Source organism: Triturus cristatus, chromosome 8, assembly GCF_964204655.1.
Source record: "Triturus cristatus chromosome 8, aTriCri1.1, whole genome shotgun sequence".
NCBI classification, from domain to species: domain Eukaryota; kingdom Metazoa; phylum Chordata; class Amphibia; order Caudata; family Salamandridae; genus Triturus; species Triturus cristatus.
In genome coordinates, this window is record NC_140591.1 from 1,424,848,119 (window position 1) to 1,424,920,207 (window position 72,089).

A 72,089-nucleotide genomic window follows, 5' to 3' on the forward strand; every position below is an offset into this window, starting at 1 on the left:
GAGAAGCTCCAGTATCCAAAGACTCGCAGTACTCAAGCAGTCACAATGCCCAGGGTGGAGAAGCTCCAGTATCCAAAGAGGAGCAGTACTCAAGCAGTCACAATGCCCAGGGTGGAGAAGCTCCAGTATCCAAAAAGGCGCAGTACTCAAGCAGTCACGATGCCCAGGGTGGAGAAGCTCCAGTATCCAAAGAAGAGCAGTACTCAACAGTCACAATGCCCAGGGTGGAGAAGCTCCAGTATCCAAAGAGGCGCAGTACTCAAGCAGTCACAATGTCCAAGGTGAAGAAGCTCCAGTATCCAAAGAGGAGCAGTACTCAAGCAGTCACAATGCCCAGGGTGGAGAAGCTCCAGTACCCAAAGGGGTGCAGTACTCAAGCAGTCACGATGCCCAGGGTGGAGAAGCTCCAGTATCCAAAGAGGAGCAGTACTCAAGCAGTCACGATGTCCAGGGTGGAGAAACTACATTATCCAGGAGTGCCGGTACTCAAGCAGTCATGATGCCCAGGGTGGAGAAGCTCCAGTATCCAAAGAGGCGCAGTACTCAAGCAGTCACAATGCCCAGGGTGGAGAAGCTCCAGTATCCAAAGAGGCGCTGTACTCAAGCAGTCACAATGCCCAGGGTGGAGAAGCTCCAGTATCCAAAGAGGCGCAGTACTCAAGCCGTCACAATGCCCAGGGTGGAGAAGCTCCAGAATCCAAAGAGACGCAGTACTCATGCATTCACAGTGCCCAGGGTGGAGAAGCTCCAGTATCCAAGGAGGCGCAGTACTCAAACAGTCACAATGCCCAGGGTGGAGAAGCTCCAGAATCCAAAGAGGCGCAGTACTCAAGCAGTCATGATGCCCAGGGTGGAGAAACTCCAGTATCCAAAGAGGCGCAGTACTCAAGCCGTCACAATGCCCAGGGTGGAGAAGCTCCAGAATCCAAAGAGGCGCAGTACTCATGCATTCACAGTGCCCAGGGTGGAGAAGCTGCAGTATCCAAGGAGGCGCAGTACTCAAGCAGTCACAATGCCCAGGGTGGAGAAGGTCCAGTATCCAAAGAGGCGCAGTACTCAAGCAGTCACAATGCCCAGGGTGGAGAAGCTCCAGTATCCAAGTGTCCCAGTACTCAAGCAGTCACAATGCCCAGGGTGGAGAAGCTACATTATCCAAGAGTCCCAGTACTTAAGCAGTCACAATGCCCAGGGTGGAGAAGCTATATTATCCAAGAGTCCCAGTACTCAAGCAGTCATGATGCCCAGGGTGGAGAAGCTCCAGTATCCAAAGAGGAGCAGTACTCAAGCAGTCACAATGCCCCAATTTGGAGAAGCTCCAGTGTCCAAGGAGGCGTAGTACTCAAGCAGTCACAATGCCCAGGGTGGAGAAGCTCCAGAATCCAAAGAGGCGCAGTACTCAAGCAGTCACAATGCCCAGGGTGGAGAAGCTCCAGAATCCAAAGAGGCCCAGTACTCATGCATTCACAGTGCCCAGGGTGGAGAAGCTCCAGTATCCAAGGAGGCGCAGTACTCAAGCAGTCACAATGCCCAGGGTGGAGAAGCTCCAGAATCCAAAAAGGCGCAGTACTCAAGCAGTCATGATGCCCAGGGTGGAGAAGCTCCAGAATCCAAAGAGGCACAGTACTCAAGCAGTCACAATGCCCAGGGTGGAGAAGCTCCAGTATCCAAGTGTCCCAGTACTCAAGCAGTCATGATGCCCAGGGTGGAGAAGCTCCAGTATCCAAAGAGGTGCAGTACTCAAGCAGTCACAATGCCCAGGGTGGAGAAGCTACATTATCCAAGAGTCCCAGTACTCAAGCAGTCACAATGCCCAGGGTGGAGAAGCTATATTATCCAAGAGTCCCAGGACTCAAGCAGTCATGATGCCCAGGGTGGAGAAGCTCCAGTATCCAAAGAGGAGCAGTACTCAAGCAGTCACAATGCCCCAATTTGGAGAAGCTCCAGTGTCCAAGGAGGCACAGTACTCAAGCAGTCACAATGCCCAGGGTGGAGAAGTTCCAGTATCCAAGAGTCTCAGTACTCAAGCAGTCACAATGCCCAGGGTGGAGAAGCTCCAGTATCCAAAGAGGCACAGTACTCAAGCAGTCATGATGCCCAGGGTGGAGAAGCTCCAGTATCCAAAGAGGCGCAGTACTCAAGCAGTCACAATGCCCAGGGTGGAGAAGCTCCAGAATCCAAAGAGGCGCAGTACTCAAGCAGTCACAATGTCCAAGGTGAAGAAGCTCCAGTATCCAAAGAGGAGCAGTACTCAAGCAGTCACAATGCCCAGGGTGGAGAAGCTCCAGTATCCAAAGGGGCGCAGTACTCAAGTAGTCACGATGCCCAGGGTGGAGAAGCTCCAGTATCCAAAGAGGAGCAGTACTCAAGCAGTCACGATGTCCAGGGTGGAGAAGCTACATTATCCAGGAGTGCCGGTACTCAAGCAGTCATGATGCCCAGGGTGGAGAAGCTCCAGTATCCAAAGAGGCGCAGTGCTCAAGCAGTCATGATGCCCAGGGTGGAGAAGCTCCAGTATCCAAAGAGGCGCAGTACTCAAGCAGTCATGATGTCCAGGGTGGAGAAGCTCCAGTATCCAAGAGTCCCAGTACTCAAGCAGTCACAATGCCCAGGGTGGAGAAGCTCCAGTATCCAAAGAGGCGCATTACGCAAGCAGTCATGATGCCCAGGGTGGAGAAGCTCCAGTATCCAAAGAGGCGCAGTACTCAAGCTGTCACAATGCTCAGGGTGGAGAAGCTCCAGTATCCAAGAGTCCCAGTACTCAAGCAGTCATGATGCCCATGGTGGAGAAGCTCCAGTATCCAAGAGTCCCAGTACTCAAGCAGTCACAATGCCCAGGGTGGAGAAGCTCCAGTATCCAAAGAGGCGCAGTACTCAAGCAGTCACAATGCCCAGGGTGGAGAAGCTCCAGTATCCAAAGAGGCGCAGTACTCAAGCCGTCACAATGCCCAGGGTGGAGAAGCTCCAGAATCCAAAGAGATGCAGTACTCATGCATTCACAGTGCCCAGGGTGGAGAAGCTCCAGTATCCAAGGAGGCGCAGTACTCAAGCAGTCGCAATGCCCAGGGTGGAGAAACTCCAGTATCCAAAGAGTCGCAGTACTCAAGCCGTCACAATGCCCAGGGTGGAGAAGCTCCAGAATCCAAAGAGGCGCAGTACTCATGCATTCACAGTGCCCAGGGTGGAGAAGCTGCAGTATCCAAGGAGGCACAGTACTCAAGCAGTCACAATGCCCAGGGTGGAGAAGCTCCAGAATCCAAAGAGGCGCAGTACTCAAGCAGTCATGATGCCCAGGGTGGAGAAGCTCCAGAATCCAAAGAGGCACAGTACTCAAGCAGTCACAAGGCCCAGGGTGGAGAAGCTCCAGTATCCAAGTGTCCCAGTACTCAAGCAGTCATGATGCCCAGGGTGGAGAAGGTCCAGTATCCAAAGAGGCGCAGTACTCAAGCAGTCACAATGCCCAGGGTGGAGAAGCTCCAGTATCCAAGTGTCCCAGTACTCAAGCAGTCACAATGCTCAGGGTGGAGAAGCTACATTATCCAAGAGTCCCAGTACTCAAGCAGTCACAATGCCCAGGGTGGAGAAGCTCCAGTATCCAAAGAGGCGCAGTACTCAAGCAGTCATGATGCCCAGGGTGGAGAAGCTCCAGTATCCAAAGAGGCGCAGTACTCAAGCAGTCACAATGCCCAGGGTGGAGAAGCTCCAGAATCCAAAGAGGCGCAGTACTCAAGCAGTCACAATGTCCAAGGTGAAGAAGCTCCAGTATCCAAAGAGGAGCAGTACTCAAGCAGTCACAATGCCCTGGGTGGAGAAGCTCCAGTATCCAAAGAGGCGCAGTACTCAAGCAGTCACGATGCCCAGGGTGGAGAAGCTCCAGTATCCAAAGAGGAGTAAGTACTCAAGCAGTCATGATGCCCAGGGTGGAGAAGCTCCAGTATCCAAAGAGGCGCAGTACTCAAGCAGTCATGATGCCCAGGGTGGAGAAGCTCCAGTATCCAAAGAGGCGCAGTACTCAAGCAGTCATGATGCCCAGGGTGGAGAAGCTCCAGTATCCAAGAGTCCCAGTACTCAAGCAGTCACAATGCCCAGGGTGGAGAAGCTCCAGTATCCAAAGAGGCGCAGTACTCAAGCAGTAATGATGCCCAGGGTGGAGAAGCTCCAGTATCCAATGAGGCGCTGTACTCAAGCTGTCACAATGCCCAGGGTGGAGAAGCTCCAGTATCCAAGAGTCCCAGTACTCAAGCAGTCATGATGCCCATGGTGGAGAAGCTCCAGTATCCAAGAGTCCCAGTACTCAAGCAGTCACAATGCCCAGGGTGGAGAAGCTCCAGTATCCAAAGAGGCGCAGTACTCAAGCAGTCACAATGCCCAGGGTGGAGAAGATCCAGTATCCAAAGAGGCGCTGTACTCAAGCAGTCATGATGCCCAGGGTGGAGAAGCTCCAGAATCCAAAGAGGCGCAGTACTCAAGCAGTCATGATGCCCAGGGTGGAGAAGCTCCAGAATCCAAAGAGGCGCAGTACTCAAGCAGTCACAATGCCCAGGGTGGAGAAGCTCCAGAATCCAAAGAGACGCAGTACTCATGCATTCACAGTGCCCAGGGTGGAGAAGCTCCAGTATCCAAGGAGGCGCAGTACTCAAGCAGTCACAATGCCCAGGGTGGAGAAGCTCCAGAATCCAAAGAGGCGCAGTACTCAAGCAGTCATGATGCCCAGGGTGGAGAAGCTCCAGAATCCAAAGAGGCGCAGTACTCAAGCGGTCACAATGCCCAGGGTGGAGAAGCTCCAGTATCCAAGTGTCCCAGAACTCAAGCAGTCATGATGCCCAGGGTGGAGAAGCTCCAAGATCCAAAGAGGCGCAGTACTCAAGCAGTCACAATGCCCAGGGTGGAGAATCTCCAGTATCCAAGTGTCCCAGTACTCAAGCAGTCACTATGCCCAGGGTGGAGAAGCTACGTTATCCAAGAGTCCCAGTACTCAAGCAGTCACAATGCCCAGGGTGGAGAAGCTACATTATCCAAGAGTCCCAGTACTCAAGCAGTCATGATGCCCAGGGTGGAGAACCTCCAGTATCCAAAGAGGAGCAGTACTCAAGCAGTCACAATGCCCAGGGTGGAGAAGCTCCCTTATCCAAAGAGGCGCAGTACTCAAGCAGTTACAATGCCCAGGGTGGAGAAGCTCCAGTATCCAAGTGTCCCAGTACTCAAGCAGTCACAATGCCCAGGGTGGAGAAGCTCCAGTATCCAAGAGTCCCAGTATTCAAGCAGTCACAATGCCCATGGTGGAGAAGCTCCAGTATCCAAAGAGGTGCAGTACTCAAGCAGTCATGATGCCCAGGGTGGAGAAGCTCCAGTATCCAAAGAGGCACAGTACTCAAGCAGTCGCAATGCCCAGGGTGGAGAAGCTCCGGAATCCAAAGATGCGCAGTACTCAAGCAGTCACAATGTCCAAGGTGAAGAAGCTCCAGTATCCAAAGAGGAGCAGTACTCAAGCAGTCACAAGGCCCAGGGTGGAGAAGCTCCAGTATCCAAAGAGGCGCAGTACTCAAGCAGTCATGATGCCCAGGGTGGAGAAGCTCCAGTATCCAAAGAGGCGCAGTACTCAAGCAGTCATGATTCCCAGGGTGGAGAAGCTCCAGTATCCAAAGAGGCACAGTTCTCAAGCAGTCACAATGTCCAGGGTGGAGAAGCTCCAGTATCCAAAGAGGCACAGTACTCAAGCAGTCACAATGCCCGGGGTGGAGAAGCTCCAGTATCCAAAGAGGCGCAGTACTCAAGCCGTCACAATGCCCAGGGTGGAGAAGCTCCAGTATCCAAAGAGGCACAGTACTCAAGCCGTCACAATGCCCAGGGTGGAGAAGCTCCAGTATCCAAAGAGGCACAGTACTCAAGCAGTCACAATGCCCAGGGTGGAGAAGCTCCAGTATCCAAAGAGTCCCAGTACTCAAGCAGTCACAATGCCCAGGGTGAAGAAGCTCCAGTATCCAAAGAGGCGCAGTACTCAAGCCGTCACAATACCCAGGGTGGAGAAGCTCCAGAATCCAAAGAGGCACAGTACTCAAGCAGTCACAATGCCCAGGGTGGAGAAGCTCCAGTATCCAAAGAGGCACAGTACTCAAGCAGTCACGATGTCCAAGGTGAAGAAGCTCCAGTATCCAAGAGTCACAGTACTCAATCAGTCATGATGCCCAATGTGGATCAGCCTCTGTGATTAGTGATAGTATCTGGGGTGCAATTGCCCCAAGATACAAACTGTGATGGTACACTGGTTGGAACTGCCCCAGTTTGCTAATAGCTATGGCTTCTGGTGCAGAACAGCCCCAGTATACAGTCACAGTACCTGGAGTGAAACTGCTCCACTATTGGTACTTCAACATTGTTATCCTATCAGACATGATACCGAATGAAATTCTCACATTCGAACAAGCAGCCCTGAAGGAAGTTTCCAGAGGTGCAACAACTACCCTCTTCCACAGTCTTCCAGCCTTAGAACTCGCGGCTGTGAATTCTTTGGCCAATGATCACAAGAGCACCATTAAACAAGCAGATAAAGGAGGGGCTACCGTGATCATGTCCACTTTGGACTACGATAATGAATGTAATCGTCAACTGACAAACCACCATTATTACACCCCAATCGCCAGTGACCCTACTGGCTGTTTGACCTCACTAATCACTGCAATGATCTCCACAGCTGAAACACAGGGTTGGATCAGTCAGAATGAGGCCGATTTATTTTTTTATTTTTATCAAGATGCAACCCAGAACACCTTGTTATTATATCCTACCCAATATTCTCCAGGGCCTAGATCCTCCACCTGGACGACCCATTGTATCAGGAATTGATTCCCTCCTAGAGCCCCTGTCACGTTTCTGTGACCACTTTTTACAACTTGTGGTACAGAAAACACCATCATTTCTACAGGATACTAAGGATGTACTGTGTCTCATTGAAAACATCCACACCACAAATGAGATTGACTTGTTAGTCACGTTGGATGTGGAGGCACTCTACACAAACCTCCCCCAAACAGCCTCACTAGAGGCAGTAGAAGCTGCCCTTTTAGCTGAGGACTGGGATTCTCCTACCACAATAAACTTCATTATGGAGTGTGCCACACTATCTTTAACGGAAAACTTTTTTTAAATTAAAAAAAACAACTATACCACGAAACCCAGAGGACTTTTTTGGGGAGTACGTTTGCCCCAAGTCTGACAAGGCTGGTTTTGAAAAAAGGATGATCTTCGATGACTCGAATCCCTACAACACAAACATATTACTCTGGCGTAGACACATTGATGATATCTTGATATTCTGGAATGGTGAAACGACATTATGTGAGGATTTCTGTAGGTGGATCAATACTCTTAATCCCTTCCTCCATTTCACCAACATCATTTCCCACAAGAGTATTCCCTTCCTAGATTTCATGATCACACTGACTGAAGGACAATTGAGTACCACATTCTACAGAAAACCCACAGACTGCAACAACCTCCTCCTATTCAGCAGCCACCATCCTAAAGCCCGCTGCGGCCAGGGTGACTGACTCCGGAATCTGGGGATCACGGTTTGATCCCCGGTGTCGGCGGCAGGTTAGCCCAGCACCATGTGACTCTGGGCAATAGCTTGCTTAATCTTCCCGACGGCCCCCAGCGCCTAGAGAACCTTACGGGCGATTGTTCGCGCTTTACAAATGTGGATTATTATAAAGCCCTGAGAGATAATCTCCCTTATGGACAATTTTTACAGCTGCGCCGTAACTGCAGTACCTTAACGGACTACAATATTAAGGCTGACCAACTTGCATACAACCTGAACTCTCGGGAATACCCCACACACAGTATAAAACTGGCAAAGAAATGGGCCAGAAACAATAACAGAGGCGCTGTTGGAACAGAATTCGAGACAAACAACAGACGCATTGACATGTGTCACCACATACACACCAGATTCTAATCGAATCCTTAAGATCATTAAAAAAAACACTGGGGCATTCCACAAACTGGTGAATTGACATTACCCCCACCTTGTTTTGCTGTTAAACGCATGTGGAACTTGAAGGACATACACGTACAAACCAGACCACCACATTCTACCCGCTGTGACCAAAGATCCCTATGGGATCTCCCCCCAGTGACAGGACACTACCCATGTAGAGCGTGCACGGTATGTGCGGTCACTGAGATTACCAAAGAAATTACATTTTCCGACATGTTCAAATTGGTGCAGAAAAAACAAACCAACTGCAACACAAGCAACTGTATATACACCCTCACCTGCCCTGTTTATTTATTTGCAGAGTTTTATATAGCGCTGGCTAGAGCCAGAGGTATCAGAGTGCTTTAGATGAGGATTATCGAGTTACAAAATTCCACCAGTTACAGGAGCATGAGTTACTAGAGCATAGATTAAACAAATACACATATCCAATGGGGTATAGGAGGAAGAGGGGAAAAGAAAAAAATGGGAATGAATGAAGATCGGGTCAGGAAAGACAGGCAAGGAGGAAAGTAATTCAGGGGAACGAAAAAGGCAAATTGAATGTCAAACAAGCCGGCTGAATCGTTGGAAGGCAGGGAGGAAGGAGACACTACAGAGAGACGAAGGAAAGTCTCCCCAGTGTCTGGCTGGGTAGGTGACGGCCGAGGGGGAAATCCACAGCCCATCTCCTCTATAGCTACCTAGGTAGCTCCACCGGGCATCGGTCAAATTGCTAGAACTCCGCGGTCGGTAGAATGTTCACAAATTCATCCGAAGTTGCTGAGGCTGGTTTCAAATTCAATCGGGGGAGTTGGAGAATCAAACAACCGCAGTCCTTGGAGCCCCAGGTGTATATCAAGGTTCAAGAAGGGGAACTTCGTCGGCGGGAGGGGGAGAAGGAGATACAGCGGGTAGACGAGGAGAACAGTGCCCAATGTCTGACTGGGTAGGTGACGGCCAAGGGGGTGAGCCAGAGCCGATCTCCTCTATAGCTGTCTGGGCAGCTCCACCGGGCATCGGACATATTGTTCGGTCTCCGCGGTCAGAATTATAATCACGGTTACTCTGACGATTTCGAGTTTAAACAAGAGAGTTGGAGAGATGAGAACCGCAGTCAAATCAAACCCCATGTGTAAATATGGGTCCAATAAGGGGGTAGCTTCCAGGGAAATTAAAGCCAAAAAGGCAATCCCTAGTTGGGGAGATTCCCGGCCGGTGGTGATCATCTGTCGGCCATCTTGAAGACATCCGGTATGAGATACATTGCGGGACAAGCTGGTACACGGCTGAACAGTATTGGCAGATTGATTCCCCAGCTTGGTGCCATAAGGAAGGGTTGAAATGAAGGTTTGCGTCGCAGTAACCACAGACGGCTATATTGCTGATTGATTTGCCGATAGCTACATCAGGGGCGCCATCTTGGGGTCAGGCCCCGCTCTGGGCAAGATCGTCGTGCTCGTGGAATCAGATTTGTGCAAAAAAAGCGTTCCTTACAGTAAGCGGATACAGTACACGGCTGAACAGTATTGGCAGATTGATTCCCCAGCTTGGTGCCATAAGGAAGGGTTTAAATGAAGGTTTGCGTCGCAGTAACCACAGACGGCTATATTGCTGATTGATTTGCCGATAGCTACATCAGGGGCGCCATCTTGGGGTCAGGCCCCGCTCTGGGCAAGATCGTCGTGCTCGTGGAATCAGATTTGTGCAAAAAAAGCGTTCCTTACAGTAAGCGGATACAGTCTTACTTAAGATATTGGTTTGTGTTGCTGATCTTTACAGCACAGCTCCGCACTGAAAGATATAGCGCTTCCCGTACACTTCATGTGGAATTCATTGGGAGGACAAGTTATTCAAAAATGAGCCGTATCATGAAGTATAGGAGGAATCAATCCATACAGAGAAGACACAGGGAGACCAAGAATGCCGGAAAGAATTGTATTTTTCAACACATGATGGACATATTACGTCATATGTACATATCATATAGGTTAAAAGCACTGCGTGACACTTAGTGAAAGTGTAACCGACAAAATACTGTGCACAAGTGCTCGTGGAGTTTTGTGACGGCGCAAGTGACACATAAAGTGGTATGTACAGCGGTGAAGGGGCACAAAGAACAAATGGTACATTAAATATGTCGGAGTTAGGGCATTTACACAATTAATGTAAGAATTTACAAGAAACAATAGAGCAAATGCCCATGTAACAAATGTGCCAAAAGTAACGCTGTTGTAGTCGACGGCGTTTCGGCCTGTAACACTCTAGGCCATCATCAGGACTGGTTACACCTATTTAGGGCAGTGTGGTATGGAACGGGGAGAGACAACAGGAAGGCGACCGCGTGGTCTATCAGGTCAGTCCGTGAGGGTCGTGATTGAGCGGGGAAGGGGACGCAGTCAATGAGGAAGATTTGTGAGGCGAATAAATCACCGGATAAGGTCCGAAGTCAGTAACTAGCCAGCACGAGTCAGGACGTGAATAAGGTGTACGGACCCAGAATGGAAGATAAGGGAGCGGCGGCTTGCGGGTCACAGGTTACGGGGACGAATCAGATTCGTCCCCGTGACCGTAACCGTTTCATAAAAGGCATTACGCACACGTTTCCTCCCGTGCCGTTCATAATGCCTCAATGGGACTTGAACCTTGTCTTGACATATCTGATGTGCTCTCCCTTCGAGCCCCTTCATACCTGTCCTTTGCATCTTCTCACTCTCATGACGACCTTCCTGGTAGCTATCACCTATGCCAGAAGAGAGAGTGAGCTCCAGGCTCTTTCTTCCAAACCTCCTTTCCTTTCTGTTCATCCGGACAAGGTGGTTTTAAGGACCCATCCTTCTTTCTTGCCAAAGGTTGTCTCGCCCTTCCACATCGGGCAGACCATGACTTTGCCCATCTTCTTTCCGCCTCCGCATCCTTCAAAGGAGGAGGAGAGGCTCCACTGTCTGGACCCAAAACGTGCGCTTGTGTTCTATCTGAAGCGTACACAGCAGTTCCGGGTGGATGACCAGCTCTTTGTTGGCTACGCGGGCGCCAAAAAAGGTCGGGCCGTGCACAAATGAACCACTCCTTGGCTAAGAAGGAGCCTCCTGTGGGGCTGTGTGCCCATTCTACCAGGCAACTGCAGTCACTACTGCCTTGGGAAGCGGCGTTTCCTTGCAGGACATTTGTCAGGCAGCTACGTGGGCCTCGCTGCACACATTTACCAAGCATTACTGCCTTGACAGTCAAGTCCGGAGAGACGGCTTCTTTGTCCGTTCTGTTCTCCGTGACTTTCTGGTGTAATCTGTTCGCAGACCCACCACCGGGGTTGATATTGCTGGGGTATCTATTCTAAGGTAAGGAATCTATCACTAACATGTCTCTTTCAGATGCACAAGTTACTACTTATGTAACGATATATCTGTAAGAGACATTAGTTAGTGATAGATTCCTTACTGCCGCACCCATCCTCCCCGTTCTGCGAACTGATTTCTCGGGTTAAGGTCATCCCTTTCAGGGCCCTAGTTTCTTGGCACCAGTGGTCAGTTTCTTGCGTGGCTCTGCGTTCCCGGCGCAGAAAGTCGTGTACAGAACTGACGTCAGCGCGCATGGGTGGCGCCTAAGTAGTCTCCGTGACGTCATCTCGGCGCTTACGACGCCAGCGACGGACGCAGAGCCGCATGACGCCGCCTACTGACGCACAGGGGTACTGCTAGCAAAACTTTCCGGATCCAGTCTGACGCCTGGGGATTATTCTAAAGTAAGGAATCTATCACTAACTAATGTCTCTTACAGATATATCGTTACACAAGTAGTAACTTGTGCTTCAGTGCTGGTTTTATTGATGTCTCTCGTAATCCGCCATTTTGAATCGCCGCGTTCCTTCGTCCGACAAGGATGCGGCGGTGATTCTGGCAGTATTGGCAAAGTGTCCCCCGGCTTGGTGCAGCAGGAAGGGTGGAAATGAGCTCAACATCGCAGCAAACTCAAATGGCTATATTTCCGAATTATTTTGCCGATATTAGACCATGGTTGCCATCGTACGACCAGGCTCAACTGTGAGGAAGATCGCCGTGCTGGTGGAAACGATTGTGTGCAGAAACTTTCTTTATAGGCAGCGGACACAGCCTTACTTTTAAAACTTGCAAGAGTTGCCAATCTTTTGGAGTGCATCTCAGTAGGGAAAGGTAAAGCTCTTTCCGTACATTTCAGCCGCCATCTTAGGGTCCGGCCGCTTTAGTGACAGATCATTGCAAGGCAAAAATCATTGAACATGGCAACAAAGGTTATTGTACCTTGTCGGAAGATGAGTCCGTTGAAATCCCTACGAGGCGGGTGCTCAGGAGGGTCCACACGCTGTCTCTGCTCTTGCCACCACCTGTGCTGCCGTCGCGGGGCTCTGCAGTGCGGGGATCTCGCAAGAGGGGCGGCTATGGTGCAATCTTGCTTCTGAGGCAGTGCAATGCCTCAGGCCGCGCCACACCAAGTCGTCAAAAAGGTCAGAGCGCCGCAATGAAACTCCGCGCCAGGCTACCTTCTGCCTCACGCCACCTTCATAAAGCGGCACATAATGTTTTTTTTGGGCTCCTCCAATCATAGGAAACACCATACGGCAGATTCAAGCTCCAGAGCTGTGGCGGATCACGTTCCATCCGCCATCTCGCACATGCCCTGGCCTGTAATTTACAAGACATAGAAATGACTACCAGGATGGTTAAAACACGCATCATGGTACACCACTGCAGCATTCGTTATCACAAACTCAATACTAAGATGTGCACACACTTCAAACAGAAGAGACATACACCAGACAGCTTACGATGTACAATAATTGAAGCACATCCACAGATGAGCAAAAATGCCCTCTTCAAGAGAGCAAAATTAGATTTTTCGACTCTCCACTGACAAACTGGTTCTCAATGAGGACACCCCTTCGAGCGAACTGAACAGATAGACCTAATTTCTGCTTTGTGGATAAAATAGGCCTCAATGTAGTATCTCAGAACTAGGAGATCCTTCCACATATATTGACACAGATGTCTACAGTTCTGCATATATCTATATGGAATAACCCTATTACATAATTGCCGTACTGCCCTTTTGCCTGCTCAACCTTAAGACACTGTTGTACGAGATTCCCTTACCCCAGGAAACTGTGTGTCGTACTTTGGCCACATTGCAACCATAGTGAGATGGCCCTTGACTGTATACTTCCATCTGGCATTTATATACAACATCCCTGTCTCTTTGATATCCAGGGTGCATGACATACTTCCGTTATGCAACGCTCCATTTCACTGTACCATCCCATGCTACTTGATTTGTCATTTTCCTTTTGGCAGCACATCACTTACACACTACCTCTCCACCACGGCCTGATTTACATTGATATCCTGATATACACCTTCTGTGGCCAACTCACTCCCTGTCCACCGTGACCATGAGGGTGGTCTGGTTTGCATTAAAAAACGGCAGCCACACGATCACTAATACCTTTGTGGTGTACACGTTGTTTCTGCCTGTTTAGTCTTGTTTTTATTAAACTCTGGCAAATGCCATTACATCCCCCCATACCCGCTCACATTTGGCGTCCACTCTGTGTTCACACATTTGTGAACCTATTGTGGCCCACGCGCTGTTTCAGCCTTGAATACAATCTTGGCATTTTCATCACACACTCCGCCCCTATGCCGGCTGCTATTTGTACTCTGGTCAGTAACTTAGTCTCTAGCGGTTAAGTACCGTTCCAATATGGCGCCGATTTTTTGGCATTCTTTGACTGGAGACCCAGACACCTCACTTTTATGCACCACCACCACCACCACCCCCTGACCAGTTGTGCCCCCCACTCAGGTTGCTGCTCTGATTATCTCTGCTGGTGCGAGTATTTAACCTGGCCCCACAGGGTTTACCACACTCCGCCGAGCTGGTGGAGTGAGGGTAGGTTTACCTGCTACTGAGCCGCTGCTCAACTGTAAGTACTTCATCCTTGTGGTTACTATGGGGTGTACCCTTGGACCCCCCATTCCCCCTCCCGGTTTTGTTGACAGTACTTCTTCTGATGTGACAGTTAGATTATTCTATCTGATGCAACTTCTTTTTTACACACTAGGACCTTAAACATTCTTAACGTTTCCTCTATCAGCAATCGTTGCAACTGGTGAGCCACCCCAGATGGGTGAGTTACAACAGTTTTCCTACATACCATGGTGGTTGACAAGCCACCCCGCCTGTGTTTGCCCTTAGATGTGCCACCTGCCTGCCCCTTATTTATTCCTTTTCACTGCGCCTATCACTTTTGATCTTTCACTAACAGCTTGACTACAAATCTAATGCATGCTGTCTTTTCAGAGGATTTTTAATGGTGTATACCATTATGTTTTCTAGGTCGGTATTACTACAAGGTACCTCACTGTCAGGTTGCTTGAGTGTTCCGTTTACCCTGGATACTAATAAGGAAACCAACCATTGTGTAGATAGTTATTTTGTTCTTGGTCCTGAAGAATTGCTATTTGATCTTTTTGACAACCTAGGCAAGAAACATGTTGACCTTTATGCCGTAGCCACCGCTGAACATTACATCAGTGGTGTGCCATTCTAAATTTTAACTAGGACAAGTGGACTTGCTGATTAAAATTAATTCTGAGCACCAATGAATCCTATTTCACAATCCCCCCCCCCCACATTTTCCCCACAAACTTTACACTCATCTACACCTCGAGGCCCTGTGCCCGCGTGCACCATATAGCTTTGGGAATAGATCTCCTACAAAGAGCCCCTCACAGGGTGCCCGTCAGGCAGTGCCTGACAAGGAGCATGCTCTATGATGAAGCATGACACCCAGCCAGGTATGTGATGTCCCTAGTTCCTAAATTGGGAGACACCCTCTCCTCCTTTTGGACATTTATCTGCACCAACCAGTCATCTATTGTTCTCTTTAATATCTCCAAGGAACTGCATATTTTTGTTCAAATACTTATACCCTAGGGGCATGTATGCACCCCCAGTTCCCTTATGTTTGATATACCTTATCAGACTACCACCTATATTTCTCTATTCCCTCTCTTCTGTTCTTGTTCCTTCACCTCCTTCACACTTTCTCTAACTCTGCTCCTCCTCCCCTTTGATATTTTCATCTCTCCCACTTCTCTTTTATTTGCTGCCTTTCTCATGTCCGCCTTCTCTCTTCTTCTCCCCCTTCCTTCCCCCTTTTCTGTCTTTTCCTTCTATATCAATAATCTCCGGTCATCTCCTCTTAAGCCATTGTGGGTGAATGTGCCGTTGCCCACGTCCACAGCAGCACTGTACCCTATTGTGTGAATGTGTTGCTGCCTCTTGAGTCTGAGGAAGCATCTTAGATGGAGCGGCTCGTACTGCAGTTTGTGCACCTCACTTGGGTCGGCTGCGTCTTACGGCTTTGATGCTTTACATTGTCCTCAGGTGGGTGAACTGCTCTGCATGGACATGCCTTGGCCGAGCTGCTCCTCACAGTCCTCACCTGGGCGAGCTGCTCCTCACAGTCCTCACTTGGGCGTGCTGCTCCTCACAGTCCTCACTTGGGCGAGCTGCTCCTCACAGTCCTCACTTGGGCGAGCTCCTCCTCACAGTCCTTACTTGGGCGAGCTGCTCCTCATGATGCTTAGTTGAGCAAGCTGTACCTTTGTGAGGCCTCTTGGCAGAGCTGCCATCTTGCACCTTGTTGCATCACCAACTTCTCCTGCATCTTTCTTCGGCATCACTTGGGTCTTCTGTGATCTTTGACGCACAGCTATACCTCTGGTAACTGATCTCGTGAACAAGGCCTGGTGCTCACCTTACTTGACATATTGTGCTTCTCTAGTATAGGGGCGGCCTGGGTTCATGTTTTCCGAGTGGCAAATTGTACCGGTGTTCGCCTCACTCCACATCAAGCATACATATTTTAATTGTTGTTTTTTAGGGGATGAGCTTCGCCCCATTGTTCAGTCAGAGGTGAGATAGTGCAGCATTTAAGTCCTTAAAAGACCCAAACTATTGTATTATTATATTCTCCCCCAGCACTCCAGGAGAAGGTGTCCGAAGCTGAAGCCGGCATGATGCAACAGCTCTCAGAGATGGAGAAGAGAGTCCAGGAGGCCAGGCGGGAGCACACAAAAGCAGGTGAGATCCTAGGAGGCCATGTTTGGATCCAGTAGAGCAGGTCCTTACTTGTACTGTATGAGGCAGCAGTGGTGACTTCCCTGTTACACAGGAAAAAACTGAAAAGGTCCCTTTTCGCCCGAGGATTGAATCAATGTAGATAATTTATTTTACAAACTGGCAAAACCATAGGTCAACATTTGGTTATTAGGAGTTGGGATCACAAAGCTGAACAAATTTATATAAAGAATAAAAAGTAACAAACATCAAAGTTGCAAAATTATGTGATACTCTCAATCATAAGCCAGTAAACGCATAAAGATAAAAATATGTGCATTTAAATATTTTATTCTTCATTGAACAATTAAGAAAACATAATTTTCAAACACAGGGTATATTTAAAAATACATCATTTTAAAGTGCTAGTGCAGATAATGTAAATCTCTAATATAACGTATCTCATGAACACATTCAAATACACATAGACACTGTAATCATCAATAGGGCCCTGTTTTGTTAGAAAAATATATGATTAAAAACCAGCTTCAAGGTTAATCGAAACTGTGGAAAAAATGTTGATGCGGCGTTACGGTGAAAGATCAACTATTCGTCACCTTCTTCAGGACAATCATTAAACAATTTAAAATCATCACTTCTAAAAAAAAATGGCGCAATACGGAAAAATATGTTACGTCCCCTAAATAAGGGAGTAACATTTCATGGAACAATGTGGAACTGCTTCTATCCAAAGGATTGGTAATTGCGGATAGATTTTAGAATAATGAGTCTCCAAAAATAGTTTGAACGTTTACTAGTGGACCCTGGGCGGCTAATACTCATGCTTATGGGTGTCCCTTATATAATGGAAAGATCTGTATTGTCTGCGTAGCCATTAATAAACGGAACTTCAACTCATATCCAATTGTCTCAATTGATTGGATACTATCATAGATAAAAGGCAGAGCTTGTTATTGCGACTGTCTGTATCGCAGCCCACTGTTTCAGGATCCCGAAACAGTGGGCTGCGATTCGGACGGCACATATACCCTGTCCCTTTTCCTTGTTGAAGGGTAACTGAGTTTGTGATTCTCTGTTAGACAACCTCAGTGCAATGGCTTTTCCCACTCCTTGTTCCCGTACTCACTCTGCTACAGAACAGAAGCGGTACCTCACTGGTCGAGATCGGGTGCATTCAGGTTGGTATGGCCGTAGGCTGCCGTACCTCACTGATAATACCCGAAACATGTCTGGGGTTACTCGTGTTCCCCTTCAGAGAGGATGTGGCCAGCATTTTAGGCTGGAGCAGTCACTTCATCTGTCCGTCCTGTGCTCTTGTGTTCCACATGTTTCATTCCCACTTGGATTCACGGTGCTGGTGGATCATTTACGTTTATCCTTGTACATGCCATTCTCACTCTCTTGATTTGGGATTGCCAGAACACCTAGAATTAGGTACCCCACAGCAATTTATAATAAGCGCATCTTTCTCCATTAACTACTAAGATTATGTCCTAAAATCTGGATGTTTTTCCCCTTTGCAGTGGTTGCTCCGAGACAGGAGCGGCAAACTGTCCGGGACAAGGAGCGGAGCCAGGACATGATGAGGCTGCAGGAGGAGAAGCATAAGCATGAAACACAGCGGCTGAGCCAGCAGCTTCGAGAGCTGGAGAGGGATCGGAATCACGTGATGGTACAACCTCGGTTATAGCTGCCACCTTCTGTTCTTGATCTATCAGCGCCAGATAGTCTTAGCAACGTAGACTTAAAACACTGTCCTGATCAGATCTTCATCTCTGAAATCTCAAGAGACCAAAACACAGGCTCAAATCCTTTTATTTATTGTACTTGTTTTAATATGAACCCAGCATGAAGGTCAGTGGAGCATTCTATGTAGCATGCGTGGGTTACAGAATAACGAACACAGATTTACAAGTTAAAAAAAGGTTTTTGGCCTTAACCACTGAGTTAGTTACATGAGCAGTAGGCTAGGGTGATCGGCCAGCAGAAGAGTAGAATAAGGCATGATTTTGAGAGCTATGAAAAACTAATAGCTTGGAGAAAGGAGGGAGACAACTCCAAAGAGCAATCATTCTATTGAGGATGTACTCAACTCTGTGCAGTCCAGGATCCAGCAGGTCTGCTGATTCAAGACACAACTTAGTTCCATCAGTGACAATCGCACAAGATTGAAAACACTTTCTTTCCTAAAGGACATTACAGGAAAGCACTAAGAGGGCGAGGAGATGACAAGTACATACATCAACACCACACTGTATGCTTTTCTAAATGTGGAGTTCTTGCATACAACCTAACCATACCCACGATTCTCCTCGGCCAGCAAGCGGGGAATGGTTTCGGGCTGTACATATCTCAGATCTTCAAAGTTCAGGCGTGAGACATCAGGATTTGTATCTAGTCTTCCTGTTTTGACTGATGAACTTTGCCCCTTCTTTGCATTAAGAATGTCCTGGGTGGACTCTTGCAATGGCTGGTAACCAGAGTGGACCTTCAAGTCATAGGAGTAGAAGTTCCCTCATGACACCCTGCATGGCTCGTCAATGCCACAGTCTTGTAAGATTCCAGTTCAAGAAGATTTGTTCCTTGATGCCTTCACTGGCACCTCCTTTTTCGTAGCTCTAGTTTGGGCTATCAAGCTATATTGCCTACGGTTACCTCATTCAAACAGTTTATCACCTACATGTGTATCACTATTGAAGGCCAAACACTGCATGTAGTCCTGTACCTCAAGTATATACAGGGCCACTAAAATTATGCAGCAGAGGACAACCACATTTACTAAATTATTCGGCAAGAAAAGCCAAATTATCCAGTGTAATGTGGCACATAGTATTCATTATTTTGCCATTTGTACACATGGTAATACTATCTGGGAAAGGAGTTCACATATGTAGTACCAAGTTAACACCCAAATACAGTTATAAGCAACTAAAAGAAGACCAGTCAACATTTTCAAAGGGCTTTCTCGTGCATCGGAATGCATGTCGTCATGTTTTTTATTAAAATCTACAGATTATACATCAAATGATGAGTTATGAGACAAGTGAACTCAGGTGGGAGACTGGGGAGGAGGCAGCGATGTTAATTGAGGTATTAGAGAAGAGGGTTTCATTTTATTCCTGGGAGAGAACAGTATGGTCAGAATCAAATAAGAAACCTTTTGTCCTAGATAATTGATAAGTAGCAGGAGCATTGTGTTTGTGCTGATTATGGTATGATCACAACCAGAATGAGAAGATTTTCAGCAAAGTTTGTTTTGTTTGATGGTTTTTATGCTCTGACAAATGATAAAAAGTTACTTAAACTTCATACGAGCCATGGTTGTGGTGGCGAACTGATCGTGTGGCCGTAAGCCACTGGTATCTTCAAGAACAAAGCATAAGGGAGGGATGTTGCCTTCGTTCGTGTGTGAGAGGATGAGTGTTTAGAACAGTAGCATATGGTCCTTCATATGAGGCTTAGTTGATACCAAGCTGTCTGGGTTTTCGTCTTCGCCTGCTCTCTGAATGTATGGCAGAGTCTGATGTAGAAGCTTAAGGGACTGGGCATTGGTAGAGAAGGAGTGGCCAAAGCCAGCCAGCTGTGTTTTTATCACAGTCTTCGATTTGAGCTTCCCACCAATTGAAGATAAACTTAGTTTTGACTTGATTATGTTTGAAATATACCGTTGCCATGCAGGATCAGGTAGAGGTAACGTCTAAGGTGGTGTATAGTGAATGCCATCGCCACATTAAGATACAACTATGCCAGCAATGAGTTTACACCTGAACTCCCAGGTAGAGGTTCAACACTAAAACAATGGTCAACTCCTGTTCAAGAATTAATGGAGATGATCTGGGAGGGTCATAGGGATATATTGTTGCCTGCTGCCTATGAAAGATACAAACCAATTGAGTAGTGTTTGAGTGATGTCCATGCACGAGGAAAGGATGTTGAGTGTGGGATTTGGTGATCAGTCTTATTGAAGGCCAAGAGGCTGGGATCGCCCTGGTCCATGGTGCTTCAGGGTGTCGCTCACATCATGGGTTCCGTCAGTTTTTGTGCTGCACTGGGACAGACGAGGCATGGTTTAGTAGCTGAGCTGCCGACTTTGGAACCTGGTTTGCAATAGAAGCCTCAATAGCTAAATGAAAAAATGAAAATCATGTGATTTTGAAAATAATTCTTAATATCAATGGAATATGATGTGAAACATGTTCTGGGGGAGGGTACAGAGCAGGAAGGTGGTATTACAACTTAACTGTGGTGGTTGGGGTTGATTGCCTTTGGTGTCCTGGAGTTCATTCTCTTATGGAAATAGTTTTGGCAGACTCCCGAGTGGGAAACTGTGAACTCAAATTAAGACTAAAAGAAGCACTTGGGTTTGTGAAACTCAATGCAGTTGAAAAGGGTAAAAGAAATTGACAACAAATTACATTACTTTATAGGAGATTAATTTACTCTACTGTAAGTGATTCGCCGTGCCTTGACACCCTGCAGTTCGGGCGTCGTTTATTATATGTAAACCTTAATTTCACTTATAACCTTTTATTATACATCCATTTTCAGACTTTAGCGATTATGATTTATAGTTACTTGGTAGGCCTCACCAAGATAGCCTCGGTTGCGCCTGTATGTGGTTTAGGTTTGTGTCCTATAAAGAGTCCGTCACCCAATTCCTTACTTATATGATGCCATTTTTTTTTTTTCAATCAAAAATAAAGTTTATTTAGACCAATTGATCTATAAACCACAATACATATTTTATCATCTAAAATCAACATAACACAAATTCTTTCCAATTACTATAAAAATTCTACTATCATAAAACTACATTTATACAATTAAAACCAAAATTCATTGAAATTTAAAAAACGTTGGCCTTTTCATAGGTCTCTACTCAGTTTAGAAATTTATAAACCCCCTGCATAAATTTCCCAATGGCTATCGCAATGTCAAGATTTTCCATTTCCACTAAGAGATCACGTGCTTGCGAGCGCTCATTGACATCATATATTACAAATATCGGGCGAATAAACACTTTACGTAGATTTAAAAACAGATAACAGTCCAATAAAAGGTGCCAAATATCACACTTCATGCCTAATTTACACACACATTTACCATCCGGATGTAAAAGGGCAGCTTTTATTCCGTTATTTGTAAATAGCGGGTTAGTTCCTATTCTTAACTTAAAGACTTCATTCCTTAACCAACGGTTAGGTAGCAAATCCATATATGGAAAACTGGAGTCTTTCTCCCATCCTGCGCTCATAAATTTTACAGAATCTTTTTCTCTCAGATACTTTAGATCTATTGCCCTGGAGCATACCTTACCCTGCAATTTAAGCACTTTCTTTATCACATTAATTTGGAGTGTTATAGGGTCAATGTCCACCATCAGGAGATCACAAATGGTCAGGAGTTTCCTTCTTGTTGCCTTCGCCCACTTTAACTCACTGGATTGAATTTCCTTCATACACCATTGTGATACCTTGGTGACTTCCCCCAGACCCAGGCGGTTCCAGAATCTAAGCAAGCTTGACTGGACCTGGACATTCCAGGAAGGTTGGTCCAATTCCAATCTAATTGCCTGAATCATCGCCGACCCTGGAAGGGACAGCAGGGATTTTAGACATTTACCTTCCTCTTTGTCCCATGAGCTTTTCCCATCGATGCATAGAACCTCTGCCCCATATTGGAATTGTGGCGGAACCATAGCTTTAAAGGCGGTCAATAGAGGTTTATGTGACATATCACCATAGCTATAGTCAAATCTTTTCAACCCACATACCGCTAGATGCACTTTTAGTTTCTGTGCTTCCAGATGGGTATCCCATTTCAAAGACCTTGTAAACCATATTCCGAGGTATTTATATTCATTTACAGTATCTAACTTGGTTTGGCCCAAGTACCAGCTAAACTTCTTACTCTTCTTCCCAAAACACAAGATTTTTGTTTTATCCATGTTTACTGTAAGACGCTTTGCAGTGGTGTATTCATTAAATACATTCAACTTTCTCTGCAACCCTACCTCTGTTTGGTCCATTATTACAAGGTCATCAGCATACAGCAGGCAGGGCAGATGTTTACCATTTATTTTCGGGCTTGCACCTCTAGCTGTATCCAGGAGAAGGGGCAAGTCTGCTAAAAATATGGCGAAGAGTAACGGGGCCAGTACACAGCCTTGCCTCAACCCATTATTTATAGGAATTTCCCTTGTAAGCCCGCCAGAAGTATCTTTGATTACACGTGCCCAGTTATGGCTATGCAGTTCTTGAATTACCAACAAGAGATCAGCAGGCAACTCATACTTCCTCAATGCTTCCCACAGACAATCCCTATCCACCAAGTCAAAGGCTGCACGAAAGTCCACGAAGCAGCAAAACAATTTGCCTTGCTGCTCCATGGACTTCCTCGCCACCGCCCACAGTGCAAAACAGTGATCAATAGTTGAGTGCCCCTCCTTAAAGCCACCCTGCTCAATTGGAACTATTGACCGCTGCTCTACCCATTCCTTCAACCTGCCCAGGATTATTTTCGAAAACACCTTAACCCCAATATCTAATAGGTTAATTAACCTATAGTTCTTGGGGTCCTTTTTTTCCCCTTTTTTGTGCAAGGGTCTAATTATGGCACCTTTCCAGGTCTTGGGAAATTTACCTGATACCAGAATTGCCACAAACATATGGGAAAAGAAACCTGCCCACCAATCCATCTGAGTTTTAATTAAAATAGCAGGGAGGTTGTCTAGGCCCGCTGCACGTGATAAGTTCAATTTTTTGATGGTATCCTTTACTTTCCCTACAGAGAAGTCTGGTATTAAACCTTCTACTCCCCTTATCCAGGTTGATCGATTATTCTCAATTTCCGGGGTCCTTTTGGCATTGTAAAGGTTGCTTAAGTAGTTTCCCCATGCTGCCTCCTCCACAACACTACTCATGGTAACCGGTGTTCTACCTGCAGCCTCCTGTATCAGCCTCCAAAACCCTTTTATATTTTTATTTTCAATTGTCTGTAAGAGGTTTGCCCAACATTCTTCTTTGAAAATCCCTTTCTGTCTCTTTATTAGGGATCTATACTCTTTTTTCAACCCGCACAACCGTTCCACATTCCCAGGATCATAACTGGTCCTCTGACGTCGCTCTAGTTTCCGTATCACGCTTTTTTTGCTTTGACATTCCAAATTAAACCACTTTGACTTACATTTCATGGTTTGGGTATTTACCTTGCCCTGTTTCTTATCTTTCAGGTACACCCTTATACATTTCACCGCCTGTGCTATTACATCCTCGTACCATGCTACCTGCTGCCCTTCAATCCTTTCCTTCGATAAGTTTTGTTGGAAACAAGCTAATTTCTCAACGTACTCATCCGTCAATTTTGTGGTCATACGCTTGGAATATTCCACATTTTGAGGAAGCACCCTTTCACATTTACCTAATGACTCACCTACAATTTCACAGAATAACGCATTGTGATCGCTATCCCTGCGCTTGATTACATGGAATTTTTTTACCAATGCATAGTTCCATGCCAGGGTAAAAATATAGTCTATAGGACATTGTTGATTTCCCACTCTAAAGGTCTGGGAGGCTGGCCGATCTGTATCCTTCCTACCATTTAAACATATTAAGCCCTTTGAACCCAGGAACTTCCCAAGAGCTTCATCCTGTCTGGTGGCTAGACACAGTGGAAAAACTGCTGGTCCAATGCTATAGGCACTCATCATATCTTCAAACCAATGATCTAGCTTTTCAAAATTTAATTTATGGTTAAAATCATCCATTAGCACCAGAGTATTCCTCCCATACTTTTCTGTCAGATCAATTATCTCCTTTTTAAAGAGGCTTAATTCTCTCTCATATTCTTTTTGAGACCCCCATTGAATATATACATTTATAATGATGAGATGGACGTCTTTGCCTTCGATACCTTTGTAACATACATTACAAACCAACAGCCATTTGCATAATGAATTGATTAATTTTGTCTCTTTTACGAACTTGGTTGAAGCAAGAGTCAGCAATCCCCCTGATGGGCGTCCAAATTTTGTATTTTTATTGGCTGGTTTATACACATGAACAAACCCTTCTACTACCTGAGTGTTGCCGCATAGCCAAGTCTCCTGTAAGCAAATGACATCAACACACTTTGCGAGCTGGTTTAAACTATCCGCCTTTGATGTTCCACCCAGCCCGTTTATGTTCCATGAAATCAATTTCAGGCTATGCGGCAACTCAGTAACCTAGTCGATGTCACTGAGGCATCCAGACTCATTCAAACCCCATGAACAGATACTACTGTCCCAATCCCTGCATTCCTCTTCCCTACTGGGTTTGGAGTTTTCTACAGCTATGGTGATGTTGGCCGTCTCACCCCACCCCCCGGTTGACCACCTCACCTGCCTTTCCCCCAGACCCGCGTGAAATCTCAGGAAGCCTCCCTTTCGCTGTTTCCCTGCATCTACTTCTTCTTCTAAAATAATCCTTATCCCCTCTTTTAGGATTTCTTTCTCTGCATTCTGGATTACCGCTTTAACAAGTCTAGAGTAAACTTGTACCTTTGTGTACTCTACGCCATTATTATCACAGCAGAACCCTATCTGTTTCAGATCCTTTGACCCAATTTCTTTTAGGGATGGGCATTTTGCGAATGAAAATAAAAGATGGGAACGATTCAGCGGGCCTAACTTTCTTTGTTTTTTCCCTCCTGTTACCTGTTCATTGTGTTTAAAGTAAATCCACATTTTATTTCTATTGCTTTTGTCAGGGGTTTCTAGATCACTGCCACCTCTTCCCATCTGTGTATTCGTTCTTGGGCGAGTGTCTGCTCTACTACCTCCAGCATCTACACTTCTTATTTGTGTCTCCCCTCCACGCTTGTTACAAGATTTTTTTTGCGAGGGGTTATACATGTTTAACCCTGGTTCTTTTTTCCTATCCCTTTCAACTTCAGTGACTGCACCTTCAAAGTCTAGCTGTCGCCCAATTACCCTTTTTTCTCTTATCTGATTTTTCCGCTGGGCATTTTCTTTTAGGTTTATCCTGGACTGCATTTCTTTGCTCTTCTCTTTTTTTTGGGCCTTCAACTTGCCCTTGCCCATGCCCTGGACATGAGAGGGTCTTTTACGTGGGTACCTTATGGTCTGATGTCTCAAGAACTCTCCCCGCCTCTTTACCAACATAGGCCACCTAGAGATGTAGACATTACTCTTAGAGCCCCCCTCCACTGCTGGCTCTACTTTCTCTTCCCTTTGCTCGTCTAACCCTGGAGCTTGTACAGTTCTTACCATTGTAGGCATCAATCCCCTTATCCCCTGCAGTTCTTCTATCATTTTTTTAAACTGTAGTTTGTGATTATTTAACAGAGTATTATTTAATACCGAAACCTCCAGCAAGCCTTGCAGCATTTTTTGGAGCATTAGCATAATGTCCGACATCGAGGCTGAAGATGAAGTTGTAATGTCCATACCCAATGTACCATTCCGTAGTATTTCATTTAAGGAGTCCAAAGGTTTCGGGCTTTGGAACCCGGCTTGATCCAGGCATTTGTCCAACATAGATCTTGCCGAAGAATTTAACAGGTTGGAACAGTCCCCCATATCACTGGGCCCCAAACCTGCCAAACCAACATCCACTGCTCTTGGTGAAGGGAAAATGCGTGGGGAGGATGAGAGTCTTGGTTCCAAGAGCGGTATCCTTTGGCTTAAATCATTTTGTGAAAAGAAGGTATCCATAATCTCCACGACATCCTCTGCTTCTGCCTCTGCTTCAGCCCATGGTATCTCATTGTTAGTCTCATTGTTAGTCTCAAGGATTTGGACTATAGTTTGAGCTTGACTTTTCCCTGGGGTTAGTGTTCTTTTAAAGTGCTTCCCCACAAAGTCCTTTATCGATTTAGACACCAAGCCTCCATCTTTCTCACTACTTGTTAGTGTATTCTCAGTAATAGCCTTCTTTGTAGTCCTTTTCTTTTTATCATTTTTATCATTAGTAACGCGTGGCTTCACAGTGGTCTCTTTGGACCCTTCTGCAGAAAAAGACGCTTCGGACACATTAGCATTATCCAATGACCCTGTGCATGTTTCCTTCTGCTTTGCCTTTCTTGGCGCCATAACCGCGTTTTGCACCTGCTCTGGAGTATACTCAATGCGTATTTACCGCCCTTTATTTTCTTTTTTACTCCTTTTTATTACTCTCCCACTAGGCCAAATAATCAAAAAAAAATTAAAATAAAGTTTAAAACTCTTACCTTCCCTGTGAGCTTGCTGCTGACCATGATTGACCTGTGTCTGTTGTATGCTACCTTAGGACCGTCTGGGCACTCAGCGACTATCAATCGATTCTGGCAGCTCTCAGCTCACAGCCCTCTGCCTCTGAAACTCCTCCGCCCCGGCCTGCGCCTGCTGAGTGCACTACGCAGCTCTGGGCAGGGGCGCATTAACCGCTGTGTCAATGCTGTGTCAATGCCTACAGACTCTGGGCCGGGCCGGTACTTTTTTCTCCAAGAAAGGGTGAGGGCAAAAATGAGAGCCCGACAGGGACCCGTTTCAGCACCTGCTTTTTAGAACAGGGGTGCTGAGCAACGGCAGGACCCGGCCCACATAAAGCCCCGGGTATTGTGAAGAATCAGGACAGCACCTGGTGCTTCAAGATGCGGCTTCGAAGCAGATGGGTGTAGGGTCGGCCATTTTAGAGGCCACGAGGTATGGTATGTTGTGTTTCCCTTCTTTCAGCACAGCTCTTCTGTCTCCTGCTATGACTACTCTTCAGTTCTCACATCACCCGAGCAGGGCCGCACTACATTGTTAATCGGTGACGTAGCACATATATCGGTGACTCGCGCTCCAGGCCACATGAAATTGCCGGGGTAACGGTATTATCCTGTGGCCCCATGGGTCAGTCAGTGGCAAGATCCCACGACCCCGCGAGGCAATAGGGAGGACCAGGCTGGGCCGGAGAGGCGTGATGGGGAACTGTGTGTCTTCCTGGAGTGGTGGGGAACTGTGTCTTCATGGCGTGATGGGGAACTGTGTGTCTTCCTGGCGTGGTGGGGAAATGTGTGTCTTCATGGCGTGATGGGGAACTGTGTGTCTTACTTTTATTTGTGAACCAGCTATCAGGTCTCTGCATCTTGAAACGGTGGGAGTGATGCAAAGAGTCAGTCACAGCCTTTGAAATGACACCTTGTCCAGATTCGGAAGTTATGCAGAATTTGTGTTACCAGTGGCGTCACTAGGGTTGGTGTCACCCAGTGCGGTAACTCATGGTGACATGCGGTTCGCACCCCCCCCCCCCCCCCACACACACACATCCCTAGGGACGCCACTGTCAACGGTGCGCTCAATTAACTTCGGTTTCCTTTTCAAGAGCGGATAACTATTTTTAGACAAGGATTCATTCACTGCGCCGTCCACTTGTAAATCAATAAAGATTTGTCTGCTGCTAAATGACAGGACTGTGAACCGCATATTTCCGTAATTAACAGGGATACAAATTGCTGAAAGGATTTTTTTCCCTGCGTTTCAATAACGGTTTTTACTTCCGAAAATGGCACTCGAGATATATATTTTTTAATAAAACAAGTGCAGAATTGTGCGGTTTTATATGAGCTATTCGTTGCAGCCTTGCAGTTTATAAAAGTGGGCTATAGTCCCTAACAAATATGCAAAATAAAAAATGTTTTAGGGCTAATTGAGAGTTAGTCGAAAATATGTAAATGTAACTTTCAATATGCGGTCAGCAATGATCATATTTGACACCCCTTTTCTGATTTATAGTTAGGTGCCACTGGCGCATGATGAATGGGGCAATACCGCATCACGGCTCGGGGAAGGTGTAGGAGGTAGGAACGGCAAGAACTTGCTGCTAACTCCTCAGCTTTAAATATTAATAATTACGCGGTTATTCCCTATTTAAAGCTAATCTAGGAGTAAAACCACAAATGTCCTAGGCCGGGAAAAGTGTGAGAACTAAGGGCCTAGCTACAAAATGAAGGGTGAGATACTGTGATTTGCTGGGTTGTAAAGTTATGTTGTGAAATATATCATGTTTCTCACATACGTACCTGTCACTGCTCATTAATTGCTAAATAGTCCAACATGTGCGAGTTACTCATGGCCGCCATTATTAACATCCTCTTTCTCGGGATTCCTGCAGTCTTCTAAAGGAAGAGTGTGCAAGGAACGCCTACACCCCCCTACCAGAAGCTATGGGATGATTTAAATGGGCTAAAATTTCCTCCCAAGTCTGCACTCAAAAAAATGTACTGGGATATGATTACAACATCTGTTATTATTACTGGCCAGAACACCAATCTAACAGGACAATATCTCGACATCAAAAGTATTCCATCTTGTGAGGCTTTTTGGGATTATATAGAGAGGCCTTTTGATAGAAAACTGTATTTTCAGTTTCGAATTGGGACCCTCCCTGTTAAAACATTTACACAGAATTGGCTACCCAACCATGATAATTGTTGTCCTCACTGTCGAGATTTGATTGAAGATGCTGGTCATTTACTATTTGTTTGTCCATTATATGTCATTCCACGTCGTAGATGGATAAAACCAGTATGTTTAAATTTGGGAATACGTAGATACAAGGATGCCTTGAGAATACTCGAATCTGATTGCACTCAATATTTGGTCATTGCTGTAGCAAAATTCTTGGGGTGGGCCTGGGTTATACGTTCACGCACCCTAAAAATGTTAGAAGAAGGATAAAGAACATCTGACACCAAGGACATTGTTCTATTTTTAGCATAAATTTGTTTTTAATCGATGTTATCAATTCATCGGAACTATTCGCCAGCATCATGGTTTAATGTATTTTTAAGATTGTATATTGTTTTAAATATAGTATTTATATTTATTGTTAGGATGTAAATATGCTTTTATGACAATGCTGTCGAATAAAGCTTTGAATTTGCATTTGCATGTTCTCAATATATTTCTATATGTGTAAAAGAAAGCTAGTTATGCTACACATCTGCCTGGTAATAAGTACATCTCTGCAGTTTCTCACCAGCTATCTACCAGGAACAGCAACTCGAAGAGCTAAGAAGAAACCTTGGAAATGAATGACCTAAGGGTAGCTTTTCACTGCCACCAGGATTAAAGCATTTAATAACGGAAGATATAAGAGAAACTCCTTACACTGAAAAACGTCAGAATGTAACAGTATTGCTCCCTTACCACCCCCTTCCCTCTGGTGCTCACTGTGCTTTCCTCACTGCATTTGACTTATTTTGGGGCTCCATGGTGGTCAGCCGTCTGTGCCCCACTCACTCAACTTCCTTCTGTGTCCCATTCAGTCCCATAAAGCTTTGCAGCTAATAGTTTTCCTCCCTCCACCCCGCACAGTGATGTAGCCAGTGTGGTATGGGCCATAGTGCAAGAAAGGAATTGGGCCCCCAGGCCGCTGTTTGAAGCATGAAATACACTAATAATCAGTATTCCCTAGGTCCAGAAGGCCTCTGGGCCCCGGTTCCACTGCACCTGCTGCACCATAGCAGCTAGACCCCTGCTCCCTCACCCACTACCCAACCGTGTCGAGGGTGTACCACCTAAACAAAATTGTAGGCAATCATTTATTTGCAAACAGAAAGGATCCGCAAGTAACTCCTTCGCCTCTGTGAATGTCGAAAAAAACATTTACAAGCAGGCAGTGGTCTCTGGGACCACTGTCCGCTCGTAAAAAATGTTTAGAAAACTATTCATATTTTAAACGCGTCACGTGTTCTAGTATGGAAATTATCAATTTCTTCCGTTCTACTTTAAGCATCCCTCAGATAATTTTAAACTCTCTCAACTAGGAGGACTGAGTAGAATTTTTCTCTTCTCACAGAATATAGAGTAAGAAACAGTAGATGTACCAATGTGAAACATGCTAGAAGTCCAATTCATGCTTTGGCCTTCAGTAAAATATGGTAATACAAATAATGTTTGCATAGGTCTCCCACATTTTTAGAACACAAATATAAGTTTGGCACGGCACTGCATTGCAGCTGCATTTCTGTAGTGTTCCAGTAACTCTGAGTAGGCACTTAACCCATTATCAGATGGTTCATTACAAATACAAGACGACCTAATATTTCAGCTGGGACCAAGGTAAATATACAAAGACAAACTACATTCTCAATGAAGTTACTGCAACTTTTCCTAAAAACGTTGTTACTGTGTGCACGTCAGTTAAAAGTGTAATACGTGTAAAAAAAAGAGCTTTTTTTGTAGTGTAAGCGCCAGAATTTATTCAGGTTTAATGAAAGTTTTTGGTCAAACGTAACAACAGTATTCACAAGTTAACAAGACATACTGAAACACCCTGACACTTGGCCGAGTACATACTGTGACAAACAAACGCCTCCGCGCGCATGACCCATCCCACTTACGATATGTGCCCTGGCACTGGTGAGGCATTGAGGAACCACCTGCCTGCGCCGCGCGCTCGGTGCTGAGAGCCACTGGAACAGGAACATGCCACAACTGCGTCATTAGAATTACTGAGGTGCTATCTTGCGGGCTGCCCAGCCGGAAACGGAAATATTTCAAGGGGCAGGGCAGCGCGAGGGCGGGCGGGCGTATGACTTCTGGTTTATTAACTGTTGCGCTGCTATGCGCTCCTCCGTGCCCCATACCTCCACATGGTGTCACCTCATGTGAAGGTGTCACCCGGTGCGGTCCGCACCCCCCGCACCCCCCTAGTGACGCCACTGCGTGTTACTCTAGAGCCAACCAGACATGTGTAAGGCTCGTGCCTTCTCAAAAGTCATAGGACGTATCCGCCTTTTTCTTAGAAGTGGGAGGGTCACTGAAAGCTCTAGCCAGGTGCCTGTCTCTGGCTCAGCTTGAGGCCAATAGGGCAGAGCTTCCATATGGCAGGCCAGATCCACGCTCTATCCTCGAGCCCCCAGAAATGTAAAAACATCACACACCTTGGATATTAAAAAGGTACCCATTTGGTGGCTGAATGGCATAATGTGAAACGCTGCAGAAACGGTTTGCAAATGGAATCCGTTTAGTGCTTCTTGTCGGGGCGCTGCTTCTGTCTCCACCTACCGAAGCAAGAGAGGCAAACAAACCACAGCCGCGCTTCACCTCGTCCTGCTTCACGGCTTGTGCTATCTCTGCCTCTTTGTCTCGCATGCGCACAATGTAAGGCATCGCACGGATGCGAGACAAAGAGTGCGAAATCGCCCACCAATGAGACGGCAAACAAGCACTGAAAATGTAATAGGGCTCAAATTTACGCGAGCCCTATTGCATTTTACACAGAAGTGCGGGGGTATAAGAAGGCACTAACGGGAGGAGGTGGAGGGGTGGTTGTAGTGTAATAAGTGACAGACTACAGGAGGGAATGATGAGAGGCACGGGAACAAAACAGTTTTCCTAGTAAAGGGGCTGATCGCCTCGTAAGGATAAAAATGAAGACATGACCGACAGGAGGCGGGATTGAGAAGCCAAGCATCAATGAGAATGTAGGAATTTTGTTTCAAGCCAATAAAAGATAAGGCTGGCAAGCGTGTGATGAGTCGATGCTTGTGCGTATGCTTGCACACACGAGGCTGCAGGAGTGTACGGATGGCTAATTTCACGATCGCCAGGCAACCCAGGATCTTTTAATTTTTCTGCTGCCCGGGGGTCAGACACCACAGCCGGGAGCCCTGACGTCAGCCCGGAATGAGGGAGATAGGCGGGGAGGGGACAGTAAGTAGGGAACCCGGTTCGAATCTCACATCGGCTCACCATCTTGAAATCCTGGGCAAATTATTTAATATCCCAATGCCTAAAAATACACAAAAAGGAATTTGTTCTTGTGTCATGCAAGCAAGTAGTGCCGATATAAATTTTGCAGTCCTCCAGGTCGAGTTTGCGCTACATAGCCTAGCCCTTCCTTTATTTATTTTACCAATTAAATTTATTTTGCCAGAATGAGGCTTGGAACGCACTTCTCCTCCCGCGTGACGTGTCTGCCAGCTAGCTATAAGAGTATGCACTGAGCGTCTATCGCTTTCTGCTTCTGTCATTGTATCCAGATATATGATAGAACAAGTGACATTACACCTCCAACAAAACCAGGTATGACGCTCGAGGGATATTGGAATAAATAGATTTTCAGCAACTTGGACGTAGAGTGTACTTAGAGAAAGGCAAATTGAACCCTCTTTATTTAGGGCTGAAAAACAATCCTGGGTTTACCGGAAATTTTGAATCGAGTGTTTTTGGTGTTCACAAAGAGTGTGCTACTTCCTGGTTTGGTGTAAGCCGCTCCTCGAGAATTATTACTTTCAAATTAGTTGACTTTCACTATACTGGCCTGCGCACAAGAAAGTAATGCGCATCACTGCTATGTGTGCATCTTTTAGTGATGGCTGCCTTTCATTGAGAAAAACCTCACAAAAAGAGATGCTGCCTTTGGATTATTGCATTGTTCTAATCATTCGTTGTAAGTTATTGTAGCTGAAAATTGGGTGTTCGCTCTGCGACTGGCCTTCTTCCTGAATTTGCGGCGAGATCCTTTTATGTCGCTGTTTGGTATGAATTGATTGTCCTGGGGAAGATTAGCTTGTGGTGAGAGGTTTGCTCGCTAGGTTGAATGTGGCTGTAGACAGGGTATTTATTATTCTTATTGTTTTAATCTTTGCGAGGTGTCATTTACATTTCGAGTTTTTGTGAGATTAACTGTTCCATATTACCTCTAGAGGGACAGTGTTCGTGTTAGACAGCTGTGGCAATAAAAGAATGTTTCTCACTCATACGTTTATCTTTCAATTAACTTATTAATAAGAGAAATTGCGGTGGCAGCCTTGGTTTAAAAAGCACTGGAGATTTTCATCTGCGAACTCCCTTTTATTGTTTAGGTGAAGGAGGTGCCACTCTCGTGTAAGTTTTAGCATTCTGCTATTTTAGGATGCATTTTAGCAGTGGTCTTTTGAATTTCTTCTTGCATTTTTACCTCTGCTAAATTTAAAGGCTAATTAATTCCAGGCCAGGGTAGACAAATTGCAGTCTTCTACCAAAGTACCTCAAAGACAAGCAGAAGTAAATTACCTATGCAAAGAGTGTACCATGTGGCAGACCTAGTTTATAAAGGAAGAAACGTGTATGGAGGGAATTAACACTCAGTGAAGCTACTGGTTTATCTGTGACGAATGTATAAAAGCTAATAGCGAATGAGGTGAATTAAGTGAGGCATAAAGACAAGCAAGGAAAAGTCCTTACGCATCACTTGGCTTGTGTCCATATGCAGGAGGAAGTATTTCTCCAGTTGTGGGGCAGCAGTGCAGCAAGTTGCCATTGTTTGTTAAAATGCTTTGTGCTACTCGTAGATTGTTGAAGTATACTACAAATTGCTACAAAGCGTGTGAGGAGGTACACTCACAGTTTTTTTAATTATGATTCAGATGACTCACAAAAATCTCTCTTCAATAGCCTGGGAAGTTCTATAATGAGTAATGGCATGCCAAATGGTATTTCCTGTAGGTCAAAGTCAAAGTCATATATTGTGTTGATTATTTAAAATCTTACAACAGTACAAAAGAATTAAAAGTTATATTCTTACTATAAAGTCACATAAAATTGCATTACATGGACAAACTTGGTCAATTAAATATTTGCAGTAAAAGCCTCACCGAGTTTCTTTTTGGCTAACATTAGGAACTTTACAAAAGAAACATTTAAAATAATATCGTCTGGAACCATACATTTGATCATCGCCTGCCTACATGACCATATGCTGCGAGTATTAAAATGAGCCTTAAGAAGTCTTTTTCTTTCTTGTAATAGTCCAGGACAAATACATAGTAAATGAGTGATATCTTCCTCTCCCCACTTACACAGTCTACATTTTGTTTTGGTTTCCTGAAATTCCCATGGTGGAAGATGACATAACCCAGGCATAGATCCGAATTTCGCTCTAAGCAGAACCTGCTTGTTTTTTTCAGTCCACGGAGTTGTCAAATATTTTTGGATCTTATTTACTACCATCCATGCATGGTTTCTCTTTGTAAGAATGGCCTTATCCTTTACGACTGATAAGTGGGCTGCAGTATGGGCCATAGTGCAAGAAAGGAATTGGGCCCCCAGGCCGCTGTTTGAAGCATGAAATACACTAATAATCAGTATTCCCTAGGTCCAGAAGGCCTCTGGGCCCCGGTTCCACTGCACCTGCTGCACCATAGCAGCTAGACCCCTGCTCCCTCACCCACTACCCAACCGTGTCGAGGGTGTACCACCTAAACAAAATTGTAGGCAATCATTTGCAAACAGAAAGGATCCGCAAGTAACTCCTTCGCCTCTGTGAATGTCGAAAAAAACATTTACAAGCAGGCAGTGGTCTCTGGGACCACTGTCCGCTCGTAAAAAATGTTTAGAAAACTATTCATATTTTAAACGCGTCACGTGTTCTAGTATGGAAATTATCAATTTCTTCCGTTCTACTTTAAGCATCCCTCAGATCATTTTAAACTCTCTCAACTAGGAGGACTGAGTAGAATTTTTCTCTTCTCACAGAATATAGAGTAAGAAACAGTAGATGTACCAATGTGAAACATGCTAGAAGTCCAATTCATGCTTTGGCCTTCAGTAAAATATGGTAATACAAATAATGTTTGCATAGGTCTCCCACATTTTTAGAACACAAATATAAGTTTGGCACGGCACTGCATTGCAGCTGGATTTCTGTAGTGTTCCAGTAACTCTGAGTAGGCACTTAACCCGTTATCAGATGGTTCATTACAAATACAAGACGACCTAATATTTCAGCTGGGACCAAGGTAAATATACAAAGACAAACTACATTCTCAATGAAGTTACTGCAACTTTTCCTAAAAACGTTGTTACTGTGTGCACGTCAGTTAAAAGTGTAATACGTGTAAAAAAAAGAGCTTTTTTTGTAGTGTAAGCGCCAGAATTTATTCAGGTTTAATGAAAGTTTTTGGTCAAACGTAACAACAGTATTCACAAGTTAACAAGACATACTGAAACACCCTGACACTTGGCCGAGTACATACTGTGACAAACAAACGCCTCCGCGCGCATGACCCATCCCACTTACAATATGTGCCCTGGCACTGGTGAGGCATTGAGGAACCACCTGCCTGCGCCGCGCGCTCGGTGCTGAGAGCCACTGGAACAGGAACATGCCACAACTGCGTCATTAGAATTACTGAGGTGCTATCGTGCGGGCTGCCCAGCCGGAAACGGAAATATTTCAAGGGGCAGGGCAGCGCGAGGGCGGGCGGGCGTATGACTTCTGGTTTATTAACTGTTGCGCTGCTATGCGCTCCTCCGTGCCCCATACCTCCACATGGTGTCACCTCATGTGAAGGTGTCACCCGGTGCGGTCCGCACCCCCCGCACCCCCCTAGTGACGCCACTGCGTGTTACTCTAGAGCCAACCAGACATGTGTAAGGCTCGTGCCTTCTCAAAAGTCATAGGACGTATCCGGCTTTTTCTTAGAAGTGGGAGGGTCACTGAAAGCTCTAGCCAGGTGCCTGTCTCTGGCTCAGCTTGAGGCCAATAGGGCAGAGCTTCCATATGGCAGGCCAGATCCACGCTCTATCCTCAAGCCCCCAGAAATGTAAAAACATCACACAGCTTGGATATTAAAAAGGTACCCATTTGGTGGCTGAATGGCATAATGTGAAACGCTGCAGAAACGGTTTGCAAATGGAATCCGTTTAGTGCTTCTTGTCGGGGCGCTGCTTCTGTCTCCACCTACCGAAGCAAGAGAGGCAAACAAACCACAGCCGCGCTTCACCTCGTCCTGCTTCACGGCTTGTGCTATCTCTGCCTCTTTGTCTCGCATGCGCACAATGTAAGGCATCGCACGGATGCGAGACAAAGAGTGCGAAATCGCCCACCAATGAGACGGCAAACAAGCACTGAAAATGTAATAGGGCTCAAATTTACGCGAGCCCTATTGCATTTTACACAGAAGTGCGGGGGTATAAGAAGGCACTAACGGGAGGAGGTGGAGGGGTGGTTGTGGTGTAATAAGTGACAGACTACAGGAGGGAATGATGAGAGGCACGGGAACAAAACAGTTTTCCTAGTAAAGGGGCTGATCGCCTCGTAAGGATAAAAATGAAGACATGACCGACAGGAGGCGGGATTGAGAAGCCAAGCATCAATGAGAATGCAGGAATTTTGTTTCAAGCCAATAAAAGATAAGGCTGGCAAGCGTGTGATGAGTCGATGCTTGTGCGTATGCTTGCACACACGAGGCTGCAGGAGTGTACGGATGGCTAATTTCACGATCGCCAGGCAACCCAGGATCTTTTAATTTTTCTGCTGCCCGGGGGTCAGACACCACAGCCGGGAGCCCTGACGTCAGCCCGGAATGAGGGAGATAGGCGGGGAGGGGGCAGTAAGTAGGGAACCCGGTTCGAATCTCACATCGGCTCACCATCTTGAAATCCTGGGCAAATTATTTAATATCCCAATGCCTAAAAATACACAAAAATGAATTTGTTCTTGTGTCATGCAAGCAAGTAGTGCCGATATAAATTTTGCAGTCCTCCAGGTCGAGTTTGCGCTACATAGCCTAGCCCTTCCTTTATTTATTTTACCAATTAAATTTATTTTGCCAGAATGAGGCTTGGAAAGCACTTCTCCTCCCGCGTGACGTGTCTGCCAGCTAGCTATAAGAGTATGCACTGAGCGTCTATCGCTTTCTGCTTCTGTCATTGTATCCAGATATATGATAGAACAAGTGACATTACACCTCCAACAAAACCAGGTATGACGCTCGAGGGATATTGGAATAAATAGATTTTCAGCAACTTGGACGTAGAGTGTACTTAGAGAAAGGCAAATTGAACCCTCTTTATTTAGGGCTGAAAAGCAATCCTGGGTTTACCGGAAATTTTGAATCGAGTGTTTTTGGTGTTCACAAAGAGTGTGCTACTTCCTGGTTTGGTGTAAGCCGCTCCTCGAGAATTATTACTTTCAAATTAGTTGACTTTCACTATACTGGTCTGCGCACAAGAAAGTAATGCGCATCACTGCTATGTGTGCATCTTTTAGTGATGGCTGCCTTTCATTGAGAAAAACCTCACAAAAAGAGATGCTGCCTTTGGATTATTGCATTGTTCTAATCATTCGTTGTAAGTTATTGTAGCTGAAAATTGGGTGTTCGCTCTGCGACTGGCCTTCTTCCTGAATTTGCGGCGAGATCCTTTTATGTCGCTGTTTGGTATGAATTGATTGTCCTGGGGAAGATTAGCTTGTGGTGAGAGGTTTGCTCGCTAGGTTGAATGTGGCTGTAGACAGGGTATTTATTATTCTTATTGTTTTAATCTTTGCGAGGTGTCATTTACATTTCGAGTTTTTGTGAGATTAACTGTTCCATATTACCTCTAGAGGGACAGTGTTCGTGTTAGACAGCTGTGGCAATAAAAGAATGTTTCTCACTCATACGTTTATCTTTCAATTAACTTATTAATAAGAGAAATTGCGGTGGCAGCCTTGGTTTAAAAAGCACTGGAGATTTTCATCTGCGAACTCCCTTTTATTGTTTAGGTGAAGGAGGTGCCACTCTCGTGTAAGTTTTAGCATTCTGCTATTTTAGGATGCATTTTAGCAGTGGTCTTTTGAATTTCTTCTTGCATTTTTACCTCTGCTAAATTTAAAGGCTAATTAATTCCAGGCCAGGGTAGACAAATTGCAGTCTTCTACCAAAGTACCTCAAAGACAAGCAGAAGTAAATTACCTATGCAAAGAGTGTACCATGTGGCAGACCTAGTTTATAAAGGAAGAAACGTGTATGGAGGGAATTAACACTCAGTGAAGCTACTGGTTTATCTGTGACGAATGTATAAAAGCTAATAGCGAATGAGGTGAATTAAGTGAGGCATAAAGACAAGCAAGGAAAAGTCCTTACGCATCACTTGGCTTGTGTCCATATGCAGGAGGAAGTATTTCTCCAGTTGTGGGGCAGCAGTGCAGCAAGTTGCCATTGTTTGTTAAAATGCTTTGTGCTACTCGTAGATTGTTAAAGTATACTACAAATTGCTACAAAGCGTGTGAGGAGGTACACTCACAGTTTTTTTAATTATGATTCAGATGACTCACAAAAATCTCTCTACAATAGCCTGGGAAGTTCTATAATGAGTAATGGCATGCCAAATGGTATTTCCTGTAGGTCAAAGTCAAAGTCATATATTGTGTTGATTATTTAAAATCTTACAACAGTACAAAAGAATTAAAAGTTATTTTCTTACTATAAAGTCACATAAAATTGCATTACATGGACAAACTTGGTCAATTAAATATTTGCAGTAAAAGCCTCACCGAGTTTCTTTTTGGCTAACATTAGGAACTTTACAAAAGAAACATTTAAAATAATATCGTCTGGAACCATACATTTGATCATCGCCTGCCTACATGACCGTATGCTGCGAGTATTAAAATGAGCCTTAAGAAGTCTTTTTCTTTCTTGTAATAGTCCAGGACAAATACATAGTAAATGAGTGATATCTTCCTCTCCCCACTTACACAGTCTACATTTTGTTTTGGTTTCCTGAAATTCCCATGGTGGAAGATGACATAACCCAGGCATAGATCCGAATCTCGCTCTAAGCAGAACCTGCTTGTTTTTTTCAGTCCACGGAGTTGTCAAATATTTTTGGATCTTATTTACTACCATCCATGCATGGTTTCTCTTTGTAAGAATGGCCTTATCCTTTACGACTGATAAGTGGGCTGCAGTTTTATTAATAATTTTCTTAAATGATAATTTAGTTATGTTCATTTCCCATATAGATGTGATTCCAAATGCTTTAATTGCCTCACTAAGATAGTGAGCAGCAGTGGAGTTAGTGTCCCTTAATATTTCTGACCATAAGAGCTGGGAAATCTCGTTGCGTTGATCGGTTTTTATTCGATTCCAGACTTTTATAAAATGTCCTTGCCTTGCAAACTCTTGATTGGTGAGGCCAAATTCTAACCTTATTTGCGAAGGAGACGCATTCGCTGGGAGGTGGAAAAGTGCTCTGTAGACTCTGGTTATGATTTTTTTAAGGTTGGCGCTATCATTACCCATCACGGCTTCCTGTAGGTGAATTCCATGATTTGTTGGAAGGTGAGTCTGCTTTAAATGTTGCTCCTTTTTTTTTCTTCTTTCCTCGTTCTATTGGCCAGCACAAAACCTCTGCAATCTGAGAGAGGTGGTCTTTGCGGGGGGCAATAAAGCACTGCAAAACTGTGTATCACCACTATGATAGCAAGGCTTCAATATAAAGTAGACACCAGAAAACATTTAAAATAAATCTTAAATTCAAGTTCTGGGCTCTGGTTTCCTCTAGGGGTGGATGTTATCTGTTGAGCGATCTCATTTTTCAGGTCGAGCATTGGAGACCTCTTGTATATACTTCTTTAGTATATACTTATTGTATACTTATATGTGTATGTACTTTGGGTGTCTGGAGATCAACCCGCTTAGGGACTTCTTTTCTGTTCAACTGCCTCTATTTAACTGTTTTGATAGAAAACAACCAGCAGAGGTCAGTAAAATACCAGAATCTCTTTAGTATTCTCTCCATTCCAGTCCATAGAAATTGTCTTCCATGAGCACCTGTAGAAAATAATATTTTTTCACATTTTGTATTTTCAGTGATATGACCACCAAAGGCCCTGATTTTATATTAAAAACAGAGCTTTGGACTATACCATTTCCCTCTAAAAGGCATATTTATCTCCACGTGTTCCCATACCTAGCGTGTCACGCAGTTTGTTGCTTACTTTCCCTCCATGTTAAAGAACAGTAGATGTTTCAGCACCCAGGCTAATGTGCTGCATAGCTATATTCATATAAGGTCCCAACGGCGAGACCGATTGCATTGCAAATGCTTGTTTTTAGTGTGGTTTCTGTGTCAATATGTTGTGGGTTATACAAATATATATCAAGAGGAAATATACTTTACTTTTCATTTGACACTTTAAAATGGTGGCTACGAGATATTGCCCGTTCTTGAGATGTGATTAGTCCGCTATTGCTCTTTCTATATTAACTGTTTCAAAATAGCGCCCATTAAGATAACAATAGAGACCAGAGTTGTGAGGTCACGGCTAGTCCTTATTCTATTCCTGTGTACATAAGCTGTTCTAAGATGGCGCCCATCCACAATGCCACAAACGAGCACGCAAGCCCATGTTTCATTTAAACTTGCATTAAGCAAGGATCAGGACCCATAATGTTACTAATGCCCAATACCAGTTTTTTTTTGAGAGGACTCAAATTGATTTATATTAAACTTCATAGAGTGTTTGGCTGATACACATGCATCAACAGAATTATTCCAGTGGGTATTTGATTTGCATCAATATGATTTTTACGATGGATGGATACCTTGTATGATCAAGGTGCTGTAACGCGCAAAGAATTTGATAATTTTATGTTTATTTGGATTATTGTTAACGATGGACACATTTCGGTTTTCTTATATTTCTATTCTTCAGTTTTAGTGGTGAGATTGACTTTAGACCAGGAGTGCTTGGAGTCCCAATGGGATAGACTGATATGCTGTTGGTTATTTTGATTATTTGATTCTCAGGTGTGTCATACCAATATATCCAAGGGTTTAGGGGTTAATTCTAGAACTTCAGGTGAGTCTCCTAATCTAAGTGCGTTATAATATGGTGTCTATAATTGTACGGTATCACAGATTGTGGACTTTTGTATGATCACTTCTTCCTTTCGTTCTGTCACAGCCTTTGCTTATTGTCTTCCTTTGTTATCCTGATTTATGGGTGCCAACAACTCTGGTGTGTCACATTAGGAAATGCATTTCGGGTTATCACAATAAGGGATTTGACTCCTGGTCTCACATTGCTGGTTACTATAATATTGTGTATTTACAGCATGGACTTACCACTGATTTTGATATACAGCACTGCCAGTTCCTCTTTCTTGCAGACTTAGTCATTTTTCTAAATGTTAGCAAATGGTGAAGGTTGCCTTATGATGTTTTAATAATGATTACTATGTAATGCCCTCATGTCTGTTTCTGTTTCTAGCCCTCAGGAAGTTAATTGTACAATAATTTCCAACAACGAAACACGTGTTGGCTAGCTTTTGGAGAGATGTGTTCATCAGGTGCGATTTATATTTATTTTTATAACCAATATTGAAGACCTTTTGTTTGAAGATTGTAACTGGCTTCTTTTGGTGGAGTGCTCAGGGAACATCTCTCTTCTGTACAGCTCCGATTGAGACCAGCTTCACGTTCCATGCAGTAGCCCATCATGCTTCACTTTAATCCTTTGATCCCGATCTCTGTTACAGTCTAACTTCTTTTCTCACAGGCCACACTCAGACAAGAAGGGCTTCTGAGGCAGCACAAGCAGAGCAGGTTCCCTGCCCTTCAGACCTCTGAGGCCATGGGCGAGGAAGAGACAGAGCAACTACCAACAGCACTTGCACCCAAGGGCACACCGCTCTCTAAAGGCAAGTACTCTTGTGTATCACTTCTAAACCCAAGTGATGCGGTTGGTACCCCAGGTGAACATCTCACCATCTAGAACTACCTAAAACAATCAAGCAAAACAATATGTAGGACAATCCCTAAATGACTATACATATTTACCTAAACAATACCTAAAACAATCAAGTAAAAGAGAGAGCTGGAGCACACAGACTAGTCCGCAGTGTTGTATCAGGTGTATGTTTGTGGAGCGCAGAGAGCAGTGTTGTATCAGGGTATGTTCTCTCATAGGGGATTTCCATGTATAGTCATAAGCACTTGAATAGCCCTGCCCACTTGCGGGGACCCTGGACCACTTCTTTAGATATATCTTCATAAGTGGATATTTTTCGCCTTTATTCAGGAAGGCCTGCAAAGACACTTAAGAGCTAGAAAGACAATTATGCAGCCTAAATACATAGGCTACCCTGGCCGCATCCTCATAAAGAATTGAAAAAAGGTAGCCAGTATACTAAATTTGTGTCGTTTTTGTAGCATTAAACACACAGAATAATCTCCTTCCCAAAGCCCCTTTTTTTCATGATAGAGCTGAAAGGAAAGGACAGAATAGCCCCATAGGCTGCCATTATATGTCTTTGAAAATAGAAGCTGTGCCTTTAAGATCCCAGAGACCATTAGTATCCCATCATGCACAGCTAGTGGCAGTTACTTCAGTTCTTTTTTCCGGCTCCTGCTTTCAGGACCCTGGAGCATTGAGCTCTACCGATTTTGTGTTTTTCTTCAAAATTCACTTCTGAATTTAGCAATTAACCACTTCACTTGACGTCTTTGGTCTTCCTTTTCGTGTTTCTGTCTTTTTCTGACAAAAACTTTGCAGTTGTTCACTTAAAAATGCCATCTTTTTTTGATAAGTGCCCAGACAGTGGTAGGACGAAGGCCAAGACTGATCCTCACAGTGTGTGCATAATTTGTCTTCCTGCTGCTCAGGTTCCTGATGCTTGTTCCATCTATAAAACCTTCTCTAAGCGTACTCGGCGTGACAGAAAGAAAATCCGGCTTCAGGGAGCAGATGAGAGAAGAAAACAGGAGGCCAATTCTTCAGGTGGGACTTCAGAGCGAGGAGATGGTCATTCCTCTTCCAGAGCACTGTCTTCAGCCTCTGGGGGGCTCTCCAGCAGAAGAAGGGCTAAAAAATGGTCCCGGACGAGGACGTCGAGAGGAGGCAGAGCTCCGACCTGTTTGCCATCTACCCAGGGCTCTGGGTTCAAACGACGTCGACGTTCCACGTCGCGAAAAAGATCATTGACGTCCATTTCGAAGTCGATGACGATACCACTTTGGTCAGCTTCTGGAAGTCCAACCGCTGGCTATGACACCTCGTAGGTTACCGTCGAGTACCTTGTTTCACCGGCAAAGTCGCTCGACGTCGAGATGGCCCCCAAGTCATCACTGTATGTCACCGACACACTCCCACCGTCGATCGACGCAGAGAGGGTGGAGCTTAGTGTCGAAGCGAGATCCTCCTTCTAGGCTACATCGAAGGTCGCCGTCGACGAGTAGATCGACGTCTAGAGGGAGTAAAATAATAATAATAATAATAAAACCACTTCTAAAGCGCATGGTTACACTAAAACATTGTGTCCCCGCGCTGAAAGATGCTACTGCTCCCCGAAAGGCCAATGTCCAGGGCTCGCCTGGATCCCAGGTTGCAAGAGGCTATTATTTACGTGTATTCAATTTTAGTCTGAATCTTGTTTCGTAGGGCTCCATGCGTAAATCAAGAGGAAGCTTATTCCAGTGTTTACTGGCTAGAAACCTAAAAGAACCAAAAGAGTCAAAGAACCTCCTCAAGAACTTTGTCACCATCTTCAAGACTTCAGGAGGCACGTAGGAAAAGACGTATCTACACGTCAGATTCGGATTATTCCTGAACCTATTGACCATCTAGGCTCGTTTCTTCTTCAGCATCTCATCAGCAGTCTCCACCACCTCTTCCAAATGTGGAACCAAGATCTCCGACTCCTCCGCCTCCACCACCACGTCCTCTACCATCTTCGCCACAAAGACAGAGGTCTAGATCCCACACGAGCCATTGTTCTTGTAGTCATAGATCCTCTACTTATTCACGTCATCGCCACCATATATTTTTTTTTGTTGCAGAGTTTTATATAGAGCGAACTTGACCAGAATCCAATCAGGTATCGGAGCGCTTTACATAGCACCAGTTACGTTACATTAGGACACATATTCATTCTTTGTTAGGCACGGGGAGATGAAGTGATTTGCCCAGAATCACAGGATGTTCAGCGTCATTACCGAGACTTGAACCCAGGTCCGAGGTCGAGCGCCCTAGCCGTTAGGCCAACTCCTCTCCCCATCATAGACGGAAGTCTCATTCCAGACATACCAGAGACACTTCCTCGTCAAGCACTGGCAGACATTTGCCTACACTGACGGATTCACCTCCCCCACGGATCTCGCCAGTTGATGACATTTCAACTTCTCAAGAGGTTTTAGTGAGCGGTGCTTTCAAGTTGAACATTCCAGTTTCTACTCCTACACCTACAACTTCCATCATATTTGAGACTCTGCAACAAAAACAGGTGTCATGCCCTTTGCTTCCTCTGGTGCCAGGACTGTTAGAACCAGCGATGGAGCTTTGCTTGACACCCTTAACTGTGAAGTCAGCTCTTTCCAGGCATACCAGAGACACTGGGGACCTGGTGGCCGATCGAAACCCTCCTTGGGGAGGAGACCAGAGGTGTGACAGGGACGGCGCCTCCTGGTCTGGCTTGGGGGATTCTCTCTCCCTCGGCCGGGCATGCGTGGTGGGGTCTTGTTTGTTGCTGGGGCCCGGCCGGCCATCGGGATGTTGGGCCATGGTGGCCGGAAGTCTGACATCGGGGATCAGGTGCGGTTGCAGGGTGGCTTGCTGGTCGGGAGGGCCCACGCCACGAGGCCGGTCTCACACGTGCCCCCCCAGCTGAAAGGCGGGGAGAACTACCCATCCACTTGGGGGTTCTCCTCGCTGAAGCGGAAGAATCGGGACAGGCCGTCGGCGTTGGCGTGGTCAGTCCCGGGGCGATGCTCCACAGTGAAGTCCATCCCCTGGAGGGAGACTGACCATTGTAGCAGCTTGGGGTTTTCTCCTCTCATTTGCATCAGCCACCACAAGGGTCGATGATCCTTTTGAACCCAGACGTGGGTTCCGAACAAGTAGGGCCGTAGCTTTTTGAGGGCCCAGACTACTGCGAAGGTTTCTCTTTCAATGGTGCTCCACCGTTGTTCTCGAGGTAGCAACCTTTGGCTGATGAAGGCTATGGGCTGATCTATGCCCTTGTCGTTGAACTGTGAGAGGACTGCCCCGATGCCGTGTTCTGAGGCGTCCGTCTGGACCACAAACTCCTGAGAGTAGTCGGGGGCTTTGAGTACCGGAGCAGTACAGATAGCGGCTTTCAAGACGTCGAACGCCTTTTGGCACGGGGGAGTCCATTGTATTTTCTTCGGGTGCTTTTTGGAGGTTAGCTCTGTGAGGGGGTCTGCGATGCTGCCATAGTTCTTAATAAACCTCCGGTAGTAACCGGTGAGGCCCAGGAAGGCCCGGACTTCCGTTTGGGTCGTTGGGGGTTCCCAGGACAGGATGGCGTCGATCTTCGGCTGGAGGGGGGCGACCTGCCCGCTTCCCACCTGGTGCCCCAGATAGATCACAGAGCCTTGTCCAATTTGACATTTGCTGGCTTTGATGGTTAGGCCGGCCCGGCGCAGGGCCAGCAGTACTTGTCGGAGGTGCTGGAGGTGCTCGGTCCATTGGGAGCTGAATACTACTATATCGTCGAGGTACGCTGCGCTGAACCCCTCTAGTCCGGACAGGACCCTGTTCACCAGTCGCTGGAAGGTGGCCGGGGCATTTTTCATTCCAAACGGCATCACCCTAAAGCGGTAGTGCCCGTCCGGGGTGGAGAAGGCGGAGCGCTCCTTGGCTCCCTCAGTGAGCGCAATCTGCCAGTATCCGCAGGTTAGGTCGAAGGTGCTGAGGTAGCGAGCGGCCCCGAGGCGGTCAATGAGCTCGTCTGCGCGGGGGATAGGGTGAGCGTCCGCTCGGGTGACCGCATTGAGTCCCCGGAAGTCCACACAGAATCTCAGCTCGGGGGCGACACCAGGGGAGGCCGCTTTCGGGACCAGGACTGGCCCAGGGGCTGTCGGAGGGTTCAATCACCCCGAGGGCCAACATCTTGGTTACTTCGGTCTGGATGCAGGTTCGGACCCGATCAGGGGCCCGGTAGGCTCGGTGTCTCACTGGCGGGCTGTCGCCGGTGTCTACGTCGTGGACACACCAGTCGGTGACCCTAGGGGTTAGGGAGAAGAGGTCTGTGAATTGTCTTAGTAGCCGGCGACAGTCGTCGGATTGTTGGGGGGTGAGGGTGGTTGACAATCTCACCCCCTCTACGGAGCCATCTGTTTCTTGAGCACACAGGGGGTCTGGAAGGGGCTCTGTGTCTTCTTCGGTCCCATCATCGGTGGCCAGGAGCAAACTCAACTCTGTCCTCACAAAGTGGGGTTTGAGGCGGTTCACGTGGAGGACCCGGAGGGGGTTCCGCGGGGACTGTACATCAACTAGATAGGTGACTTGGCTCTTCCACTCGACCACCTTGAAGGGACCAGTCCATTTGTCTTGGAGGGCGCGGGTTTCACCGGGGCCATGACCCAGACCTGTTGGCCCGGTTGAAACACGACCAGCGTGGCATTCTGGTCATACCAGCGCTTCATCTCTTCCTGGCTAGCCTCGAGGTTTGCCTCTGCGAGTTCTCGGAATTTCCGGGTCTGGTTGCGGAGCGCCAGGATATAGCGGAACACATCAGGAGAGGTCCCCGGAGAGTTGTTTCCCAGCCCTCCTTGACCAGGCTCAGGGGCCCCCGGACGGGGTGTCCGTACAGTAGTTCGAACGGGCTGAACCCCAGAGATTTTTGGGGAACCTCTCGGTAGGCGAACAGGAGGCAAGGGAGGAGGACGTTTCATCTCCGGCGTAGGGGTTCTTCGAGGCCCATGATCATCCCTTTCAGGGCCCTGTTAAATCGCTCGACTAGGCCATTCCCTTGGGGGTGGTATGGGGTGGTGAACTTGTACGATGACCCGCACTGCTGCCATAGGGACCCCATGTATTTGGAGATAAAGTTCGTGCCTCGATCACTCACGACTTCGCGGGGGAATGCCACATGGGAGAAGATCCCCATCAAGGCCCGGCCTACCACGGGGGCCGTCACGGTGCGGAGGGGAATGGCCTCGGGGTAGCGGGTGGCATGTAGGCCTGGGCAAAATTTCCGTTCCGTTCGCGGAATTTGTGATAATTTGGTATTTCCGCGTTCCGCGGAGAGCGCGGAAATGTCAAAATTTCCGCATTCCGCAGCTTTGCGATAATTTGGTTCTTGCTCGCGCTGTAAAATAATACACTCTCGCACGTGCGCGATTGCCTTACCTGAATCCCCGCGTTCGCCGACAAGTTTTCCCGATCCGGTCGCGTTCTCCATGAGATGTTGTATTGTTTTAGCCATTTGCGCTGTCTCGCGACAGTTCGCGTCCGCAGTGACGTCATGCGTCGCGCGATCACGTCTTTCTTCTCGCGATCATGCACCGCGAGACAACTGAAAACAAGATGGCCGCGCCCGCGAGCAACCGCAGAGGTAAGTTAGCGACCCGCAACTATGCAGAAAATATCGCGAACGGGCGGGAAAAAAACTTCCGCATCTTCGCGATATTTCTGCTTGTTTGCGGAGATGTTTAACATTTTCGCGATAATTTGCGAAAGTGGCTTCCGCAAATTCCGCCCACCCCTAGTGGCATGGTCCACCAGGACGAGGATGAATCGGTGGCCCTGGGCGGTCTTTGGATCCAGGGGTCCCACGATATCGATTCCCACCCGCTCAAAAGGGGTACTAACGACGGGGAAGGGTTGTAGCGGAGCCTTGCGCTTCCCCCCGCTCTTTCCGCTGGCCTGGCACGTGAGGCATGACTTGCAGTGGGCCTCCACATTCACTCGCATCTTGGGCCAATAGAAGTGGGTAACTAGTTGCTGGTAGGTCTTGTCTTGGCCTAAGTGTCCTGCCAGGGGTAAATCATGGGCCAGGCCCAGGAGGAGACTTCGGAAGCGCTGGGGTACCACCAGTACTCGGGCCGATCCCAGCTCGGCCGACTTCTGTTCTCTGTACAGGAGGCCATTTTCCCAGTATATCCAGTGGCTTCCGGACTGGTCGCCTGCTGCTTGGGCTTCGGCCTGTTGTCGGGGTCCAATGAGGGAAGGGCAGGTGGCTTGTTCCTGGCAGAATTCTTCTCGGGAGGGACCTCCCTCGCAGGGCCACTGGGCCATCTCGGGCAGGTCCCCGAGCTCGGTCAGTGGTTCGGGATCTGGGTGCACTGACCCGTCATCGGGAACGGTTTCTTCTTCCGGAAGAGGGTCGGCGGGCTCGGGCAGTGCGTCCCGGACCTCGGGGTAGGCGACTGTGTTCAGCGGTATGGCCTCAACTCCCTCGGAGGAAGGCAATCGGATAGTCATAGAGCGCGTGGTGGCGCATACCCATTCGGGTAGGCCCATCATCTCGAGATGGGCTCTTCGTTCTACTTGTCCCCACGGGGAACTCTCAAGGTCGTTGCCCAGGAGGCAGTCTACGGGTTGGGAGGTTCGGACTGCCACCCTCAATTTACCGGTGACTCCCCCCCATTCGAAGGGTACCAGGGCCATCCGGCATAGGCTCTAGGAATTGTCCGACGATATGACTGGACAAAAGGCGTCGGGCAGGATCTGATCTTCGGAGACCAGGTGGCAGTGGACCGCCGTGACACTCGCTCCGGTGTCGCGGAGGCCCTCCACGCGGTGACCGTTGACCGTCACCTGCTGTCGGTACTTCTTCGTGTTGGCGGGTAGGGGTGTTCCGGGGACCATCTCTCGGTCCCGTAGGGAGACCAGGGCCATGGCGGCTGGTTCCCACTCTTCGGAGTCTTCCATCTCTTCTCCTAGGGCTACGGAGGCCATTTGTCGAGCCGGAGGGGTTGTCGTTGTGGGTCGTTGGTACATGGGACACTGGGGGTCACTGGCATAGTGTCCGTTCTGTTGGCAGCGGAAACAGGTGATCTTCACTCGGGGTCCCGACCTCCCCGGTGGCCCGGTGCTGGCTGGAGGTGGGGCTGGGAAGTGCGGAGGTTGGCCTCTGGGGGGACTGTGCTGGGGGCCCCCCGGGAATTCTCTCGGCCGGCCTTGGTTCCCTCCGCCCCTCTGGCGGGGGGTCCCTGACTGTGGCGACCGTAGTCTCCCACGGGACCCCGGGAGGCCCGGGTGTTCACCCATCGGTCAGCTTCGACGGCCAGTTTTCGAGGGTCAGTGAGCTTGCTGTCCAGGAGGTGCTGGCGTAACTCCACAAAGCAATTGGCGGACAAGTGTTCCCACGCGATTAGGTCGAACAGCTCCTCAAAGGTGGAGACCTTGCTGCCCTTGATCCACCCGTCCAAGGGCCGGCTGTAAAAGTTCACGTACTCCACCCATGTGGTACCGGGTGTCTTTTTGCAGTCTCGAAACCGTTGCCGGTACATTTCGGGGGTGAGCCCATATCTGGCTACTAGGGCCTCTTTCATGTGACTGTAGGAGTTCAGGAACCGGCCCCACAAACCAGCCCCCCAGTCTTTCTGTGGAACTCGGTGGGAGGTTATGGCCACCTCGTAGGCCTTGAACCATTGCTGGATGTCGTCGTTCTTGTAATATTCTTTCACCACATCCTTGGGGATGTGGACCTTTGGTTCCATGGTGGAGGGGGGTGGTTGATTTCCCGAGGGTCTGGACTCCTCACTTTTAGCCTTGAGCTCGATCTCTTTCAGGCTGCGTTCGTGTTCTAGTTGGAGTTTTCTTTCTTCGTGTTCTCTCTGTCTTTTCATTTCCTCGAGTTCTCCTTGTAGGCGTAATTGTTCTACTGCCAACTTTTTCTCGGCCAGTTTTAGCTCTCCCTCAATTTTCAGTTTTGCTAGCTCTAGTTCGTGGTTGCGGCCCCTTTCTCGGTCCGCTTGCTCCTCCGGGGATAGGCCCCCCTCTGGGGCGCTCCTCCTCCCCGGGATGCTTCGTGGTTCGTTTGGCGGCTCTCCTTCTGTTTGGGCCCGGGAAGCTCCTGTCTCGACCCAGGTCTTCAATGCTCCCTGGAAATCCTCTTTCGTGCTTAATCCGGTGGTAGCGATTCCAAGATCTTTGCAGAATTGTTTTAATTCTCGATGCGTATAATATTCCAACTGGTCCTCTCGGAATGTCGGGCTTGTGTTGGTACCTGCGGCACCTAAGGAGGTTTCTCCTTCCATCTCTTTTCGGTAGTGCGAAAGCCGTTTACTGCACGATCTCTCGGTGTCTGCTCGGATCCCGTCGTCTGCCACCAAATGTTGGAAAGGCGTTCTCCGGGGGGCTTCGGAATATGTTCCTGACCACCCGTTGAGCCACCTCTCCCAGAGTTAGGCCGAGCAAGGGCGGGGAGGCCCTTCCTGGAAGGGTCTCGTACCTAGGATCGCACGCGCTGAGCTTGCACTCCCTGACAGAGGGACACCACACAGTAGTTCTTCGTAAGACAGTATTCTTTATCGTTAGTTTTACGGGATCTTTATGATCCGAAATGCAGGTATTGAATCAGGGCCGCAAGCGGCGGCGATCTCGTGTTGGGGGTATGGGGGTAGCGGGACAGTCTTTGAGTTCAGTGCCTCTGCGGAGTATCCTTCGCACAGCTCTCAATCCTCGAGCTGGGGGATGTTGTTTCTCTCGGCAATCTCTGCCGATTCTCCTGGAGGAGAGTGCTGCGAGTCACTCAGCAGGCACAGGTGGTTTCGGAGTCGGGGAGCCGCGACAGCGTCAGCAGGGCTCAGATGGTTCAGAGTTCGGGGAGCCGCGACAGCCTCAGCAGGGCTCAGATGGTTCAGAGTTCGGGGAGCCGTGACAGCGTCAGCAGGGCTCAGATGGTTCCGAGTTCGGGTAGCGTTCTTCGGTTCGGGGAGCGATCGAGCCGCGACCAGGTCAGCAGGCTCTCGTGGTCCAGGTCTTCTTCGCCTCCCGTCCCTTCAGCACCCCTTGTTATACTCCCCCTCCTCTTTGAAGTCCGGAGCCCTCGCTGAGAGGGGTCTTCGTGCCTGGGGGCGGTGTATCGGGATTTCCTGTCGCTCGTCCCTTTGATCTGTTCAGGTGGGTCTGGGAGGGACTCCAGACGCCCAGCAGGCGAGGCGCCCGCTCACCGGGGGCCTGGTGGCCGATCGAAACCCTCCTTGGGGAGGAGACCAGAGGTGTCACAAGGACGGCGCCTCCTGGTCTGGCTTGGGGGTTTCTCTCTCCCTCGGCCGGGCATGCGTGGTGGGGTCTTGGGTGTTGCTGGGGCCCGGCCGGCCATCGGGATGTTGGGCCATGGTGGCCGGAAGTCTGACATCGGGGATCAGGTGCGGTTGCAGGGTGGCTGCTGATCGGGAGGGCCCACGCCACGAGGCCGGTCTCACTGTCAACTTCAAATCCAGGGCAAATGGTCACACAAGGAATCTACTTAGCACATCAATCTGCTAGAGCTAAGAGCAGTTCACATGGCGTTGAAAGCCTTTCGTCCATCACTCAGCTCCAACTCCCTGCTTGTACAAACGGACAATACAATAACAATGTACTACCTCAACAAGCAGGGAGGCTCGAGGTCCAGACCTTTGTCTCGGGAAGCCCACACGATCTGGAAGTGGCTTCTGGCCAGAAACTTGACCATAACAGCAACTCACCCCCCAGGTGTTCAAAATGCTCAGGCTGACTCTCTAAGCAGACTCCTCCAGGAAAACCATAAGTTGGGAGGGTATGCCCAGACGTGGTCCCTTGCTCACTTTGCCACTGGATTCAAGCTAGCCTGGCTTAAGAGGGGTGTTACCCCGAAACCGTTCCCAGGATGCTTGTTTCCAGGTCAGGGAAGACCTGGTTTGGCAGTTCGGGCTGGACTGTTCCCATGAGGCACAGGGTCAAGACTGATTTGATATAGCTGGGTCTAAACTGAGGTGGCAAAGTGAGCTAAAGAATGATGATGGATTCAACCCAGATCTGTGACTGGGGTGAGTGTCTGAAAGTTTAAGCACTCTGTCCATCATCTCCTTGTGATTGCTTTGTACTCAGGAGGTCAACTTGTTCACCACCGCAGAAAACAGCAAATGCCAAAACTTTGGGTCAAGGTACTACCAACCGGGAACGTTGGGGAATGCCGTATGGATCAACTGGTCATGCAGACTTCTCTATGCCTTTCCTCCAGTTCCCCAAATCCCGGCAGTCCTAATCAAGCTGGCATAGTCACGGACCACAATGATTCTCATAGCTCCAGAGTGGCCACGTCAATCGTGGTTCATGGACCTCCTTCACCTGTCTATCCATCCACATCTCAGCCTTCCTTGCCAATCAGAGCTACTAACGAAGTTCAGAGGCCAGATGGTGCACCCCAAGCTCTCTTTGAATTTGGCAGCATGGCTACTGAGATTGTACAATATGGACACGTGAACTTACCCCAAAGCTGCATGGGCATCCTCAAAGAAGCTAGGCGGCCATCTATGCGGTCCTCTTATGCTCATAAATGTAAGAGATTCTGTATTTGGTGCTAATCAAAGCATGAGGATCCTACCTCTTGCCAGAAAGATGTCATCCTTCCATATTTGCTTCATTTAGCAAATATGGCTTCAATTTTCTTCCATTAAGGTTCACTTGGAAGCCCTTACTGCCTACAGGAAATGCCCTTCACAAACTTCCTTTTTCAGAATTCCTGTCATTAAAGATTTCCTGGAGCATTTGAAGAAGGTTTTTCCTCCCATTAAGAGTCCTTCTCCTCCCTGGGAGCTTAATGTGGTACTTTCTCGTCTTATGTAAGAACCTTTTAAACCTATACAAAAAATCTTCTCTTCAGCATCTGTCTTGGAAAACGGCTTTCCTTGTGGCGGTTACTTCTGTCCGCAGAGTTAGCGAAATCCAGGCACTATGCTGTAAAGAGCCATACACACTTTTTCACGCATCTAAAGTGCTTATAAGGACTCATCCGAAGTTCCTCCCTAAGGTGGTTTCAGATTTTCATGTTAACCAGACTATTTCCTTGCCTACCTTTTTCCAGAATCCATCTACTCCAGTGAAGAGATCTCTTCATTCCCTAGTTGTAAGACGGGTTTTAAAATTCTATTTAGCTAAGACTAAGGAGCTACGGAGATCTTACCAGTTATTTGTAAACTATGGTTCCTTCTGTACTGGTCTGGCAACTTCTAGGCAGTCCATCTCTAGATGGATTGTTTCCTGCATCCTTCTCTGTTACCAAAAAGCTAATAAATCCTTAGCTGGTAAGCCTAAAGCTCACTCAACTAGAGGGAAAGCAGCTACTGCGGCCTTACTTTGTAATATTCCCATTGCAGCGATTTGCAAGGCTGCTACCTGGAAATCAGTCCATACTAAACACTACATCGCCCACAGTTCCATGGGGCAACTTGCTGGTGTGACGAGCAGTGTGCGGCCATTTATACCTAATACATTACGGCTCTCCTGAGCTAGCGGACTGACGAGTCTTTGACCAGCACCTGCGCGCCTTGAAAGGTACTTTACCTGTTTTTAATTGCTGGCAGTCCACGCGGCACCCCTCTACACTTACCTACTCCCTGCTGACGAGAGGCAACTACCTCGAAACACGTGTCCAGGGATGGCTAATGCAACACATACTTATTCATACACTTCGTAGCATAGGCGTACTCGCCGTCGCTACTACATCGCCCACAGTTCCATGGGGCAACTTGCTGGTGTGACGAGCAGTGTGCGGCCATTTATACCTAATACATTACGGCTCTCCTGAGCTAGCGGACTGACGAGTCTTTGACCAGCACCTGCGCGCCTTGAAAGGTACTTTACCTGTTTTTAATTGCTGGCAGTCCACGCGGCACCCCTCTACACTTACCTACTCCCTGCTGACGAGAGGCAACTACCTCGAAACACGTGTCCAGGGATGGCTAATGCAACACATACTTATTCATACACTTCGTAGCATAGGCGTACTCGCCGTCGCTACTACATCGCCCACAGTTCCATGGGGCAACTTGCTGGTGTGACGAGCAGTGTGCGGCCATTTATACCTAATACATTACGGCTCTCCTGAGCTAGCGGACTGACGAGTCTTTGACCAGCACCTGCGCGCCTTGAAAGGTACTTTACCTGTTTTTAATTGCTGGCAGTCCACGCGGCACCCCTCTACACTTACCTACTCCCTGCTGACGAGAGGCAACTACCTCGAAACACGTGTCCAGGGATGGCTAATGCAACACATACTTATTCATACACTTCGTAGCATAGGCGTACTCGCCGTCGCTACTACATCGCCCACAGTTCCATGGGGCAACTTGCTGGTGTGACGAGCAGTGTGCGGCCATTTATACCTAATACATTACGGCTCTCCTGAGCTAGCGGACTGACGAGTCTTTGACCAGCACCTGCGCGCCTTGAAAGGTACTTTACCTGTTTTTAATTGCTGGCAGTCCACGCGGCACCCCTCTACACTTACCTACTCCCTGCTGACGAGAGGCAACTACCTCGAAACACGTGTCCAGGGATGGCTAATGCAACACATACTTATTCATACACTTCGTAGCATAGGCGTACTCGCCGTCGCTACTACATCGCCCACAGTTCCATGGGGCAACTTGCTGGTGTGACGAGCAGTGTGCGGCCATTTATACCTAATACATTACGGCTCTCCTGAGCTAGCGGACTGACGAGTCTTTGACCAGCACCTGCGCGCCTTGAAAGGTACTTTACCTGTTTTTAATTGCTGGCAGTCCACGCGGCACCCCTCTACACTTACCTACTCCCTGCTGACGAGAGGCAACTACCTCGAAACACGTGTCCAGGGATGGCTAATGCAACACATACTTATTCATACACTTCGTAGCATAGGCGTACTCGCCGTCGCTACTACATCGCCCACAGTTCCATGGGGCAACTTGCTGGTGTGACGAGCAGTGTGCGGCCATTTATACCTAATACATTACGGCTCTCCTGAGCTAGCGGACTGACGAGTCTTTGACCAGCACCTGCGCGCCTTGAAAGGTACTTTACCTGTTTTTAATTGCTGGCAGTCCACGCGGCACCCCTCTACACTTACCTACTCCCTGCTGACGAGAGGCAACTACCTCGAAACACGTGTCCAGGGATGGCTAATGCAACACATACTTATTCATACACTTCGTAGCATAGGCGTACTCGCCGTCGCTACTACATCGCCCACAGTTCCATGGGGCAACTTGCTGGTGTGACGAGCAGTGTGCGGCCATTTATACCTAATACATTACGGCTCTCCTGAGCTAGCGGACTGACGAGTCTTTGACCAGCACCTGCGCGCCTTGAAAGGTACTTTACCTGTTTTTAATTGCTGGCAGTCCACGCGGCACCCCTCTACACTTACCTACTCCCTGCTGACGAGAGGCAACTACCTCGAAACACGTGTCCAGGGATGGCTAATGCAACACATACTTATTCATACACTTCGTAGCATAGGCGTACTCGCCGTCGCTACTACATCGCCCACAGTTCCATGGGGCAACTTGCTGGTGTGACGAGCAGTGTGCGGCCATTTATACCTAATACATTACGGCTCTCCTGAGCTAGCGGACTGACGAGTCTTTGACCAGCACCTGCGCGCCTTGAAAGGTACTTTACCTGTTTTTAATTGCTGGCAGTCCACGCGGCACCCCTCTACACTTACCTACTCCCTGCTGACGAGAGGCAACTACCTCGAAACACGTGTCCAGGGATGGCTAATGCAACACATACTTATTCATACACTTCGTAGCATAGGCGTACTCGCCGTCGCTACTACATCGCCCACAGTTCCATGGGGCAACTTGCTGGTGTGACGAGCAGTGTGCGGCCATTTATACCTAATACATTACGGCTCTCCTGAGCTAGCGGACTGACGAGTCTTTGACCAGCACCTGCGCGCCTTGAAAGGTACTTTACCTGTTTTTAATTGCTGGCAGTCCACGCGGCACCCCTCTACACTTACCTACTCCCTGCTGACGAGAGGCAACTACCTCGAAACACGTGTCCAGGGATGGCTAATGCAACACATACTTATTCATACACTTCGTAGCATAGGCGTACTCGCCGTCGCTACTACATCGCCCACAGTTCCATGGGGCAACTTGCTGGTGTGACGAGCAGTGTGCGGCCATTTATACCTAATACATTACGGCTCTCCTGAGCTAGCGGACTGACGAGTCTTTGACCAGCACCTGCGCGCCTTGAAAGGTACTTTACCTGTTTTTAATTGCTGGCAGTCCACGCGGCACCCCTCTACACTTACCTACTCCCTGCTGACGAGAGGCAACTACCTCGAAACACGTGTCCAGGGATGGCTAATGCAACACATACTTATTCATACACTTCGTAGCATAGGCGTACTCGCCGTCGCTACTACATCGCCCACAGTTCCATGGGGCAACTTGCTGGTGTGACGAGCAGTGTGCGGCCATTTATACCTAATACATTACGGCTCTCCTGAGCTAGCGGACTGACGAGTCTTTGACCAGCACCTGCGCGCCTTGAAAGGTACTTTACCTGTTTTTAATTGCTGGCAGTCCACGCGGCACCCCTCTACACTTACCTACTCCCTGCTGACGAGAGGCAACTACCTCGAAACACGTGTCCAGGGATGGCTAATGCAACACATACTTATTCATACACTTCGTAGCATAGGCGTACTCGCCGTCGCTACTACATCGCCCACAGTTCCATGGGGCAACTTGCTGGTGTGACGAGCAGTGTGCGGCCATTTATACCTAATACATTACGGCTCTCCTGAGCTAGCGGACTGACGAGTCTTTGACCAGCACCTGCGCGCCTTGAAAGGTACTTTACCTGTTTTTAATTGCTGGCAGTCCACGCGGCACCCCTCTACACTTACCTACTCCCTGCTGACGAGAGGCAACTACCTCGAAACACGTGTCCAGGGATGGCTAATGCAACACATACTTATTCATACACTTCGTAGCATAGGCGTACTCGCCGTCGCTACTACATCGCCCACAGTTCCATGGGGCAACTTGCTGGTGTGACGAGCAGTGTGCGGCCATTTATACCTAATACATTACGGCTCTCCTGAGCTAGCGGACTGACGAGTCTTTGACCAGCACCTGCGCGCCTTGAAAGGTACTTTACCTGTTTTTAATTGCTGGCAGTCCACGCGGCACCCCTCTACACTTACCTACTCCCTGCTGACGAGAGGCAACTACCTCGAAACACGTGTCCAGGGATGGCTAATGCAACACATACTTATTCATACACTTCGTAGCATAGGCGTACTCGCCGTCGCTACTACATCGCCCACAGTTCCATGGGGCAACTTGCTGGTGTGACGAGCAGTGTGCGGTCATTTATACCTAATACATTACGGCTCTCCTGAGCTAGCGGACTGACGAGTCTTTGACCAGCACCTGCGCGCCTTGAAAGGTACTTTACCTGTTTTTAATTGCTGGCAGTCCACGCGGCACCCCTCTACACTTACCTACTCCCTGCTGACGAGAGGCAACTACCTCGAAACACGTGTCCAGGGATGGCTAATGCAACACATACTTATTCATACACTTCGTAGCATAGGCGTACTCGCCGTCGCTACTACATCGCCCACAGTTTAATGGGGCAACTTGCTGGTGTGACGAGCAGTGTGCGGCCATTTATACCTAATACATTACGGCTCTCCTGAGCTAGCGGACTGACGAGTCTTTGACCAGCACCTGCGCGCCTTGAAAGGTACTTTACCTGTTTTTAATTGCTGGCAGTCCACGCGGCACCCCTCTACACTTACCTACTCCCTGCTGACGAGAGGCAACTACCTCGAAACACGTGTCCAGGGATGGCTAATGCAACACATACTTATTCATACACTTCGTAGCATAGGCGTACTCGCCGTCGCTACTACATCGCCCACAGTTCCATGGGGCAACTTGCTGGTGTGACGAGCAGTGTGCGGCCATTTATACCTAATACTAAACACTACTACCTAGATTCAGATGCCAAGGCAGATGCTCTAGTAGGGCAGGCTTCCCTCCGGAACCTGTTTGCCTAACTCTACATATCTCTTTCCCTGTCTCTTCCACTGCGTTTTACAGGGATGGACTTGCTAATCTATTCAAGTGCTTATCACTATACACAGAAATCCCCTACGAGAGAAGGAACTGTTTCTTATCTGTAATTCCTGTTCTCTCGTTGGGGTATTTCCATGTCCCCAGACTATTTGGGGTATTTCCATGATGTCATAAGCAACCCTCCCTCTTCCCCGATGGAATCGACACAGGGATCCATAACATAGAGTATACATGCTCTTCTCATCTCCCTCAAAAAGAACTGAAGTAACTGTCACTAGCTGTGCATGATGGGATACTGGTGGTCTCTGGGATCTCAAAGGCACAGCTTCTATTTTCAAAGACATATAATGGCAGCCTATTGAGCTATTCTGTCCTTTCCTTTCATCTGTCATGAAAAAAGGGGTTTTGTGAAGGAGATTATTCTGTGTGTTTAATACTATAAACCTACACAAATTTAGTATACTGGCTACCTTTTTTCAATCTGCCTGCCCTCTTGCAGATATATTCATGTAGGCCGGAGAGCAGTGTGCAGCGTTGTATCAGATATGTTCGTGGAGGGCGGAGAGCAGTGTGCAGCGTTATATCAGATATGTTCCTGGAGGCCAGAGAGCAGTGTACAGCGTTGTATCTAATATGTTCATGGAAGCCGGAGAGCAGTGTGCAGCGTTGTATCAGATATGTTCATGGAGGGCGGAGAGCAGTGTGCAGCGTTATATCAGATATGTTCATGGAGGCCGGAGAGCAGTGTGCAGTGTTGTATCAGATATGTTCATGGAGGCCGGAGAGCAGTGTGCAGCGTTATATCAGATATGTTCATGGAGGCCGGAGAGCAGTGTGCAGCGTTGTATCAGATATGTTCATGGAGGGCGGAGAGCAGTGTGCAGCGTTATATCAGATATGTTCATGGAGGCCGGAGAGCAGTGTGCAGCGTTGTATCAGATATGTTCATGGAAGCCGGAGAGCAGTGTGCAGCGTTGTTTCAGATATGTTCATGGAGGCCGGAGAGCAGTGTGCAGCGTTGTATCAGATATGTTCATGGAAGCCGGAGAGCAGTGTGCAGCGTTGTTTCAGCTATGTTCATGGAGGCCGGAGAGCAGTGTGCAGCGTTGTATCAGATATGTTCATGGAGAGCGGAGAGCAGTGTGCAGCGTTGTATCAGATATGTTCATGGAGGCCGGAGAGCAGTGTGCAGCGTTGTATCAGATATGTTCATGGAGGCCGGAGAGCAGTGTGCAGTGTTGTATCAGATATGTTCATGGAGGCCGGAGAGCAGTGTACAGCGCTGTATCTGATATGTTATGGGAGGGCGGAGAGCAGTGTACAGTGTTGTATCAGATATGTTCATGGAGGACGGAGAGCAGTGTGCAGCGTTATATCAGATATGTTCATGGAAGCCGGAGAGCAGTGTGCAGCGTTGTATCAGATATGTTCATGGAGGGCAGAGAGCAGTGTGCAGCGTTATATCAGATATGTTCATGGAAGCCGGAGAGCAGTGTACAGCGTTGTATCAGATATGTTCATAGAGGGCGGAGAGCAGTGTGCAGCGTTATATCAGATATGTTCATGGAGGCCGGAGAGCAGTGTGCAGCGTTGTTTCAGATATGTTCATGGAGGCCGGAGAGCAGTGTGCAGCGTTGTTTCAGATATGTTCATGGAGGGCGGAGAGCAGTGTGCAGCGTTGTATCAGGTATGTTAATGAAGGGCAGTGTGCAGTGTCATGCCCATGATATGTGGAGTGCTTCTGTTGGGCGATAGCTAGTGGTCATCCACAAACCTCAGCAGCTGCTTTTACGGGAGCCTGAAATGCATTGGGAGTGACACCAGAAATCAAAACTTTGGGTACAAGACAATCTGTTGTGTCTGTTTTATTCATTATTTCCAGGTGCTCTTGTTTCTCTAGAAACAGTAGGTTTTGGAACGAGTCTTTCATAATTTTAGACACTATTATTGCTCCAGAAGGGTTAGGTTTTGGAACCAAGCTTATTTTTATTCATTTAGTCAGTGTTCACTCATTGCTCTTGAAGGGATAGATTCTGAAGCTAGGCTTACATTTATGCTTAGAGGCACTCTTGTGCTAGAGAGGATAGGTTTTGGAGCAAAGATCTTATTTATTCGAGGTGCTCTTGTTTCTCTAGAAGGGTTAGGTTTTGGGGTAAGGCTTACATTCATTCATTCGAGGCTTTCGTGTTTCTCTAGAAAGGATGGATTTTAGGGTAAGACTTAAATTCATTCATTCATGCGAGGAGCTCTTGTTTCTCTAGAAGGGGTAGTAGGTTTTATGGGGAGGCTTAGATTAATTCATTCATTCATTTGAGGCGCTCTTGTTTCTCTAGAAGGGATTGGTTTTTGGGTAAGGCTTACGTTCATTCATTCACCCGAGGCGTTCTTGTCTCTCTAGGAGAGAGAGGCTTTAGGGTGAGGCTTACATTCTTTCATCTGAGGAGCTCTTGTTTCTCTAGAAGGGATAGGTTTTTAGGGTGAGGCTTACGTTCATTCATCTGAGGAGCTCTTGTTTCTCTAGAAGGGATTGGTTTTTAGGGTGAGGCTTCTATTCTTTCATCTGAGGAGCTCTTGTTTCTCTAGAAGGGATAGGTTTTTAGGGTGAGGCTTACGTTCATTCATCTGAGGCGCTCTTCTTTTTCTAGAAAGGATGGGTTTTGAAGTGAGGCTTACATTCATTTATTTATCTGAGGTCCTCTCGTTGCTCTAGTGGGTGCAAGGGTAGGTTTTAGACGGAGTCTTACACTTTCATTCATTGGCTCGTTTTGTGGTTCCCTTACTAAAATAGGTGTCACTTGATCTGAATGTTGCAAACCACCGCCTGCCAAATGTGCATTAAACACACTTCCCTTTGGTAAAATCCTGAACTATTAACAGTATACAAAGACTTGATCTCATAATCGGGTCTATTCAATATGTTTCTAATCTTAACTCTGCCACGTGGCTCTTTCTCCCATGTTCAGTATGGGGCTGGCGACTGTTGAAGTAGCTATCCCTGGATCCCTTCTGTCTGCCAAGTGACAACCTTTACAGAACTATCCCCAAGCCCTAATGTTTCAACATAATGAAGTGAAGACTTCACTGCTCATAACCTCTGGGAACTGCGATGAAGAATCCTTGAGAAATGTGTCAAGTCACTCCAAGAGTTATGTGTTTTATCCAGAAAAAAATACCTCATTGTGGTAGAATTCAGTCAATCAAACAATCAGTATTTGTAAATCGCAACACTGTCAACGCTGGGGGTATCTGGGCGCTGAGGGTGCCATGTCTCCGTCAAAACGTCAGGTATTGAGTTTCTTTCTGAAGTCCGTCAAGGAGGGGAGGTTATTGAAGGTCTTTGCAGCGATTTAGGAGAAGCAGTGGCCTCTGCTGCGGCAGCGTTGGACGTGGGGGGGGGGGTCTGTGCAAGGGCTAGAGAAACGACGGTGTCTTGAGGGCTAATGGAATACATGACAGTGGTTGATTTAGGACGGTCCTTGGTCGTGGAGGGCCGTGTAGGCGTGTGTGAGGATCTTGAACTGGCATCTTTTCTGGATTGGGAGCCAGTGGAGCTGTCTGAGGTGTAGAATGATGTGGGTCTGTTTAGGGAGGTCCAGGATGACTCTGGCTGCCGTGTTCTGTATGGAGTGGGTCGGGATTCTGGCATAGAGAGCGTTGCTGTAGTTAAAGTGGCTGGTGACAAGGGCCTTCGGGACAGTCTTTCTGGTGTTGATTGGCATCTGAAAATCCTGCAGAGCATGCAAAGGGTGTAGAAGCAGGAGGAGACGACGGCGTTGACTTATCGTTTCATGGTCAGTTGTCTATCAAGGATGAGGCCGAGGTTGTGAGCATGGTCAGTCGGTGTGGGTGCAGGTCTGAGTTCTGCAGGCCACCAGCTGTGGTCTCAGTGGAATGCAAAGCTTTGCTAAATAAAAAGTATTGATTACGCTGTATTAGGGTTATAGTAAATGGAGGTTTGGTCTATGCTTTATTGATTTGGGTGACTGTCATCAAATGTATTCTCTAATTAATTTGCTGGTCCTCTGCTTGGAGGAGGTTTCTCAGTTTTAGACTGTTAATCAGCCACTGCAGGCGTAGAGAGGGATTTGTAGTCATTAGTACAGCATACACACAAAGTGGTCATCACAGACTGCAAAAGGCCTAGAAGGTGCAAGGATACCTTACAATACTGTTAACACAACAGTGTAAGTTCAGTGTAACTCAACAGATCAGTCCAAAAGGCGCGTACCAATCAAACATAGACACGTAATATGACTCACATATTACATGTCTATGTTTGATTGGTAAGGGCCTTTTGGACTATGCTGCCCCCTTTTATTCTCAACCCGATGGTGTCCCATTTTGTCTAATATCTGAATCATGGGGTGAGATAGGTCACTGATTCTGGTGCAGGAAGCAATTAGTAGGGTCTTCTTGGAACAGTGATCCTAGCTTTGTGCGCATTAGTTATTTATAATGAAAAGGCAAAGCTCAAACAGTCAAATTTGCTCCATTGTCTTGCAGAGCACCCTCATTTCTTTTAAAACTGGTGCTCTTCCATACAGTTATTAAAACAACCTGCTGGTTGGCGCATGCCAAGCGGAGACGAGATGCACTGTTGTGATTGTGGTGGTAGAAGGGTTTGTTGTAAGATGTGTAGATGCCAAGATACAATTGAAGTGGGGCTTCTCTGTTGGTCTAAGGACTTTGAAGACTCATCACCTGCTCTGTTTTCACCTCCAGAATCCCTGTCCGCCATGTTGAACAATCTGCAGACACTGAGCGCAGCTATCATCAATGAGGAAGAAGAGGAACCATCTGAGGATGAACAGGACTAGAGATGCTATTGTTGACCGCATGATCCTGTTGTCATTTAGAGAAGAGATCACCGTCCTTCCTGAGAGGGAAGCTTTGGACAGGGACTGGACAATCGCCCTTCCTCTCTCTGTGGTATAGACGGTGGATGTTGGTCATCTGCATCACTTCCATCTGGTTGCTTAAAGCTCCCCTTTTGTTTATACATTCTATTAAAGTGCCTTATGAACTTTGGACAGTTGTCGTCTTGCCCATTATAAGTACTTAACTCCTCAAAACGAGTAGCTCTTCGTAAGTATCTAACTTCTCTTGCAGAATGAATTGCCCCAGTGGAAGTGACCTTCCATGTTGGGTGGTACGTACTGATGCTTGGACTCAGAGTAGACCTGACACGTGCTTTCTAATAGGACCACAGGTGAGATAAATGTTCCTTTTTAGTACCCTACAGCAAACTCATTACAGGAGAATCTTGAAAGAGAGAACCTAGTTTGAGAGGGCAGAGGCTTGTTTATAAGTTTCTTATTTCAACCCATACCCCTTCGTGGTAGGGGCTGATCAGATTTTCCATTGAATCTTCCTGTGATTATTTTAATAGGAAAGCTCCTGGCCTCCAGCAAGCACCTAAGATGGGCAAAATAACAAAGACTAACACAGCCAGGATGGGACACAAGCATCATGTGTTGTAGTGTCCTGGAACATCTGACACTTTAGGAAGTAGTGTGTGCTAAGTACAGCTTTGTCCAACCAAACCATCAAGGGCTAATCACACAGCACTTCCACTTTGCGTGATGGCCTGAGGCGCATATATATATTTTTGCATTCTCCTATAAGAAAAACACATCTACTGGAGAAACGTCATAGTATCTCTTCCAGTCCACCTACACTTGACTTCATGTATTTGATTTAACTTAGAACAAAACTACTACATAAAGCAGCGAAGCTCCGGCTAAATCTGCTACCTCTCTGTCTCGAAGGTTATACTCAAATGCTTCCTTGCATGGAGGACCTCTTCAGTTAGTCAGATCTTTTCAGCACCAGTCCTGAGAATGTAGCGAAGCAGAAATGCATGCCTCCGCTGAAACTCTAAGCACCTCCTGGTGCTAGATTCTTTTTGGACAGCTCGAGCACTAAGCTGAAAGCGAGAAACCTGGCACCCGTTCCTTCGGGCATGGGCTTGCTCGAGATGCTTCCAGTGCAGCTTTCTTGTATCTTGGTACCTGCTATCCGGTGCCCGAGGCTGTGGTGGCTGTCACCCCAGTGCTAGCTGTTGTACATATTCTCCAAGGCACCATTGGTCACAATGCCAGATCCACTATGCCCGCAGCCTGCTGTGCACCAGCCCAACATTGGTCTTTGCTTGTGTTTTATTCTTTGGATTGAGTCCTTTGACATTTGAGCTGATCCAGCTTTCACGTCAACTCAGCATAAGAAATAGAGGGTAACCGGCTCAAATACTGACGCAGACATTATCCATGCCAGTATCAACTAACCCAATGATGTGCACTCAATGAGAGGATATTTTCTTCTCCATCATAATAAACATACTTAGAGTGCCATCCATTAAGACCTTACCCCACCCAGATTCCTTGGCTGTAGAGTAAGAGAATCTATGACTTGGGGCTGCCTAAGTTTCCTCACCAAAAGGCTTGCCTCTTATGGGTTCCCAAGTCCTCAAGCAGGTACAGGATCCTCAGAAGAATCAATCTTCTTAGTCTGCGAGTTCATAGTTTGAGCAATATATTCAAAGCTTCAAAAGAAGACGCTGTCTGTGGGAGCCTTCCCAACGGAGTCTGTTTTGGGGATGTCCGCCTCCCTAAAGGGGAAGGCTTGTCCCCTCACATGGACATGGAGGCTGAAGATCTAAGAGCCTGGTGGCCTTTTCCTATCATTTACCAAGGCCAGGGCGATCATGGCGTCCTGCAGTTTACAGCTCTGTCTTTAATGTCATTCCACTGCCTTTCTGTGGTCAAAAGGCGTCTATGAAAGTAAATGTTCCGCCTAATATTGTCAGAGAGGCTGTTCGGTGCCCCTGATACCCATGGAGTTCATAGACCACGAATAGCAGACTCCATGTCTTAGACGTCCTAGTTCAGGTGACATGGACTGGGCCTGACGCGCTGTTTGATGGGAACCACCTTTTGGTGCTTCGGGTGATCAGATGAAGCAGCGGTACAAAACTGCTACCTTAATGGCAAATCACAAAACTCCACCTGACCACAGTTGTCCTTCTTAACAACCAAGAGGCTTTTCGCCCTTTCAAAGCAAGGCCAAATTAACACCCAAGTTTCTCACTTCCCCAACACTAGAGTTCAGGAGAAAAGCCATGCTAGGCTGAAGTACACCCACATGTGGTCGCCCACATAGCAGACTGGACTCAGGCGGGTTGCAAACAAATACTTCTTTACTTTTCTTGTCTCCAGTGACACACAAAGTTTTGGAGAATATCGAGTAGTTTAAACCAAAATAAATAATCTCTGATTTTGTAAGTAATGGCACATTTCACAAAAAACGTTTTGACAATGTTAATAAAAAATAACACTTCGTACCAAAACACCTCTGGTCTGAAAACTCCAACTAAAGAAAAATTGAAAGGTTTTAGGAATCGTAAGAATACATAATTTCTTTATTTAATAATGGAAAGATGGAATAGCAAAAAAGTTATCATAATGTGTATCTGTAAAGAACACCTTCACCTAAAGAGACATCCTGGCACTGTTTGATGGATGTTTGTTTCCCAACTCAGTGGTACTCAGTTTAATTATCTTGTAAGGATGAAAGGTCCTGGGGCATATCCTCAAGTGGATGCATTAGTCAGCAGCCAAAAGACACAGGTGTTGGGACAAGAATGACCCCCGACAGTGTTCAGTCGTGTACCCTGGCCCACTTGTGTAAAGCTCTGCAGCTGCGAGCTAAACCCAGATTCATGCGCTAACAACCCAGCACGTGTGCCTGTGTGTGTGTGTGTGTGTGTGTGTGTGTGTGTGTGTATATATGTGTGTGTGTGTAGTTTATAGGATGCATGCAGCATGAGTTTCTGAATGAATCAGAGAGGGACGCCTGGGGTTTCTATGTTGGAAACCCTGACATGTCCATGCGCACAAGATGGAGGCGAGGTTACTTTCTTAGTGGAAGTGTATTGCTGACATTCTTGAGACTGGAGGGAGGGGACCCAGACACACAAGTGGGGAAAGAGGGGACAGGCTTCCCCTTAGTAATTCTCTAAGCTCATTTTTCTGCGAAGAACTGCTGACATGTCTTCCTGGGGAATATAGGTTACAACAACTCATATCACTATCACACATGCATTACCAAGCAAGCACTACACAGGATACACTTACAACGCATTCCCATCCATGCATATTATTTTTGCCACAGCCACCTATACCACAGATTATTATTTTGCATGCGTGCTGTTTGTCCTCTGCTGGCTGTTTGGTGTTTCCTGCTCTACCGGGGCCGGGCTTTGCTCCGCCCTCTACACCCGTTGTTTCCTCCTCACCGGGGCTTTACAGGCCATTTGACTCGGTCGGCCGGGCTTGGCTCCGCCGGACCACAACCCCCAGCATTCCTAGGGGCAGGACGCCTCACAATCCCGCGCCAGGAGGCGCTTAAAGGCGGGCTCGGTCCCTCGTCCCGCGAGGACGCGCGCGGGACGTGCCGGGCTAAGCCTGGGCAAAGGGCGGGCCCTCTGTGGCCCTCAGAGGCCTGAAGAGACTGGACTGGGCCGGAGACTCTGGGTTTGTAGTGCCGGACTTCACTCGTAAAGAGAGACTCTACCTGTTTTACCTGTTGTTCAATGTATAGTGTCATCTGTTTCGTGTAATAAGTTACATGTGATATATTCGATATAATGTCTAAATTGAAACCAGTTAAAACCGCTCCCGTGCTGGGGACCTTGGATAATTACTTGGTGCAAAAAGTAAATCGCATAAATAACGATCGTAGGACCTCTTTGGGATTGGGGAGCACCTTAGTGGTAGAGGAAGTTATGCCCTTGCCGGTCGACGTCATGGATGGGGGGATTAACCTGGACACTAGAGAGAGGGCTGAGATACCGGTTGTTGCCCAGGTGCATGCAGATCCACATGTAGAACCGATGGACACCTCGATTGAGGAAATAGAGGAGATACCATCAGTCCCAAGGCCGGTGAGATCCTGTAGGAAAGCACAAATGAAACGGGCTGGGAAGCATAATAAAAAAACGATCTGATTCAATTCAGCCAGTTTGTAATGGCTCAAAATCCTCTACTCTTAGTAGAAATAGTGAGGGCGATGCCAGTATAAATCTAGAGCAATTTACTTTACTGATTAACACCTTGGAAGTAAAGTTAGAGGCTAAACTAGAGGAGATGTTAAGACCTTTGACAACTAAGCTTGACATTTTGGCATTGGAAGTAGATAGACTTGGTGGTCTGTTAACTACACACTTGGCACCAGCTATTATGGCTGGAGCTAAGGTTGTGGATAAGGGGCAGGAAATCACGATAGGGAATGCACAGCGGCTTTCTCAGCATGTCGCTGCAGCAGTAACAGTTCCTCCTGTGACACTAGCCATACCTCCCCAGTCTACATGTCCCACAATAGCTCTGGAGGGTAGACATGATTCTAGGCATATGAGGAATAGCCGTTATCTTAATCTCCCTCCTGAGTGCGCACCATACGTGGTGGTGCTGTCTAATGTTCCACCTTGTGATGACCATCTAGCTTTACCATATGGGGAATCCCACACCTCATTAAAAAACAAAACAGTTGCATGGCTCAGCAAAAACTGTGGTTTTCCTGTTGCATATTCGGACCAGATAATAGCAGTAAGGAGGGTGAATTGGGTTGGTCCGTCCAGAAAATTAAGCAGTGGGGATTGTATTGTTGTCAATTTTAAGCATCCCCAACACGTGGCAACAATTTTATTAAGAGCATCCTTATTATTGTGCAATATGAATAGTGTATGTGTTCGTCCACTGGAAAGATCCACGCCCTCAAATGAGAATTAGGCCAGCAAATTCAATTCAGAGCCCTGCCCTGGATGCACCATATGTGTACAATATTAATCAAGGTGGGTATGGGCTCTCTGTAGAAACACAAAATAGACTTAATTTTGCTGGCCATTGCAATAATGGGTTTAACGTGGACATACAGAATAGATATGATGCTCTGTCTGGCTTGGAGGCATGCGACTGACGTGAGGTGTCTGTGGGTCTGGGTAATGTAACATCAGCTGAGATATCACCCATTAAGACCATACAGGTTAAAGCTAGTTGTAATAATGTTATTTCCTGGAACATCGCAGGCTTGGCATCAAAGATGACGGATGATAATTGGATTATGTATATTAAGCAATTTATGATCATCTATCTGCAGGAGACATGGTCAGTGGAATGTGATTTGTTCCTTGAAGGGTATAAGGCCTTTTATGTTCCTGCAATAGCATCAAGTAGAGGTAGGCCTAAGGGGGGACTGGTGATTTTTATTTCCGTTACACTATCCTGCAAAATTCGTAGAATTTTAACAGCAAATACTGGATTTATAGGCTTAGTATTGAATGGAGAAAATTGTCTGGCTGGTTTGGTCAATTTTTATAATGCTGTCAATGCCAACGCGGGTTCTAACCAAATATTTGTACTAAATGAATTTATTAACTCTTCATTGAGGGAATGCCTCCATAACCTTATAATCATGGGAGATTTTAATGTTCATCCTTGCGGTGATCCCCTGTCGAAATGTTTAATGGATTTGCAGTGTGACCGCCTTGGCGGTTTGCATTTGGAACATACGATAGAAGGGGAATTCTTTAATGACTTATTGAGCTGTTTAGATCTTTCTTTGGCTATGGCCTTGAGGGATCCCACAAAGTGTTTTGATACCCCAACTTTTAAAGGCCATGGGAGGGGTACTTTTATTGATTATGTGTTACTCTCTTTGCCTATGCAGTCATTTGTGGACTCTTTTACTATCGAACAAAGTGAATTCAGTGATCATAATCCACTAACTGTTCACTTGAAGGGTCCCTGGATGATTAAAGAAGATCGGAAATGCTTCAATGGCAGGTTGAGCACAATCGATGGGAGACGGCGCCTAAGATGGTCAATGATTACTCCTGACCTATTATATAAAAATATTAGGGAGAACTGCACGCAGGACATTAAGAACTGTATTGAAGAAGGGGCAGACCCAAATCAGGTTCTTAGTGCTTTTCAAAGCTTGACGGAGAAGGTGTCTGAGTTGATGACGGTCCCAGTAAAGACCATAGAGAATGAGGGCCCGAGATGGTTTAATCATGCTTGCTCTAAGGCAGCACGTAATCTAAGGATAGCCTTGGCAGCTAATCCAAGAATAAATACGAATGTTAAATTGTGTCGTAAGGAATATAAGTCTGCCATTGCTTCACACAAGGAGTTGTTAAGAGCGGAGGCCTGGGATGAGATTCTCGATCCCTCTACTTTAAAATGTAGCTCTAGATTGTGGACGCTAGTAAAAAAAACATTTTTGGTCCAGGATCCGGGTGATGGTCTAGAATGCTGCATACAAAAGGAAGAATGGGAATCACACTTCAAACAATTGTATAGTTGTGTGGTGATTGAAAATGTAAATCTGCTCCCTGGTAATAATGGTGGAATTATTACATTTGATAGAGGCGAAGTTATGGAGGGCATAGTGGGACTAACAGCCAGGAAAGCTCCTGGCCCTGATGGGATCCCACCAGACTTATATAAGTCTGAACCGAGTTTTTGGGCTCCCATTTTAGAGTCTGTTTTTAACGCTGCTGCTGAAATTGGCTGTCCCCCTTCATGGGGAGTTTCAACGATTGTCCCTGTCTTTAAGAAGGGGGATAGGGGTAGTCCCTTTTGTTACAGGCCAATTTCATTAATTGACTCTATGGTTAAAATTGTGGGGAGATTCTTGTTGCACAGATTGTCTAACTGGGCGCTTGAAAATAACATCATGGTGCCGATCACGATCCGGTAAAAAATATCCCCGTGCGACTCGTATCCGGTCTTTTTACCGTACGAATTGTACAAGTGCCGTACGAACTGGCAATCACGATTCGCATGGTAAAAAGTCCATACGAACCGCATTGGGAATATTTCCCCACACGTCCTCGGGTCGGAAAATGTGTCCGACACGTCCTCGGACGATTCACCGTACAAACGTGAAAGGTGAAGTCCGACCGGGGAATCACGATCCATCCCGGGCGTCCGAATGTACAATCGTATGGTGAAAAGACCGTCCGCACCGAACTCCCATAACAACCATGGAGACGTCCAAACAGGTGCCCGGTACGTGCCGTACCCCCCCCAGCCCCCGTAGGTATGCGCCGACCCCCCCCCAGCCCCCGTAGGTACGCGCCGACCCCCCCCCAGCCCCCGTAGGTACGCGCCGACCCCCCCCCCCAGCCCCTGTAGGTACACGCCGACCCCCCCAGCCCCCGTAGGTACGTGCCGACCCCCACCCCCCCAGCCCCCGTAGGTACGCGCCGACCCCCCCTGTGTGTACACCCTTGTACGCGTCGAACCCCCCCGTGTACGTTCGAGTCGTACCCCCCCGTGTACGTTCGAGTCGTACCCCCCCCGTGTACGTTCGAGTCGTACCCCCCCGTGTACGTCCCCCCCGTGTACGTTCGAGTCGTACCCCCCCCGTGTACGTTCGAGTCGAACCCCCCCGTGTACGTTCGAGTCGAACCCCCACCCGTGTATGTACGGTGCGTACCCCCCGTACGCGCTGGGGGTACGCACCGTACATACACGGTGGGGGTACGACTCGAACGTACACGGGAGGGTTCGACTCGAACGTACACGGGGGGGACGTACACGGGGGGGTACGACTCGAACGTACACGGGGGGGGACGGACACGGGGGGGGTACGACTCGAACGTACACGGGGGGGGGTACGACTCGAACGTACACGGGGGGGACGTAAACGGGGGGGTACGACTCGAACGTACACGGGGGGACGTACACGGGGGGGTACGACTCGAACGTACACGGGGGGGGGTACGACTCGATCGTACACGGGGGGGGTTCTACTCAAACGTACACGGGGGGGTTCGACGCGTACAAGGGTGTACACACAGGGGGGGTCGGCGCGTACCTACGGGGGCTGGGGGGGGTCGGCGCGTACCTACGGGGGCTGGGGGGGGTCGGCGCGTACCTACGGGGGCTGGGGGGGGGGTCGGCGCGTACCTACGGGGGCTGGGGGGGGGTCGTCGCGTACCTACGGGGGCTGGGGGGGGTCGGCGCGTACCTACGGGGGCTGGGGGGGGTCGGCGCGTACCTACAGGGGCTGGGGGGGGGGGTCGGCGCGTACCTACGGGGGCTGGGGGGGGGGTACGGTGCGTACCGGGCCACCTACTCTGGTCGATTCGCGCCGTACTTCGCTTTTGCGGCACTTTTTGGGTGCCGTGAAAATATTGCCGTCCGGACTGCTGTCGGTTCGAATCGTAATTCCTGGTTCGTGAAACGCTGCCTGAAAGCGTCCCGACGTCACGTCGCAGCATTCCCGGATCACATTCGTATGTATATTTTCGTCGGTCGGTGTTTTTTACGAATCGTACGGAAATGGTGTTTCCGTGCGAATCGTAATTCCATGTTTGTAAAGTTTTACGACCGGGTACGAGTCGGACGGGGAAAACGCTCCGACCGACGGTTCGTACCCGGTTTTTACCGGATCGTAATCGGCACCCATGTCTATTTCCCAGTATGGCTTCTGCAATGTGGTCGTTCCACTATAACCCAGTGCCTTAATCTTTTCTTAATATTAAGTAAATACACTGTTGTTCAGAAGGGCACTGTCCATCTCGCCTTCATGGATCTGTCATCAGCCTTCGACTGTGTTAACAGGGAAAGGCTGTGGCAGTCCATGAGGGAGAAGGGTGTGGATAGTGGGATCGTTAATTTTTTGGTAGACCTACACAGTAACACTAGCGCTAATGTTAGGTACTCGTCGGATCTGTGTACCACTGGCAATTTTGACATTAAGAAGGGTGTGCGACAAGGCTGTATTCTTGCCCCCTTTCTTTTTAATTTTTATATTAACGAGTTAGATACCGTTTTACAAAAGGTACAGGCTGACTGTCCCAGAGTTGGTAGGCGGGGTATTCCTGTTCTTTTATATGCAGATGATGCGGTTTTAATCTCTAGAACCGAGAAGGGTCTCCAAGCCTTATTAAATGCTTTTAAATTGTTTATGACAGACAGAGACCTAATGGTCAACAATTCTAAATCATTTATTATGCAAGTGGGCCTACAGCCAAAAAGGAACTTTGTATTTAAATTAGACGATGTATTTATACCCATCACAAAATCGTTCTCGTATCTGGGGGTCCTTTTTGATACTAAATTAAGTTGGGGCCCCCACTTGGCCAAAAAGAAAGGGGAACTGGCAAGGGTTAATGCTACTATTTTTAACTTTGCAACAAAATTGGGGAACAAGCCCAACAATGCCATGATGAAACTCTATAATGCAAAATCAGTGGCAACTGCTGTCTACGGCAGTGAATTATGGGGCTATGTGGCTGGCGAACAGCTACAGGTGGCTGAAAATGCTTTTATGAAGCGTCTTCTATGTGTTCCAATTGGCAGATCTAACTTGGCAGTACATGAAGAATTGGGGGCACAATATTTATGTGACATCTTTTCTCTACGCCCTTTGACTTGTTGGGCAAAACTGTGGTTG